The following is a 70,906-nucleotide window of genomic DNA, read 5'->3' as shown; positions in this document are numbered from 1 at the left end:
TCACCAGTATTAGGATTTTGATTTGCTGGAGGCAGAATTAATTCTCCTTTCAAATACCAAAAACAGTCAAAAAGAATAAAAGATGCATCCTTCCACCACCACAATGTATGCCAGAAAATGCGGTAAAAATATTTCATCAAAAACTAGTGACTGTAGACTCTGCGCTGATCAAGCTCGGTCGTTAAACAGATACATTTCCTACAGTGGCATTTTACTTGAATTGCCAGGTAAATGTGAACCGAGGATGACAATAATAAAAGAATCGATTTGGTACAGTCATGCTTCACACTATACATACTGGTTCTCCTCATTCTTAGTTAATCCCCTTTCCTTCATCTTCATTTAAAATGCGATTCTGGAAATCACTCACCATTAGAGGCAGTCCTTCCCTCAGCGAGACTTTGGGCTCCCAGTTCAATAGCTCCTTGGCTTTGCTAATATCGGGCTTTCTCTTGTGTGGATCGTCAGCAGTATTTGGTCTGAATTCTATTGTCGCACTTGAATCAATCGTTTCTTTGACAACCTGTTCATCAGGAACAACAGAAAATTTGAGAATGTTGTAGTTGAATCTCTCTCTGTTGCGAGCATAAAAAATTACTTAGAATACCAAATCTTGTAACAAACATTGATAAAAGAAAGCAAAATGCTAAAAGTGCTTCAAAAGAAATAACGCCCAAGCATCTTAGAGCATTTTCTGAATTCTAAATGGTACATCATAAATATTAAAACAACGGAAACGGGGTTAAGACAAACCTCAGCAAGCTCAAGCATGGTGAACTCCCCTGGATTACCAAGGTTGAAAGGTCCCACATGTTCTCCATCCATCAGTGCCATCAGTCCATTGACCTGTCATTGCAAAAAGTGTTCTATAAGATCCTCTGTCACATCATTTCACTAACTTAATCAGTGCCCCTTAAGAATTCAGATCTGTCCTAATATTAAACTGCTTCTAGAATTGCCCGGTGATCATCAAATCTATTGTATCAGCCACACAAAGTACATGTTTGAAAGTACAAAAATAAAAAGTGGTAAACATGAAGAATATGCATCAGTAATTCGGCATGCACAAAAATTGCAAAGAAGGAACTATATAATGATATAGAAAGTCTGGCATACCAAATCAGAGACATATTGAAAGCTTCGTGTTTGTTTACCATCACCGTACACAGTCAATGGTTGCTTGCGGATAGCCTGCACAGACAGCCAAAGTAGTTAGAATAACACAACCATGAAAATCACATTGCAAAATTTTTAGTATTAATGCGTTATTTAATTGAAGAAATTTCAAAATCAATTTAAAAGGAAGGGGTAGTATTAACCTGTGCAACAAAATTGCTAACCACACGCCCATCATCTAAACACATACGTGGCCCGTACGTGTTGAAAATTCGAGCAATACGCACCTGAAAACAGAAAGCTTTATGTAAGTTTGACAAGTCAATCGTTGTAATGAGAAGGAAAATCCTATCTTACTTTCAACCACATTAGTTACAACTTCTGCATGATAGAAAAGGATTCGGATGAGACAGGTTCAGAAATGGAAAGACGACTTGTATACTTCAGTTAAGGATCAAGTAAAAGTGAAACTGGTGCAGGGTAAAAATTTGCATCACCAGAACGCTCAAACAACTATACATGGAAGGCCCAAAGAACAAAATTCACTTGGCTAGGCTTAAAGTTGGCATTTCCATATGGTTCAAGCTACCGTAAATGGAAGCCCGAGTAATACTTTAAAAAAGCATGCAGCTTCTCAAGAATAAAATGGTCGTGGAAGACCAGATTATGAAAGGATTCTACTAAAATGTGAAAGAATGACATTAACATTCTACATCTGCACGGCAAAAGATATGCGCATCAACTTATGGATTCCAATAGTTCATTTACAACTGAGTATCAGAATCACACTTTCAGTCACCTCAACATCGGCACCTCGGTGATAATCCATTGCCAATGTCTCTGCTGTCCTCTTTCCTTCATCATAGCAACTCCTCTCACCTATTCATTTTCGAACGCACACACGCGTAAACATATTAAACAACGAAAATGCATTGTACACGAAAACATCTAAGATACAAAAGGAAAAGAAAATGCAAGAATAATAACCAACGCACCTATAGGATTTACGTTTCCCCAGTAAGTTTCCTTCTGAGGATGCTCCAGAGGGTCCCCATAAACTTCACTCGTACTAGTGAGCAGAAACCGCGCCCCGATTCGCTTGGCAAGTCCCAACATATTAAGAGTACCCATCACATTGGTCTTGTAATCACAGTCAAGGACCTCAAAAACTAAATTTTCATAATTCAACCCAAAAACTAGAGCAAAAAACAACCCAAATGCCAAAATTCAATAAAAACCGCGAAAACTAGGAAAAAGGTATAATTGATTGAAAAGGATATGATTGTCTTGACTGGGTTATACTTGTAATGAACAGGGGAGGCAGGACAAGCCAAATGGTAGATCTGATCCACCTCCAGCAGAATCGGCTCGACGACGTCGTGCCTAATGAGCTCGAACCTCGGGTTCCCGAAATGGTGCACCAGATTGTCCTTCCTCCCAGTGAAGAAATTATCAATCACAATGACATCATTACCTCTGTCAATGAGCTTGTCAACGAGGTGGGACCCGACGAACCCAGCTCCGCCGGTGACGACGATTCGCAGCCTCCGCTGACCGAGCGCAACAGGGACGCGACCGACCTTGGCATGGGTGGCCTTGGAGACGAGGTCGTGGGCGGTGGAGAAGGTTCTGGAGACGGAGGTGGCGGCGGAGTTGGGATCGGAGGGGCCGAGGCGGGAGAGGGTGGGCTGGAGGATGAAGAAGGTGGAGCCGATGAGAATGCCGACGAGGATGAAGAGGAGGCGCTGCTCCTTGAAGAGGTAGTTGATGGATCTGGGGAGGGATCGGGGGTGCTTGGGAGCTTTGGTGGAGTAGGGGGAGCTGAGGGACGATGGGATCTCTTCGTCCCGTCGGTGGTTCAAGCTTGATTGCTTGTGCAGTTGCTTCATCATGGGAATATGGGGATTGAGATTTGCTCTCTCTCCCTTCTTCTGGTGGCTGTTTAGGGAGACTGGTTCAGGCGAAAAGGGTTAGCGGGGGAGAGAGTGTGTGTGTTTGAGAAGAGGTGGTTATGGTGATGGAGAGATGGAGGAGTGGAGAAATACGTGATGAGATTTTGGAGGGGGCTGCTTTGAGTAATTAGGAAGGGATTTACAATTTGACTGGACCCAGATTTTGGTGATGAAACGCGCGGGTGGCAGTTGGTGAGTGGGGAATTATGGTACCAACGACAACGAGGATGTGACAGTGTTGTGGAACTATTATTTGATTATAAATTAGCAATTTTACATACCACTGTGGGTGGGATTATTGTGATTAAAATTGGAAGATTCATAGTTTTTTTTTTTTAGGAAAACTAATGAAAATGGTTTGAAAACTTTGAGTTTTAATGATAAGGACAAAATAAAAGGTAAAGTGAATAGTATCAGGATTGACTTTTTATTGTAAAAATGTGGTTTTTCGTTAAAGTGAACAGTATCAGGTACTTTTCGTTAAAGTTCCCTTTTTTTTTAGGTCAAAAAATAAATTTTGTCAAATTTGAATTTGAATTCACGTCGTTATGTAATAACTCAACACATTTTCATCATTGTTGTTGTAATAATTAAATTTAATAGTTAAATTAAATATATGTAATATGGGTTACTATGTAATATTAAATCCGAACCCATAAATTAGCACATTAATCAGATATATTTTGAAACATATTATTGTGTGCAAAGTATGAGAGTGATTTTAACCTCACGTGATATTGTTAGCCTCAAATTGTAGTGTCATAAATTTATTTCAGTTATTTTTTGTCATAAATTAATGAATTAATCAGCTATATTTTGAAATAATAATTGCGTGTGATTATAGCCTTAGAGAGGGGGCATTCTTTATATGTTGAAAGCGTCATCATTTTAGGTGTTGGCTTTATATATAGACAAGAAAGACGTGACATGTTCTAATCAAACATTAACATGTGATGTAACCAATAGCACCCCATAATCAATTCAACCAAATTATAATACATGTCAGTGTTAAGTGACAGAGATTATATTTCTTAATAATAATGTGACAAAGGGTACATATTTATGTTAACTTAATTTGAGTTATTAATTTCATGTTAAGTGGTAGATTGTTGTGTATAGGATTAGAAATTGGTGCAAACAGGTGAGGAGTGGGTTGTATATTTGAGATTTGAGAAGATTGTTGGAGATGTATTTGAATTGTTCATCCTAAAATATAATGTGTGCTAATCCGAATGCAGGCTTCCCGATGCTAGCTAGAGTTTCACCAAACTTCTCCTAAACCATAAACCGGGCCAAATTTGGGCCTACCAGAGAATGGACAGAATATACTCCACATAGAAGGCCCATTGTAAAAAGTGGGCTCTAAATTGGAGCCCAAAAAGAAAGAAAGAAAGAAGTATTTAAAAAAGACAACATTTGCGACCACAGTGGGAGTCGAACCCACGACCTTTTGATCCGAAGTCAAACGCGCTAATCCACTGCGCTATGCGGTCAACTTGTTAGTTTGTTGCCTCATCTGTTATGATAGCACAAAATATCATGAATGAAAAAAAAAAATATATATATATATATATTTGTATTTTTTCTTTGGACAATATATCTTGTGTTCAAGAAATTATAAGTTAACAGTATTTCTTCTAAATGATTAAGATCAAGTTTATTATTTGTTTTAATCAGTTTAATTTTTGATATGCAGGTCAATGATTCGTACAATGTTAAATTAATTTTTTAAAGGGAGAGTTCATAACATTAGCTTGCTGCTAGAGATTTCACATGTTGTCTTTGAGTGTGTGACACATCCTCTAATGGTATTTCTCTCCACTTGTATATAAGATGTCTTTAATTCGAATTTCCCAAATGATAAAATTGATACTAACTTTTGGCAAATATTACCGTTTGTATTAAAAAAAAATAGGAATCACCTAATTAGAATTTTCATACGTCAAATTTTTTGCCTTTATTGTTAAAATGTCAAAATCATGCCTCTTTGAAACTCTAGGGTTTACCCACTTGCCAAGCAATTTAATTGCATGTGCACACACACACACATACTCAACGTGGAAAATTTTACAAGTATGCGATGAGAACTAATAAAAATTCTTTTCGCGAGTTCCTTTTCATATGAGATGACTTTCTGCTTTGAGAAGGAGATATCCCAAAGGGGAACAGAGCCATTATTATGCATTTGCTCTGCTGATATTGCATCTGGTTCTATATATATATATATAATGATTTAGAAACTAGCAACTATCATGGAGTGACTCAGTGGTTGTGGATGAATTCCAAACCAGTATTTCACATGGTAAGTTCTAAAGTCGATTCCTGGTGTTGGTGAATCGTACGATAGTTACCAGGGGAGGCTAAAATACATCTGTGAATCTTCTCGGCCCTCGAAGGATGGACTGTTGTGGCGAAGCCACCAGCTATCACCTTTCTTTAAAAAATAAAAAATAAAAATGGTTTAGAAACTAGCTAGATTAGGTTTTTCATTGTAGCAAGTTTTGTGCCCGCACAAACATCTGCATGTGGACCATATATTATCCTGTTTATCAACGGTGAGCTCTAAAATTCAACGTTGGATAGAGCAACACAAAATTTTCTATTCAATTATTTGAATCGCATTTAAGAGCAAGATGCATACAAGGGTTCACTTCATAACTAGAGAATGAAGGGTCGGCACCGTACGAGTGTTTCAGATACGTCAAGGTAAATCCAAATGGCCAGGCTCAACCCTCAAATTGAATAGCAAATCAATGGTGGTGGTGGCGTGGTGGCGTGGTGGCACTCCATTCTCTGAATAAAAGATATTACAGATACATACTCATAAAAAATTTATCTCGAGAAGGGTTCATGCGAACTAAATTTAACAAAATTAAAATAAAGCATGACCAATTTCAAAGCAATGTGCTGATGTCAACACTTCATTGAAAGTCAAGTTCATCAAAACCGCAAGATTACAAGGATTAATAGATAATCATCAGATCTTGTGTTACACGGTGATCATGTGAGAACAAAAACTCTGAACTCATCTTGTTATAGGAAGTACAATATTCATGGCCTAACCGAATCACCTAATCACCACCAGGACCTCAAAAAACCAAGTGAAGTGAGTACAACAAATTAGATAGCTCCATCCTTTCATACATAGATTTGAAACTAAAATGACAGGACAGTGCTGCCCTCCATCTCCTGTAGGATATTCCAGGAATATATATATAATAGGCATATGTATATGCGTGCGTTTTAAGTTAGTAGAAAAGAGTTGGGCTCTTTGCCCAATAATTACATCTTTTCAAGAAAAGCCATGCAGCTTTTCATTGTGGCTAACAGACATACCCATTGATCGGGTATCTAACCCATGCTTTATAACATGTATGACCTTTGGGTAATTGGTGTTTTGTATAAGATATGTCCATTGGATATACTGCTGAAATAAGTTGTATCTCATGGTGAAGAGGCATACTCAAACCAAATTATATGTCTAAAAGGTGCAATTCTCTCTATATATATTGGTAACATTAGTAGAAGAGAATTTATTTCAGAAATTTGATGTATACACAATTTCCTTACTCTCCCTTCTCTCTCCATCACATTCATACAATTTCTTTCTAGTTATTTCTAAGGGAATATAATTCGATTTTGCTAATCAAATATTTCATACTTTGTTGTATCCTGAAATTTCAAGAACCCTTTAGCAAACTCATTTGAGTGGGGGCAAATAACACTTTAAGGAAACGATTCAAATCGTACCTCAAAGTCATCATTCGGATTATTCTCTAAATTTCTACATTTACTCAAACAATCTTAAAGTGTTATTTTCGTCATGGAGAACAAATATGATAATATGGCTTTAAAGATCATCAATCAAGATATCTACAAGCTAGACAAATTTGATGGATCAAATTTCATCCGATGGAAGGACAAGATTTGTTTCATGCTTACTGTTCTAAATGTCATATATGTGTTGGACCCAAAATTGGAGCCTATTTGTGAACCAAGTGACAAAGACTCGAACAAAATAGTTGTCGATCGAAAGAAGCGTGAAGAAGATGAATTAGTATGTCGAGGACACGTCTTGGTCACATTATCTGATCGCTTATATGACCTGTATGCACACATTCAATCTCCGAAGGAAATTTGGGAAGCACTTGAACACAAGTACACAACGGAGAAAAGAGATGAAGCTTTTGAGTGTTTTAAGCGCTATAAGGCTGAAGTTGAAAACCAGAAGGGAAGGAAAATTAAATGCCTTCGTAGTGATAGAGCTGGTGAATATTTTCACATGAATTTGATATTTTTTGTGAAGAGCATGGTGTTGTACCTCAAAGAATTGCACCCTATACACCACAACAAAATGTTTTGGTAGTAAGAAAAAATAGGACACTCACTGAAATGATTAATTCTATAATAATTAATGCTAATACTCCAAAATATTTATGGGGTGAAACATTGTTTACTGCATGCCATATACACAATATAATTACATCTATAAAGACACACATGTCACCATATGAAATTTGGAAAGGAAGAAAACCAAATTTGTCATATTTGAGAGTATGGGGTTGTATAGCCTTTTACAAGGCACTAGACCCTAAGAGATCCAAGTTGGGTCCAAGAGGAATTAAAAGCATATTTGTATGATATGCAGAAAATTCAAAGGCATATAGGTTGCTTAATTTAGACTCGAACACAATAGTAGAGTCTAGAGATGTTGAATTTATACAAAATAAATTTTATAATGACTACTCAGTGTCTGGAAAAGAGAATGATCAAACACCTTTATCTGATCTGTCTACTAGTCATTCTCAAGGTGAGAAAAGAAAACAGTCTGAAACTGTTAATGAACCAAGGAAAAGCCAAAGAAAAGAAAATACTCTAGGCTCTGATTTTATTTCATCTCAATTTATTGTATTTTTAGTCGAAGGGAATAGAACAATGGTTCTTAAGAAAATACCCATATTGTTGAATGTTGAGGATGATCCTAAAAGTCTAAGCGAAGCATTGACTTCAAGAGATGCAACCTTTTGGAAAGAGGCTATAGATGAAGAATTTGAATCATTAATATATAATCAAACATGGGTTTTAGTAGACTTGCCCTAAGGATCAAAAGCAATAGGTTGTAAGTGGGTATTTAGACAAAAATACAATATAGACGGGTCTATTCAAACATTTAAAGCCAGACTGGTTGCCAAGGGTTTTAAGCAGAAAAAAGGAATAGACTATTTCGATACATATGCACCAGTAGCTAGACTAACATCAATTAGAATATTGTTTGCATTGGCATCTTTATATAATTTGCATGTGCATCAAATGGATGTGAAAACAGCATTTTAAATGATGATTTGGATGAAGAAGTCTACATTGAACAACCAGAAGGGTTTATTCTCCATGTGAATGAAAAGAAGGTTTGTAAATTAGTAAAGTCATTATATGGATTGAAGCAAGCACCAAAACAATGGCATGAAAAGTTTGATTTTGTCATTTTATCATATGCATATACTCTAAATTCACAAATGATTATGATGTTGTTATATGTTTATATGTCGATGACTTGCTAATTTTTGGTACAAACATGAAAGGTGTATCTGAAACTAAAGAGTATCTAAATTCAAAATTTAAGATGAAGGACTTGAATGAAGTAGATACTATCTTGGGAATTAAAGTAAAGAAATATAGTAGGGGTTACGCTTTGTGTCAGTCACATTATATAGAAAAATTGCTTCTTAAGTTTAAGCATCTACAAATAAAAGAAGCAAATACCACTTATGACTCTAGTGTAATCGGAAGTTTAATGTATGTCATGCATTGTACCAGGTCAGATATCGCATTTGCAGAAGCAAACTTTCTAGATACACTAGTCATCCAGATACTGCTCATTAGAAAGCAATAAATAGAATTTTTTGTTATCTTAAAATAACTATTAACATGAGTTTAACTTACTATGAGTTTCCAGCAGTACTTGAGGATATTCAGATGCAAGTTGGATAACAAGTGCTAATGATAGTAAGTCTACATCAGGGTGGATTTTTACAATTGCCGGATGAGCAATTTCTTGGGCTTCGAAGAAGCAAACATGTATAGTACATTCAACTATGGAATCTAAATTTATAGCATTAGCGGCAGTAGGTAAAGAAGCGGAATGGATTAGAAATTTGTTATTTGAAATAGAGTTATGGCCACAACCAATGCCATCCATTTCTTTATACTGTGATAGTGAGGCTACTTTGTCTAGAGCATACAATAAGGTATATAATGGAAAGTCTAGACATATTAGCTTGAGACATGAATATGTCAAGCAATTAATAACTGATGGGGTTATTAATATTGTTTATGTTAAATCAAGTAATAACTTGGCGGATCCGTCAATGAAAGCACTTTCAAGAGTTTTGGTAGTTAGTACATCTAGTGGAATGGGGCTAAAACCCTTTACTGAAAATTAGCCACCAATAATGGTAACACGACTTTGTCTAGAACATCACTAGTTTAAAAGTTTAATGGGTAATAACAAGTTATTGTTAAGTAGTTGTGAAAACACTAAAAATTAATATATAGCTCATTCCAGGATGATCAGTGCAAGATTGCTACGTTTAGGATGATGAGTTTTATCTCTTAATGAGGTTATTTGTAGTTATGTCTATAGTAGCAGGAACATGAGAAGGATCCTCATCTATATGAACATAAGAAGTGGTGCCGCTTCTACCAAGAGTTGGGTTTTCTCTTGTAAATGTTCATGAAACCAGGATGAAGCACAAGGCCATAATAGTGCTTCATTAGTTCAGAAATTTCTTTAAAGAAATAAGATATAATCATATGTGTAATGATTCCGGTTTTAACATAAGAATAGGTGGTTTAAACTTAGGTCACCATCGCATTGAATTATTTACACTAATTAAAGGTTTAATTCGAAAGACACATTTATTGTATGCATGATTATATCGGTATGCTTTGTGATTAATTATAAAGAGAGAATTATTGTAATACCATTTATTATATATTCTTAAAATAGGCAAGAATTATAGGATATTTCAAGAATATATATATAATAGGCATATGTATATGCGTGCGTTTTGAGTTAGCAAAAAATAGTTGGGCTCTTTGCCCAATAATGACATCTTTTCAAGAAAAGCCATGCAACTTTTCATCGTGGCTAACAAACATACCCATTGACCAGGTATCTAACCGCAAGCTTTATAACATATATGACCTTTGGGTAATTGGTGCCTTATAACATATATGACCTTTGGCTAACAGATATGTCCATTGGATATACTGCTAAAATAAGTTGTATCCCATGGTGAAGAGGCATACTCAAACCAAATGATATGTCTAAACAGTGGCGAAGCCAGGATTTCTCGGGGGGAGGGGCGAACCTTATCAAACCAACCAATGATAAAACAATGATAAAACATGAATGCATCGATTGTCGCTATGGATAAAACATCGATTGTCGCTATGGATAAAAAATGCAGCATTTTTTTATATACTATACTCCAACCACTTAAACTTATCAAACCAACCAATGATAAAACATCGATTGTCGCTAACCTTTCTTGGCATGATGTGGTCTCTAGCTTGACAAGGATCATTTTGGAGATAGTGTCTACGAATTGCTTCACGATAATTAGGTGGATACTCAAGCATTCGACGTCTATGTGCAGGGTCTGCAGGAAGATTAGCCAATATTTCATCCAACTCAGTGGCCTCACTTTGTTGTGACCTACTTGGAATATTTGAAGGAGGACTTCTTGGAATATTTGAAGGAGGAGGAGGACTACTCGGAATATTTGAAGGAGGAAGACTACCCAAAATGTTTGAAAGAGGATTTAAGCACTGTTTCTTATAGTATCGTTCCATTACGTAACTGTAAAATGAAAAGAAATAAAAATTCTTAGACTCTATGAATACAACTAAGCAATTCAACTAATCATATTCATATGAATACAACTAAGTAATTTAACTAATCATAGTCATATGAATACAACTAAGCAATTCAACTAATCATCCATCAAGATTCAAAGAATTCAAATTTTAATTTTCATCCTAAAAAATAATTTCATAATTGCATTCAAAATGTGGCTTATTACCAATAAGTTTAGTTAAAGATGACTTTTGACATGCCAATTTATCTATATGTACAATTATACATACACATGATTCTTCTAATTCCCAACAATTCGTATCAATAATTTCACCCTAAAAAATAATTTCATAATTTGTATTAAATAACCATGACATGAATAATCAATAATCATATCATTTGATTCACATAATTAAGGTAGGGATTATGCATTTAAGAATTAAAAAATTTACCTTTAAATATTGATTGGAGCCGTCTCAAGCTCAGAGGAGAGGAGAGTGGCTCACTGGCTTGTGGAACAGAAATTAAAGAGAACTTTGTGGCTTTGGCTTGGCTGCTGGAGTTTGAAGAGCAGCTTGGCTGAGATGGATGGTGGCCCGCTCTCTGTGTGTGTGTTGATTATTGGTGAAGAAGACAGAAGAAAAGGATAGAAAAGAGTAAAGGGTGTGCAGTGCGGATGGGGTGTGTGTGTATTGATTAATGACAGAAGAAGAAAGCTAGGGTTTCATTGGGGCGACACGCGGAAGCGGTCCCCCACCCCATTATAATTTTTTTTTTAAATTCAACTATCAAAACGGCGCCGTTTTGATTTAGTTTTTTTTTTTTTTTAAATTAGAATGCAATCCGCACTGCAGATTGCCCAGAAAACCCAGAAAACAGACGGCTCTACTGCGTGAACCATTATTTTCCGGCGAGGTGCGCGAGGGGAGTGGCGAAGACCTGGGGTCCAGTGGTGTTTCCCGGCGAGGGGAGTGGCGGCCGCCACTCCTCGCTCCCACGTGGCTTCGCCACTGTGTCTAAAAGGTGCAATTCTCTCTATATATATTGGTAACATTAGTATAAGAGAATTTATTTCAGAAATTTGTTGTATACACAATTTCCTTGTTCTCTCTTCTCTCTCCATCACATTCATACAATTTCTTTCTAGTTAATTTTAAGGGAATATAATTCGGTTTTGCTAATTAAATATTTCATACTTTGTTGTATCCTGAAAGTGATTTGCCAAGAATCCTTTAGCAAACTCATTTGAGTGGAAGCAAATACCACTTTAAAGAAACGATTCAAGTCGTGTCTCAAAGTCATCATTTGAATTATTCTCTAAATTTCTACATTTACTCAAACATCTCCTCCCGGCGTCCCGAAGACAGCTACAGCGTACCAGCTAAACCCATAGTGCTGTATTGGCTAATCTGAACCCGAAGCAATTCGACAACTTTCACGCCTTGCAAGTTGCAACTTCAAACCTATATCGAAAGTGACAACTGGAGTCAAAACCTTTTGCTACCATTTACTTGTAGTTATTGCTATCTTTTCTTATAACGATATATAATATTAAATGATTAAGAGATGATTGAGAGTGAAACTAAATTGGTGGGCCCTAAAATTTTTATGTTGAATTGCCATTACAAGCGCCCATCAAATATTTCAATTTCGCATTGCCACCAATCTGAAAAAAAAAAAAAAAAAAAAAACACCAATCATCACAAATTTCAGTACCATACACCTTTGATTTACGTGTACGGAGTCCAAGGGAGGGTGTATAGTTGTAAACCGTCGAAGAAAGCTGAAAGGGAAAACTCAGCTTTCAAAACAATTCATCAAGATCTTAAAGAAAGTGAAACTGATTAAATTGTTGAGCCAGCCATCTGTAATATTCTTTGATGCGTAATAAACTAATCAAACATGTTGTAATTGGTTTTATATGCATCTTGTGGATTAATGAGAAAATGTAGATATTATATTTAGATGTTATTGCGTTACAGCAAAGTTTAAATTAAATTATACCGAATGCTTTTTTTTCCTTTCTATTAAATAGTATAACATTTTCCTACACACTTTATATGTATGAACACATTTTTTTTAGAAAATGAGAAGGAGAGAGGGAGAGAGAGAGAGAGAACATGGGGGAGTGGGAGGTTTTTGTTTTTATTATTTTTTATTATAAATATTAGATGTATTTTAACATCACATGTAGATGAGGATTCAATAAAAAAAAGTAAAATTTGGACCTGTCAATTATATATTCGGTATCAAAAGTCAAGAGTGCTACTAAAACCACTTGTTTTATTTTCCCACCCACCTTTTAATCAAAATGTTAATCACATAATTATCCTTTTAGCAAAAGACTTTTAAATCCACATTTATAAATTTGTTATAACTTTAATTAAATAAACTAAAAGAGAATAAAGAAAAACTAAAACTAACAAAAGTAAAAATAAATCCATCATCCTCCCAAATCATCCACGATGGACCGACGACTACCAAATCCCCAATCATCCATTACCCTCTCCATCAACAAACACCACCCCACTCTCCCTTTCAATTCTGGTACTACCACCTCTATCCTTTCCTCCTTTTCCTCATAAACGAACAACGACGACAACTCAGATTTTAAAATCAAAGAATACCCAATTCTAATTCGATTTGGAGCAATCTGCCTCTGTATTGGAAAACTCCCCATGTGCTTCTCTCTTCCTTTCCCTTTAGTTTCTCTCTCTTTCCAAAGGAGATGCCGCCAAGCAAGTGTCAAAGGTTTTGGTTTTTGATAGGGGTGGAAGGAGGTTCTGGTGTGGCTAGGGTAGTGGAAATTAAGGAAGCATTAATTATTTTAATTTTTTTAAAACATATTAATATTATTTTCTTTTAAATTAGACATTAGAGGTTATTTTAGGAATAATGGTGGGTGGAGAAATAATATTTTAATTTTTTTAATTTTTATGGTGGGTGAAATTATAATATGAATGTAGAAATAGGACAATGGGATGGGTCTATCATCACTCAAAGTCAAATATATAACTAAATTCCACAAAATTTATCGTATTAGTTACATTGCCCATTAGGTAGGTTACTGCAAATGGTGATTTTTTTTTGTCAAAGGTGATTTTTTTTTATTTATACAACATGAAAATTTTTAGTATAAAATAATTTTTGTCTAGCTTAATATAGCTGTTATCAAAAGTCAAACATGTCGTTAGCAGTGTCAACTGCATGGAATGCCCATTTTGAACGTCACAAATTTTGACACCTGGATATTGAGCCGGGCGTGTCTCGATCGGTTAATAGTATGCATGTGTGGCTTACGTACAGTGCTTGAAAAATGTCATGGTATATCATCTTTTACTTTGACTTTAATTCGGTCGACATCGATCTCCTTCATTTTTCATCAAACAATTTTGTCCAAATACCCCTTATATAATTTTCTGTTGTGAATAACATGTATCATTTGGCCATTGCAGTATACCTTTTATTTATTTAAATAACTATATAGATGTCACAGCCCGTTCCAAAATATTACATTCGTGGCTGTGAATGGACGAAATTGCCCTTAAGAAATACTAAGTATGTGAAGCTCAAGTTGATAATTATCTAGGTTACTAAGTTTTGAAAATAAAATGGAATTTAATAAGGATGAAACTTAGATTTTTAGGTTAAAATTTTGTGGTTTGGAGTTGGGGATTGGAAAAGGACCACGTGGGATCCCCACACCCCTCAATCCTCTCCCTATTTTCTGCATGCTGTCTCTCTCTCTCTTCCCTCACGACTCTCTCACTCTCTCTGTCACTCTTCTTCTCCGTTCGAACCAAACCAACCACAAAACAACCTTAAACTTCCACCAACGACGGAGTTAAGACCACCATCGAACTCCTGGAACCTCCACGATCACGTAGACACCATTTTCAGGTAAGGAATCCTTCGTTTTCGCGTTGAAAACTCGAGGTCCGAGTTTGGCACTATTCATGAACTTTTTGTTGGTTGATTTTTAGGACAATACAAGCTCATAGTGAGCTTATTGAGGTCCCAAGGAAGCTCGGAGTGCTTCGTTTGAAGGAATTGGACGTCGGGATCACGAGCTGCAAGTTTGGCCGGTTTTGCTTCGACTTTTCCGGTGAGATTTAGTTGTTTTTTGAAGCTTAAAAGTAGTATATTCTGATTCTACATGTTTGGGGCTTCATTTTGATATATTATACGAAGAAAATGGGTGAGAAACGAAGGAGAACAAGGCATTTGAAAAATGCCCAGAATCCGGCCACCAGAGAAAAACCAGTCCGGCGAACTCGCGAGGAAGAAGGTGCGCGTGGGCGCGCGTGGACCCGTGCCTTCCTTGGCGCGTGGCGGCGCGTGCTACAGTAAAAAATTATTTTAAAAATATGTCGACGTCCGTGACGTCGAGTAGATCACTGTGGTATATTAATATACCCAAATTGAGCACCGTATGAGAAAGTTATTAAGGATTGTTGGTTAGGTGTTCAAATAACGTTTTATAGTTTTTGCATTTAGGTGAAAATATGAATTGACGATCCGACCGTTGGATCGTCACCAAACTTTGATACGTTGTAATACGTAATATTTGAGGATTATAGGAACTTACAGATTGGGAATCCGATTTGCGGATCTTCCGAAATTGGAGTTGTAAGTCCATAATATAGAATGTTAACCGTCACCTAGTTTTGTTAATTGACGGAGATCCGACCGTTGGATGGTAATGAAATTTTAGGAGGTTATCCTAGAGATATATTGTGGACCTCTGGAAGTTATGGATTTAAAATCTGAGTGGTGGATCTTCCGGATCGAACTACGTAGTGACGTATTTTATATAAGTTATATATTCTATCGATATGAATTCTAAGGTTGGAATTGATTATTGTTTTAGGCGCCGATCGTCATGACGCCTTGGCGTATTGTGCTAGGGAGTTGTAGGGCGAACTCCAGGTGAGTGGGCAGTTTTGTTTTCCGTATATATATATACTTGACGTTTTCCCAGAAATTGAAATTTAATGAAAGTATGCTTTAAATGCAATGTATAAAATTATATGAAAAGTATATTGAAATGTGAATTGAGATGTCATGCATAAAAGTATATGAAAAGTATATAGAAATGTGAATCGAATTGCCATGCATGAAATGATATGAAAAGTATGAATTGAGATATGATGCATATGAATGAATGGTGCGGCGGACGCACAGGTGAGTATTTAATTACTGTTATGATGATGTTGATGTATATTAAGCTCAAATCCTGCACCATGGTTTAGTGCTTATAGTATTCACCGCATCGCACGCTCGCCTTGGATCCAAGTAGATGCTGGTCGCACAGTCCACGCGGAGTGGGTGCGACGGGCCAGTCGTAGAGTGTTAGTGAGATTTCGACTGGTGGGTGACCTTAGATTCTGTGCACAGATGATTGATGAGAAAGCACTAGAGCGTAATATTAACCATTAAGTCGTACAGACTACATTAGGTGGTTCCGACTTATGTGCAGAAGGTCGTACAGGTCACAGAGGTGACTCCGGCAGAGTGAGAGTGATAGATTTTGAGCTCTAGGTTCAACCGTACAGGGCCATTAGAGGGCCTCCGGTTGATTACTTCTTGCACCTGATATAATTATTGTTGATGCATTCATACTTAACTGTTGAATTCCGACATGGCATGGCATATTTGTACTGAAAAATGTTGAGTTAATGAATTGAAGTATTGAGAATATATATATATATATATATATATATATATATATATATTTATATTTTACATTTCTGGGAAAGTATACAAGTTTTACGGAGAGGGGTTACAATGTTTTAAAGAAAAGTTAGATTTGAAAAGATTTGTTTTACTGACCCACTCAATTTTGGTTTTGCGCCCCTCCAGGTTAAAGAATAGCTGAGGTGTGGTGGCTACGAGGAATTCAGCGGGGTTCTGACAGAATGGACCAAATTAGGATGCACCTTCGGGTGTATTAACTTTGAAGTTGTATAATTAAAGCTTCCGTACTGTGCAAATGGTTACGTCACTCTCACGTGACGGCCAGCATGCCCTCCTTCGGGACGGGGTGTGTCAATAGATGTGGACGTATATTTATAGAAAAAATTAGATTTTAATCCCTAAATAAGATAAAGTTTAGAAAAATATTTTATACTAGATTAAAAATTGATTTTAGTCTCTAGACTCTATTAAATGCCAGCATATGTATTCAATGTCTCTCTTTTTTATTTATAGTTTTATGGTGTTCATAAATTAAAATTTATGAAAATATTGTAAAATTTAATTCTCATTATGGTGAGTATCTTATATAAGAAAATATTTTCATAAAGATTTTTCGGTACACTTATGTTTTTGCATATTTTCTTATGTGCCACTAATTCATTACAATATATTTAGGTATGAACATTTCGGTACATTGGGTTAGTATAATATGTACGAACATTTAGGTACACTAGTTTAGTATAATATATTTAGATATCAACATTTCGATACACTAGTTTAGTATCATATAGTTAGGTATGGAATTTTTTGTACACTTATATTTCTGCATATTTTCTTACGTGCCACTAATTTACTACAATATATTTAGGTACAGACATTTCGGCACACTAAATTAGTAAAATATATTATGAGACGGACGTTTAGGTACACTACTTAGAGGAAGTAAAATAAAATTAATGAATTAAAATGTGTATAATAATAAATTTAAAATTTAATGTAATGACATTAAATAAGATATCTATTAAATATTAAAACAAAAATATAATATAAATTTGAATTAAGTAAACATTAAAAGACTAAAATCAATATCCAATCTAACACTAGGTTTTTATTAAATTTTAATCTTCTTGAAGGATTAAAGTTCAAAAACCCCTATATATTAAGGCCAGCTCGTGGATCTATACTATATAATTGGAAAATAATAACTTAATTAGTTAAACGAAAAAAAATAAAAGATGAAAACTTGATTAATCTAGGTATAGCTCAAGCTGTTATCGAGTTAAAAAAATGACTCACACGTTAGGGTCGATGCATGTTGTGTATTAGCCAAATTGTTAATTAAGGGTTTTAGTATTAATCGAATTAAGAATCCCATATGGAGCTTCGGTTGGATCTCAGATCCATCCAACTTGTTAGGAGTTCCACCGCAACGTACGTAGCTAGTATAAGAAGTTGAGGGCATGGTCGTCTTTGAGATTTCGAGAGTCCTGAGCAATGTAATGAAAAAGTTGCGTTGAATCGATGGAACAAGAGCGAGAGAAGGGTTTAGTGATTGAAAGAGTCCATGTCACCTTAGTCTTGTATATCTTGTACTTTTTTTTAGTACATCAATATTTTTATATTAGGGGAAGGAGTTCGGCTAAGCCACACAATAGGCATCTTAATTTGATATCGAATTTGTCATCCACGAGATTCGAACCTTAAGATCACTTCTAAACGGAGATGAATACCACTATATCATAGTACTAAGTGGCTATATATCTTCTATTTTAAAAGAGAGATGAAATCAATGCTACATAATTAAACAAGCAATACCGAGTTTCTATTATAATTTTAAATTTTCAGTGGGATCGAACCGACGCTGATGTATACAATCTAGCTAACAGCAAATCCGTCAAGTAGTCGACATCTTCAACAAATTAATATTAAATACTTTTCCACACTCATGTTAATAATCTAAACTAACTAAAAAATGATGGAAAAACATTTTTATCTCCTAGCACAAAATAAAATTATGGTCAATAAATTTATTTTGCACAATCTAAATTTTACTTTTTTTTTAAAGCATCACCTACATGTGATTCTAACAAATCTCTAATTTAAAAAATAAAAACAAAAACTCATCCCCATTTCCACATTCTCTTTTTCTCTACCTCTCTCTCTTCCTCATTTTCATTTCAAAAATAAAAATAAAAATTGTCCATACACACAAAGTGTGTGGGCATATACTAGTAGTAGTAGTAATAATAATAATCAACAAGTATCTATGTAAAGCTAATTTGTGTATATATGTATTTTTTTTTATTTTATAGAAACCACCAATTGTTTTAAATTTTCGATTAGCACCTATTTTTTTGTTTTTTTTACGGGGCTTGTAGAAGAACGTTGTAATTATATAATGGAAAATTTTATTTAAACTCATTTAACCTCTTTCTACACCTAACTTATTTTTTGCACCCATTTGATTTTTAATTAAACTATCAATATCTCTTTAAACCCAAATTTACTACCTAAATTACCCTTACAAACCTAATTCAATATGCAAATTTTTCTTTACACCCATTTGACTCTTAACTCTATTAATGACATTGTGCAGCCATCCAATGATTTTAGCTTTCAAAAAGTTATCAGGCAAGCTTCAGTAGGTTATTTGTTAGCTATATAATTCTTTATCTGGAGTGATTGTGGACCTAAATTAGTGTCTTCAAGGATTGATCAGTTACAAGAAAAATTTAAATCGTATTGGAGGGCACATGGACATAGACAGCAGCAGCTATACATGTACCAGCAACAGCAGAAATCGTATTGGATGGTGTTTTGGGGTGCAGACAGACACCGGGAGAGTGTCTGCAACAATTTGTTGTTGCAGAAAGTTTAACAAAGGGTACTATGCAGGATTGATGAAAAAAAAAATTGAAACTCAAAAACTCATCTTCTAATCTCTATAAAAGGTTAAATCAAACGAATAAAATATCCATAAATCGAGTCATACCTTAATTGGATGATTTAAAACTTCAAAATCATCATCTATCAATACAAATAAAAAATAAAAAATAAACTTGTTTTTCTCTATAAGAACTATTAGGATTTTAACCGGAATGAATGTAGGATAAATAAAGAGTGATGCTAGGGTTTAATTATAGTGTATATGTTTATTGAGATATTTGAGTTTTATTATTAATTTTATTTAGTACTTAATAATAATTATGCAATATGATAAAATAGACAATTAACATTTAAAATTTAAGTTAGGAGTAGAAAAATGTTACTTGGGTTTAAATAAAATTTCCCTTATAGAATATAATCCACAATGTTCAAGTACATGTTGTATTACTGAACATAAATAACAACGCGCAATGATAATTTTAAATAATAAAAAAACCAGTTTACAATGGGAACATGCACGTAATCGTACTAATTTTAGCAACGCAATACTTGAACATTGTGAAATAAAGCTATGGTATATAACACCGTGCATTCCATGTCAAAGCATGTTTATTACAAGAGAAAAAATACACTTGTTTTTAATGTTGTTGTATCCTATTTTTCTTGTAGTGTGGATGTTCTCAACAATATATACGGATAAATTTAAATAAATACCTATATGTATGTGTGTGAAGACTTATTAGTTGAAAGAGTTTCAGTTGTGAATTTATGTATGGCATATCAAAGCCGTCTTAAAAGACCTACTATAACTATATAAGTACATAATTTGTTAGGAAAAAGACCCATAAATTGCATTTGACCACAAGTTTTTAATATTCTCAGAGTTTGAGTTCATATATATAATATGCAAAGAAAATTAATAAAAGTCGAAGCAGAACTAACAACTGAGGAAGGCAGCATTTCCAAGACTTCAAGTCAGTCAAACGAGAGGCAGAGACCGCAAATCCATCATAATAGTACATATGTGCAAGTCTTGGTGATCAACGGTTTACCTGATCTGCCACAGTAATAGTCTCAACAAATATTTATATACATAATAGGCCCGCGTTGACGCGGGAATGTAAAAAAGATTATAAGTATGTACGTAAGTTGTTTAAAATATTGTTGCCCTTATTTTACCGATGTACTCCAAAAAGTGCTTTGGTTGGTAGCTAGGCGGACTTGGATCCTCTCCTGAGCTAATGGAGAGGATCCTCCTGACCACTAATCAAGAACCGTTGGATTTTTATCCAACGGCTACAAACAGGATGGTCCCTTTAAAGTTATAATAATTATAACCGTTGGATAAAAATTCAACGGTCCATGATTAGTGGTCAGGAGGATCCTCTCCATTAGCTCAGTAGAGGATCCAAATCCTAGCTAGGCTATATTTATAGAAAACAACAGGTTAACCTTTTACATCTAAAGAGTTGTTTAAAATATAGTTGCTTCTCTTTTGAAGGAGGATTTACGCAACTTGTTTTGTGACGATATTCAATACTATTGCACTATTGAGATTCATTCATTTTTTGTTCTTTGGGTCCTCTGTTACAAATCAAATCAACCTGTTGAAATGTAGAAGTCAAAACTTGAAGATTATCTGATAATATGGTTGCAGAAGGTAGAGAGAGAAGTTAAGAAAGAGAGAGAGAATTGAGAAATGCTTCTTGTTTATACCATATTTAGGGCCTCGTATTTAGATCTCGTACAAATACTCGGAGGACTTAAATGTAATTATGTGATAAAGGAAGGGGCAAATATGTAATAAGTGAGGAGTCCTTATTCTATAAAATGACCCATCACCCTCACAATTGGGGGAGGCCATTTCTGGAGCCTTCTCACCCCTTTCACATCTCCTCTAATTACAGAGGTTCTCTCCCTCACCTCTCAGATAAATACATAATTAGTGTGGACGTAGCCCAAACCTTGGGGTGGACCACAATACATCTTATATTATTTACATTACTTGCAGATTCACGGTCGGATTTACGTTGTTCAAAGACCTCCGGTTTTATGCATCAACATTTGGCGCCGTCTGTAGGAATCGACACGAAAAGCTATGTCGGTTCTCTTTCATTTTTTTCATCTCACCATTGTAAGACCTCACCACACCATCTACCGTGAATCTGTATAAACCCAAAAAACCCAAAGCTTTCACATAAGACACAACGGCTCATTCTCTCTCTCTCTCCTTGCTTTCTCTATCATCTCTGTGTACTTGGAGAATGGTCTCTACTTGAAAAGCATGGAAGGCAACACACATTTTTTGAAGAAGATTCTACTTTCTGTCGCAACGTTTTGAAAGCCCAAATCCCTGCTACTACTAACATCACTCTGGAAGTGTGGATGCATGCAGTGCAAAGATAGCAGATTCATGATTTGGAGGATGAGACCTTTGATCCACTGGTGAAAGATGCCAACTTTATTTGTGTATGCTTGAGAATTCATTGAGAATAAAGTTCTGTACCTAAAGAGAAATGGGATACGACAAACTCCAACCGTCGGACCCTGGAGGCTCCCCCAGTCTCTATGTGGCGAAAACCCATCCTCCTGCTCCAACAGCAGCAGTAGCCGACTACTCTCCCGCCACAACAGCCAAAATACGTGGCGACGTACGCCGACATAACACCATATACACAGGTGGCGTACAATAGCACGACGGGGAGGCAGGTATATTATACCGCGCCGGAAGGGTTTGTGCGATAATGCTATTTCTCGAACACCTCGTTGACATCTACTGCATTCTCAAGACATAGAAGGCCCCTGACTTTGTCTGCCTTTGCTATGCGGCCTCTTTAAGTCCGCTTATTCTAATTCCTATGTCAACATTGCCATCTGTGATCCTTCCACAGGTCACGATGTCGTTCGTGATCCTTCCACAGGTTGCGATGTCGTTCCACAGGCTGCTTGATTCACCTGCTCTAATAGCTTCCGCTGTCCCTTAAAACCTCAGCAAAAAACAGTATGGCGAAGCTCGTCGAGCAGGCCGAGCGGGATCTACCACCAGCGTCTACCAACAGCAGCAGCAGCCGACTATTCTCCCGCCATAGCAGCCAAAATACGTGGCGACGTACGTCGACACAACACCATATACACAGGTGGCGTACGATAGCACGACGAGGAGGTAGGTATACTATACCGCGCCGGAAGGGTTTGTGCGATAGTGCTATTACTAGCTTTATTGAGGGAAGAGTGAAAGGAAGTGGAAAGAGAATAATTAAAGCAGAAATTAAGGTGGAAAGAGACAGATAACGTGCAACAGAAAAGAGAAAAGAAAAAGTGGGGCAGTCATGGGGATCATGTGCTCACAAATAAGAAAAGCAAAAGCACTGACAGAAGCAATGCTATTATCATTCACGGAATGTGCCATTCAAATCTTGAAGTTGGAGAGAGATCCAGTTCACCCGGCCGAGTCGACAACAAAAAGAAAGCAAAAGAGAAAGCAAAAGCAAGGAATAAACACACCACCAGAATGATGTGATTTACTTTTCTTGTTTTTGTATGCTGTGATTTATTTTTCTTAGCTTTCGAAGACATCTGTATAAACCCCATCAGAGGGTAAAAAAAAACGGCAAAGCCCAAAATAAATGGGCTGGAATGTTGTGTAGAGGGCGAAGGCCCATAAGCCCAAAATAGCTCAAACCAGGCGATCAAAAGTACGCCCAATACTCCAAAACTATTCGGCAACCCGCCGCTATTACCACCAACCAGGTGACCAAAAGTACGCCAAATACTCCAAAATTATTCGGCAACATGCCGCTATTACCACCAACCAGGTGATGAAATGTATAACCCGTACTCCAATATCATTTGGCAACTAGCCATTCATGCATGATAGTGATGAAATGTACAACCCGTACTCTAATATCATTTGGCAACTAGCCATTCATGCCACCAACCAGGTGATGAAATGTACAACCCATACTCTCCTTCATGCCACCAACCAGGTGATCAAAAGTATGTCCATTACTCCAAATTATACATGAGCATTAGTCATGTCATTCACACATAAACATTCATGAGCATCACTCATGACAATCATACATAAACATTCATAACCATCATTCATGTCAACATTCATGAGCATCACTCATGTTAACATTCATGAGTATCACTCATGACAACATCCATGAGCATCACTCATGTCAATCAACATAAACATTCATGAGCATCACTCATGTCAATCAGCTTCAAAAGTTTCATTTACAAAAGCTTCAGCTTCGAAAGCTTCATTTACAGAGCTCTAGCTTCAAAGCTTCACTTGCAAAGCTTCACCTACAAAGCTTCAGTGCAGGGTATACAAATACCGCCTCCGAACAACCGCCACTTCGGCCCATACATGGATTCAATTTGAAGTCTGCAGCCAACAGACTCTATTGACCGAAGACTTAGGGGACTACATTATGTACCATATATTGGGCCTTAACTGGGCCTCATGAAAAATACTTGGGGGACTTAGCCCATTATTTATGTATTGAGGAGCGAGCCCTTATTCTATAAAAGGGACTCCCTCACTTTCATTAGAGAGCACCCATTATTTATGTCTTGAGGAGCGAGCCCTTATTCTATAAAAGGGACTCATTCACCTTCATTAGAGAGCAACGCCACCAGCTGAGCAACCGCCTCGCCGCGAGCATCACTTTTAACCCATCACTTATGTATTGAAGAGTGAGCCCTTATTCTATAAAAGGGACTCCCTCACCACCATTAGAGAGCATCGCCGCCTACTAAGCAACGGCCTCGTCGCGAGCATCAACTTTAGCCCATCATTTATGTATTGAAGAGCGAGCCATTATTCTATAAAAGGGACTCCCTCACCTTCAACGTCATAAGCCGAGCCAACCAAGGCAACATAAGCTACGAGCCGAGCAGCCTCGCAGCATGTGCTACTTCTAGTTGAGCATCATTTCAAATTGAGCACCGCCTCATATCGAACATCAGTTCAAGACAACATCTAGTTACTTCGGCCCACACATGGACTGAATTTCAAGTCTCCAGCTAAAAGGCTATCTTGACTAAAAACTTGGGGGACTACTGTTTATACCATATTTAGGGCCTCGTATTTAGATCTCGTACAAATACTCGGGGGACTTAAATGGAATTATGTAATAAAGGAATGGGCAAATATGTAATAAGTGAGGAGTCCTTATTCTATAAAAGGACCCATCACCCTCACAATTGGGGGAGACCATTTCTGGAACCTTCTCACCCCTCTCACATCTCCTCTCATTACAGAGGCTCTCTCCCTCACCTCTCAGATAAATACATAATCAGTGTGGACGTAGCCCAAACTTTGGGATGAACCACGATACATCTTATGTTATTTACATTACTTGCAGATTCACGGTCGGATTTACATTGTTCCAAGACCTCCGGTTTTGTGCATCAACACTTCTGATATTTTTCAAAGTTATGAATACAACAGTAATCTTTCCTTTTATACTAGTTACATTACTTACTCTCTAAGTAATCTATCTCTTAACAAACACAACTAACTTAACAACCATATAACCTAATCTACTGACACGTGGCAGCATCTTGATCCTTGATTGCAGTTCAATCCTTGTCATCCTTACATCCTCCCTCAATCTCATGCTTGTTAGAACCTAGCATGAGATTGGAACAATGTTCTTGAAATAATGAAATAGACAAACCTTTGGTCAATATATCAGCAAACTGTGCTTTTGAAAAAACATGTTGCACAACTAAATCACCTTTAATCGCCCTTTCTCGAACGAAATAGTAGTCTATTTCAATATGTTTAACTCTGGAATGAAACACTGGATTGGATGACAGTGCTATAACACTAATATTATCACAAAACATCAAAGGAGGAATATAAAGAGGCACATGAAGATCACATAAAAGTTGTCTAATCCATGATAATTCTACAGCTGCTATAGCTAGAGCTCGATACTTAGCCTCAGTGGAGGATTGAGATACTGTGTGTTGTTTCTTAGAAGCCCAAGAGATAGGATTAGACCCAAGATAAACTATGTAACCATAAGTAGACCTTCAATCATTGGGGTCTCCTACCCAATCTGCATCATTATATGCTTGTAGAGATAGCTTTCCAGGTTGCAAATATATGCCATAATCAAGTGTACTACTAAGATACCTGAGGATTCTTTTGACTGCTACAACATGGGAGTCCATAGGATAATACATAAACTGACAACACTAATTGACTACAAATGCAATATCTAGCCTGGTGAAGGTCAAATACTGTAAGGCACCCACTATAGTCCTATATTGATCTGGACTATGATATGGTGCTCTATCTTCTTTTAACAATCTGTGATATGGAATGTAAGGTGTAGCACATGGTTTGGAATTGCTCATATCCACTTTAGCTAGTAAATCTTTAATATACTTTTGTTGAGATACAAATAAACCATTAGAATGATAGGTAATTTGCAATCCAAGAAAATAGTTTAATTGACCCAAATCCTTCATGTCAAATGTTTTTGTCAACTCTATTATCACAATAGCAATATCAGAAGAACTACTCCCAGTAAGAATGATATCATCAACATATAGCAAGAGAACCCCAATATCAAGAGAGGTATGTTTCACAAACAAAGATGGATATGCAAGTGAAGCCTAAAACCCCCAAACTTGGTAAGAAACTGGTGAACTTTTCATTCCAGGCTCTTGGAGCTTGTTTAAGTCCATACAAAGATGTTTAAAGATTGCATACAAAGTTAGAAGGATGATTGGCACTGACAAAACCAGGTGGTTGTGTTATATAGACATCCTCAGTTAGATCACCACGTAAAAAGGTATTTTTTTACACCAAGCTGCCTTAAAGACCAAAATTACCTTCTCAGTTTTGTTTGCAGTACTCAGTAAGGTCAATGCAATTTCAACAATGTGCATGTGCTTTCTTTTAGCAATGTCATTTTGCTCAGATGTATGTGGACATGATCTTTAGTGTATAATTCCCTTGTCTAGTAAGAAGTTTTTAAACCTAGTGCTGCAATATTCACCACCACCATCATTTTGAAGGATTTTAATATTATGAATGTAATTAGCAGATTTTTATAATTCAATGACTGATTTTTCTGGAAAAAAAAAAGTTTATGGACCTAATTTTCACTCAAGTGATAATTCAGAGACTAAATTGGCAGTTCACCCTATATTTATTTATCTAAAGATCATACGTCAATAAAAAAGTTGCATTGCCAATATGTTGCATGCATGTTCTACAATATTGCTAGGTTAAGGGCTGATTTGGGATTGCCAAAATTATTTAAAAGCAGCTTTTTTAAAAAGTTGGGATTAAAGTTGTGTTTGGTAAATGAAAAATAAAATTGCTTTTTGTAAAAATCATGGGTTAAAAACAACATAAAGCAGAAGCAGCTATACCCTTTTTTTCACAGCACATCAACCCCAAACTAACCCTAAGTGGTATATGGTTTTATTGTCATACAATTGCACCCAAAGTACATAAATTTTTCCTTAATAACAACTTAAGATTTTGGACCCCTAGCTATATCGATATCTAAAAGCCTCATCTTTTATGAAAACAATGGGAATACTGTAACAATAAGGGTGGGATGTCAGTACTTCAGTGGAACTTCATTCAAGATTTACGAAAAAAGTTTTATAATCATTATTCTTTTATGAATCTTAAATAGTGTTTAATTTAATTCTTTCTAGGTTGAGGTTTCAAATCCCAAAACTAATTGGGAATTTGAGGGGTACAAGTAATTAACTCATTGCAAGGTTTCTTAACCTATATAACGTGAGACAACAAAACTCTTAAGAGAAAATACTTATACATACGTATGTTTCTACGGCTCTACGCTAGTTAATTAGACTATTTGCACTCCAATTCTCCTCTCCTCTTCAACCCTATTCTTTTGATCATTTTGACTTGTCTAATTAGTTGGCAGGTAGCCTTAGGCCCTTAGATCTTCCTGAGACCAATTATTTTTGTTTCTTTATTTTTTTATTTTTTTTATTTTTTATTTTTTGAACTGCATGCTATATGCTACGCGTATTTCTTCCCGTGCAAGTACATTTGTTTAGTTAGCATAATATACAACAGTATATATTCGATCAGCAGTCCAAGAACAAACAAGTTGTTATAAAATATAAAACTACATGTGCTGCAATCCATATGAAACTAACATTAAATTGTTTTGCTGCTCGATCGTCTAGAATCCGTACATAATGGAAATAATGAGAGGCAAGTGATACTTTTGGAGTTATATATAATTATATATGTTCTTTGTTGGTTAATATTAGTATCACGCGGAAATAAAGGAATCAAACCCTAACAGCGGTCGGTGATCCAAGTTCCAACTCCAACAGCTGATCGAAAACGAGTACTGCAGTGATCACTGATGCATGTTCGGGCAAGGAGCCAAACGACAGTACCCGAGACAAAAACAAAACTCAAGCAATATTTTTTGCCAAAACCAAATCGCGTTATGACTTACGACCAGAGAATAAATAGAACAAGTGATCATTCAGAATAAATACAAATGATGGATTATTGTGAATATTGTCATATATATGCCAATTTCAGGCCATATATATATGATTTTTGTTTCACAAGAATGTTTATAATATCAAAATAAATACTTTTGTGGTGAATTATGCTTAATCATCACGTGGTGATCATGATAATTATATTATTCTTCACAGAAGTTTCTATTTCTTGTTTGTTTTCTTCTCTATTTTTATTTTCATTTTTTGCAACTTGCAAGTTGCAAAATTTATCCTCTTACGAACGATCAACTTGCAAGGTGAACAGAACTTGACTATGAAAAAGGTGAACTGTATGTGATTTAAAATTAACTTCTACCTAGTTTGAGTGATCATGGTGGAAATCGATCATAGTAATTACAATGATCAAATAGGTAATTATATATTATCGGGGCAGTGAAATTCGTCTAAGATAATAATGATGCAACCGGGATTACCTAAAAAATAATGATAATGTTTTCAAGTTTGTTCCCAGACTTTTTTTTAATAAGAAATAGAATGGTATTTCATTCAACATCATAAACAAATATAGAGTGTGTCATTTGGGTACACTAATGCTTTAGTGACCAAGAAATTGATTTGGAGTGAATTCGCACGATCTAACAAATTATAGTAAACCCATCTACGGCTACCATAAGCACAAATCTACAAAAAATGCACTAGTACAATTTGTCACATAACAATAGACGCAACAAACATATATTGGCAACCACATACACTAGCCCCATTGCAGAAAAATGAGGCCACATAAAGTCATCGCAATAGGGCGAGACTACATACGTCATTGTTGAAAGAAAAGACCATATAATATCACTCAAGGCAGAGACCACATCCAGCCATCGCATATGCGCAATCACAAACAAACTACATACTACTCCGAGAATGGAACCACTGGTCGATTCATTTCAGTGATAATGACACCCTAACCAAGACCACACATGCACCTTCACCACACTTGTAAACTTTGTTGCGTCCACAAGTCGGGGCATAGCCAGATTAGGTCGCATAAGACGGTAGAGTTGCCTGATATTGGTAGCACAAGGTTGTGGTGTCGTCAGATTTGAAAGCCTAAGGCGCCAAAGTCACCTCATTTGTTTGAACAAGAAAGCGACATTGCCAAATTTGAACACACTAGACAGCGCCACCGCCGAATCTAAAGCGTGTAAGGCAGAGCAACCACCAAATTGGTCGAGTAAAGCGTCAACGCCATGAAAACAAGCTAACAAAAGTGGGCCCAACCCATCAACAGTCGTGACACAGTGACACTTACACTAACCACAAATCTAGACCCAAATCAAGGAATAGACTTTAAGAGGGGCATAGCTTAGAGATGGGTGGAGGTTCAAATCCATGGGAGAGCTACTCACAAAATGGTGGGAGAGAAAAAAGGGGAAAGGAGAGGAGATGTTGTGCAAAACTAAGAAAGAGAGTAGGGTGGCGCATGGAAGGGGTGGCTTAGGGGCATTAGGTTAGCCAAATGTAACCCCTTCTTAGCCATTTTCTCGGAGTCCAGCTCATCAGATGCAATAATTGATTTAAATTCAACGATTTGATTTCAAAACATTCAATGATATAGCTAATTAAACTAACCAATAAATTTAAATTATAAACTTAAAATTAATAAATTATTGAGGAGGCTACGCTTGGCCATTCGGTTGAAGATGATATATAAGTATGGCATGGCACTGTTCATCTAAAAATAATTTTTCGAATGGCTATAATCCTAGATTGGATATATTTAGCCATTTCAGCTAGAGAGGGCCTAAGTGGAGTGGAGATAGCAGCGGGGTAGGAGGAGAGTGAGAAAGGGGCCAAGACATCTGTCTCACCCTCGTGTTCGCCTCACAAGAGTTGTTCGATTTTTCATGTTAGGCTCACCATGGAATTTAGTTAACAACTTTTTTACAACAAATGTCACATTGAATGTATCATGTCACTACAAAGACCAAAAAACGAATTTTGCCCTTAATTATATTAGTTTATCTTTTGACAAACATACGAATAATAATGCAACAGCCGGGAATACGGGCGTGGAAGACTTCTCATCCTACTAATATTGTGTTTGAGAGATTCCATTTCATGGTTTCCACCATAATTTATAAGATGGCAAACTGAAGTGGGAATTATTAAATAACAATTGCGACGACTAATTTAGTCCTCCCGAGAAAAAGACTATTTAATCTCACATTTAGACGACTAATTTAATCTCCCATTTCATCATACAAAGCATGTAATTATTACTCCGATAATATTTCGACCTTGCATACATTGCACGACTTATTTAGTCCTCCCGAGAAAAAAAAAATTTCAAGCATTCGAGATTGTGAGAATAGTCTTGAACTTTTCTCTCTCTGTAATAATAATAATTTACTTTTTTATAAAAATAATTAAACTAAAGATATTAACTAGTACTAAGCGTAGTCTAATGATATTTTTTTTGTACTCATAAATAAGATGTCTCAAGTTTATTTTACACGAATAACAATGTCGTTTAATATATATGTTGAGATTGATACTTAATTAGTTATGGCTACCTCATTGTATGGCCTAACCAATCTCTCTAAAAGTTAAGTATCATAGTATGAATAACTAAAAAATATAAATTCAAGATAGATTGCTTCACAAGTTATCTCGCCTAAATCGCGATTATGTTTCCATCTATTTTTCATTTCTGAAATTCATGAATGATACGTTGGTACAAGTATATAACACTTTTATCGAATTTATTTCGTCCCCCATATAAAATATTATTCAATATTTTCTTTCTCTAGTTTTTTTGTTAGTGAAAACTTCACCCCCTACATAAAATAACTCGGACAGAATATCATAGTATACCACAGTGCCTCTAAAATGATATATACGCTTACGTCCCACACGCAATGCGAATTATCTATCAACTTATAAACAACTTGGAGAATAATATTGGGAATATTAGTGATAAGACATAAGGTTCCTTTCAACATAAATTACAATATTATACTAACCCCCAAAATTTAGGGTCACCCAGACAAAACCATAAATTAAGTATAATTTTATACGTAATTAAGCACCCAATTTCGAGTAGAGTTAAAAACTAACGGAAAAAATCTTTGATTATTTTTCTTAATTATAATATTGTTTTTTTAATAGTACTATTTCTAGCCTCTTGTCACATACTCACGTGTATTTTTTATTTTTATTTTTGTTAAAGGATAATTTTATTAAAGTCTAATTAAAATTTTACATCTTCAACGAGAATGTTAAACAAAAATTCTGGACCGAAAGCATCTCAAAGGAAAGCACCTCGATGAGCAGGGCATTTCCACACTACTACAATATTAGCTTTAGGTGTCAGATGATCCAGGCGGTTAATAAGTCATTCTGACGGATAAAAGATATCCGACACAAAATTTATTTACTGTCGGATTAAAGTTACTTTCTGTCGGATATATCAGACATAAATTCCTGACGGATTTTTCCTGGCGGATTTAACCACCATAAAATTATTATAACCCTCGGTATTTTTGAATTCTTTTCTTTTTTAATATTTTTAACATATTCTGGCGGTTTTTAAGTTAATGGTGGCGGTTATAACCGACAGAAATTGACTATTTTATTATTTTAAAATGTTATATTGATTAAAAATAAATAAATAAATAAACAAATGGTTTAAATATTTTTTTTTTCACTCGCGGTCCCTTACCTAATCTCTGAATGTTTTTTTTTGCGACTTTTTACACATGCTATCTCGGAGTATATACAAACACATTTGACGGTTGGATCGTTGAAACTAGTTTCGTAAAATACATATCCTATCAAATTGATAGATTTAACAAACACTTAAGAGTTAATGTTATACTTCCATTAAGTATAAAAAATTATCCACTAGTGTAAATATTTTAAATTGAAGATCGAATTTGTTCAATGCATTCTTATAGGGTCGATGAGTGTAGCTATAAAAAATCATCAAAATCGGAGCTAAAATAATCATTAAATTGTGATTTTTTTCGTTTATAACCGTTGAAAACTTTTGTTTTGTTACCTAATCTCTGAATGTTTGTTTTTTGTGATTTTTTAGGTATGCGATATCGGAGTATATAAAAACATATTTGACGGTTGGATCGTTGAAACTAGTTTCGTAGAATGTATATCCTATCAAATTGATAGATTTAACAAACACTAAGAGTTAATGTTATACTGTAAATTTTTTTGAATTGAAGATCGAATTTGTTCAATGCATTCTTATAGGGTCGAGGAGGGTAGCTGTAAAAAATCATCAAAATCGGAGCTAAAATAACCGTTAAATTATGATTTTTCGTTTATAACCGTCGAAAACTTTTGTTCCATTACCTAATCTCTGGACGTTTTTTTTTTGTGATTTTTTACGTATGTGATCTCGGAATGTGTACAAATAAGTTTGACGGTTGATCATTGAAAAAAGTTTCATACAATGTGTATCACATCAAAACGGTAGATTAAATAAACACTTAAGAGTTAATGTTATACTTCCATTAAGTATAAAGTAACATTTTGTGGTATCCAATAGTGTAAATATTTTAAATTGAAGATCAAATTTATTCATTGCATTCTTATAGGGTCGAGGAGTGTAGCAAAAAAAAATTGAGTGGCATTCTATTATTTATATAATTGATTTATTTTAGTAAGATAAGATTTCATTTTGTTGTTGTTGTATGGCAACAGTAGGGTGATTTCCAAACAGATTCCATAATAAATAAGGTTTTTTTATTTTATAAAGAACATGGCAAAATATAAAAAACATTTACAAGATACACACAATTAGTAAATAACAGCAAAATGTTCAATTTTTTTTGGAATATTTTAATTGGATTATCCAAATTAACAATGAACATGACAAAAAAAAAAGTTTACAAGATGTAGTTAATAGTTATCTATTAAACCAAACAATTATTTATTTTCGACAAAAAAAACCAATTATTTATTTAATTTTTAAAAACTTATTCTACTTAAATACATTTTTTTTATTTATTTATTAAACCAAACAATTATTATTTTATTTTTTAAAATAGTAACAAAATTTTGGGGGAAATTTAAAATTTTGGGAGGGAATTTTGGGGGGAATATTGCTGCCATTTTTTGTTTTGTCGGTTTAACCGACAGGAATGAAAATTTTCCGTCGGTTTATATTTTAAAAAATGTTTCTGTCGGTTTTAACCGACAGTAATGAAAATTTTTTTATACCCACATCCGGCCCCTTTTGGTTCATTTCTTTTTATACCCACATCTGCCCAATATCTTAAATCCCTTTCAATGTGCTCCCAAAATCCCCCACCACAAATCACAAACCCTAGAGCTACTGATCCCTAGTCCGGCCGTAGACTAACACACGCTCGCCGCTCCAATCCCTCTCAGAGATGTCGCACTTCGGTCGATCCGGACCTCCGGACATCAAAGACACCTACTTCTTCCTCGTCCTCAACATCACTTTCCGTAATTCCCCTTTTACCCTTCTCCTTCTTCTCCATCCCTTTGCTGAAAGCCCTAACTCTATTTGTTTGGTTAGTGTTTACCAGGAACCACCGCGGATGACCTCTTCCCGCTCTTCGACAAGTACGGCAAGGTCGTCGATGTCTTCATTCCCCGAGACCGGAGGACTGGTGATTCTCGCGGATTTGCTTTTGTCCGATATAAGTATAAGGACAAGGCGCATAAGGCAGTGGAGAAGCTCGATGGTTCCTCTCTCTCTCTCATAGGCCTCTTATGAGCTTAATTAGAAGATAGGGTTTTGTAATTAATTAATTGAATTTGATTTTAGGGAAAGTTGTTGATGGAAAAGAGATTATGGTTCAGTTTGCTTGATATTATGGGTATTGTGTATTTGGTATTTTCTCTCTTGATTTGAAGCTCTACCTCCATCACTTGCATTCTTTGCTTGATCTGAGGGAGGTAAAACTTGCTTTTTCTGGCTTCTGTCACCATCAAAAGATCTCTTTGCCCTTTTTGAGTCTCGCAATTTCATAGGTCTACCTTCATCTGTTCTTTGTTCAGAGTTATCTGCATCCCCTTTTGAATTTTCAAATCTGTCTTTCCTCTTACCAGTTCGAGTATTGTCCAAATTAAAGCTTCATTTTTTATATCTTTATCTTTACTTTCACTATCTGTAACACGTTCCTCTGACTCTGTGGACTTGACATCCTTGGAATTTTTACCGTGGGCATCTAGAGCGACAGTAGAAAAGCCGTCCTTCAGTGGTAAATCATATTCATCTCTGGCATGCACTATTTTAATTATGGTATCATCTTTAGTTGCTGAAACATCTGGTTCACTAGCACCAAGTCTTCTTTTACTCTGAACATGATCAATGTGTTTTGTTTTTCTTTCATGTGCTTCCTTTGCACTTCGAACATATTTCCTTGCATGCGGACTTGCATCTTTAACCTTTTGGACATGTTGTGGCTCCAATGAACGATTACCAGAATTTTGCTCGGAAGTTGTTTTGAACATGTCCTTGTACGGCCCCAATGCGGAGTGGATGTAAGTTGTTTGTTTGATATTATGGGTATTGTGTATTTGGTATTTTCTCTCTTGCTGTTGCTTCTTCTTCTTCTTCCCCCTCTTGCTTCATTTCTTCTGATATTTTCTCTCTCTCGCTCTCTTCAAAATCCCACAACAGGTTTCCAAGATCGAGCTCCGGCGAGGTTCCGAATGGTGATGCAGGGGATATGGAAAATGCCAAAATAATTTTTTTTTATTATTAACATATTTTCTGTCGGTTTTAGCCGACAAGAATGATTTTATTTATTTTTATAATAAATTATCTGTTGGTTTTATTCGACAGAATTACTGGCGGTTTTAGTATTTTCTGTCGGTTTTATCCGACAAGAATTCATTTATTTACTTATTATAAATAAAAATCCTGTCGGTTATAACCGACATGATTTCTGTCGGTTTTAGAGTATTTTCTGTCGGAAAATTCATTTCCTGACGCAGGCAATTCTGTCGCTTATTATATCCGTCACTGCATTCATTTTCTGTCGGATTTTTCTTAAAATCCGATAGTAATATACGTTTTTTTGTCGATTTTTGAACTGCCAATTATAGATAATTTTATAGTAGTGCCACTCCACTTAACAAACATAAACCTCACTTCTACTTTGAGACGCCAAACATCGAATGTCATGAAGAAAGCATTCCAAGCTAGCATCTATAGCCCACTCTCCGTTGAGCATTCGAATCAAAGACTGGGAATCAGACTCAATATCCACCATTGCATCAGACTCAATATCCACCATTGCATAGCCCATCTCTTTGCATGCCATCAACGCCACTCTAATCGCAGCAACCTTCACCATGGCCGCACGCTCATGAGTGTGACAATTTGCTATTTCATTTTTATTTTGTTTAAAAAAATTAATGTAGAATATGTGATTAAAAAAACTTGGTCACTTAGTCTTACGATCTAATGATATTCTTCTTCACTTGTAAGTAAAATGTCTTAGGTTCGATTCTCGTCAAAGGCGAATTTGAACCACATTATTGCTATTACATTGTGAGGCTAAGCCCACCCATTCTCCCTTAGTGTAAATAATATGTTTATTAAAAAAAGCGTGGAGATGGGGCATTTTTACTATTTTTCCCTTCTTAATTAAATTGTCTTTTGCAAGAGTTTCAAGAAGGGAAGGGCATTCTTGATATATTGAAAGCTTCACCATTTTAGAGCCCTGGCCTTATATATATTGTTATTTAACCTGTACGATTTATAGAAAAAAAAAAAGACTTATAATTCAATCGATTGAAAACATCTGGCTATAAGCCACTTAGTACTACGATATAACAGTATTCCTCTTCACTTGTTAATGAGAAATCTTAGATTTAATTTTCGTTAAAGATAAATTATTGTAGACAATATCATTTGTTAAAAAAATAAAAAATGGGGCCATACACATGAGTCCCAATTTATTTGAATATTTGTGTCTCATTGCGACCAAGTAATCTCCCACTTTTTCCTCCTAATATGAAGTTGTCGTTTAGTAATGTCAACGCAAACGCGTAAGGGTCAAATACGTGCCTTGGTATTATATATGAATCATGATGACTCCTTCCAGTTTCAAAAGTCATATCACACGTTCTCTAATTCTCATGAAACGGCGTCATACCTCCATCTCCCGCTTATATATACCCCCTCCCACTCTCCAGTCCCAACCATAACACCAACACAATCACAGTATCCCTCTCCCCTCCAAATCCCACGCACAAAAGCCACCAAATTTTCTCGAGAAACAAACAGACCCTAGACAGCTCACACCCACAATACAATCATTTACAGACTGACCACCAATTTTCTCGAGAAAATCTAATCCAGTCCAATCCAGGCCAATCGGATTATCAGAATTGAAAATGCCAATAAAAGGAATGAGGAGCTTGTGCTTACACTCCAAAACGCCGTCGTTGGCGGCCTACTCTTCTTCCCCTTCCAGACTATCGGCCTACTCTTCTTCCCCTTCTAGGCCTTCCGTTTCATTTCCAACCCGGCAGCGCTTTCCCGTGAAGAACTTCACGGACGCGATGATCCAGGAGATCATCGACAACGCCGCCGTATTGGTCATGAAGTGGAACCCAGACACCTCCACGTACGCCAAAGTCACTTCCTTATTCTACGAGAGCAAAAACGAAGCCCGGCAGTTTCTCCGCTGCGTGACGGACCTCCAGAGTGCCATGCACTACCTCGTCCAGGAGGACCCCACCTCAGAAAAACTCGTTCAGGCGCAGAGCCTCATGCAGGTGGCAATGAAGCGCCTCCAGAAAGAGTTCTACCAGATCCTCTCCATGAACCGGGAACACCTCGACCCAGAATCAGTCTCCACCCGGTCCAGGTCCTCTATCGCCTCGACCCGGTCCAGCATATCTGATGACGACGAAGACGGCTGCGCCACCACAGACGACGACGTAAAATTCGCCACAGACGCCATCCTCGAAGTCGAACAGGTCTCGGCGATCGCTATGAACGACTTGAAATTAATCGCCGAGTGCATGATCACATCGGGATATTCGAAGGAATGCGTCCACATCTACAAAATCATCAGAAAATCGATCATCGACGAGGGAATGTACAAGCTCGGAGTCGAGCGGTTCAGCTCGTCGCAGATTGGGAAGATGGACCGGGAGGTTCTTGATCTGAGAAACAAGAGCTGGTTGAACGCGGTGAAAATCTCGATCTCCACGCTCTTCAATGGCGAGCGAATCCTATGTGACCACGTGTTCGCATCCTCTGCCTCGATCCGCGAGTCCTGCTTCACGGACATTACTCGCGAGGCGGCGACTTTGCTCTTCGGCTTCCCGCAAGTTCTTGTGGTGGTGAAGAGCAAGAAGAACTTGCCGTCTCTCGACATCTTCCGCCTCCTCGACATGTACACTGTGATCTCCGAGAACTGGCCGGAGATCGAATCCATCTTCGGCTTTGAATCCACGGCTGCCGTCCGTTCTCAGGCGCTCAACTCGCTCATCAAACTCAGCGTATCGGTGCTATCTCTGCTCTCCGATTTCGAGTCCATGGTCCAGAAAGACTCGTCGAAATCCGTCCCCACCGGCGGCGGGATCCACGATCTGACTCTCAACGCGATGAATTACCTCTCGCTCCTCACAGATTACAGCAACGTCCTCGCTGACATTATTACCGACTGGCCTCCGCCGGCGAAATCATCCCATCCGGAATCATACTTCGACAGCCCCGTCTCCGACGAAGCTCCTGCACCGGCTATCTCCGCCCGCATGGCGTGGCTCGTCCTCGTCCTCCTCTGCAAGCTCAACGACAAGGCCAAGCACTACAAGGACGTCGCACTCTCGTACCTCTTCCTCGCCAACAATCTCCAGCACGTAATCTCGAAAGTCCGTACGTCGAATCTCCAGTACCTCCTTGGCGAGGACTGGATTTCGAAGCACGAGGCGAAAGTGCGGCAGTTCGCGGCGAACTACGAGAAATTGGCTTGGGAGAAAGTGTTATCTTCGCTGCCGGATAATCCGACGGCTCAGATTTCTCCCGAGGAAGCGAGATTGATCTTCCGCAATTTCAATTTCGCCTTTGACGAAGCCTATCGGAAACAAAGAACGAGTGTCGTACCCGACCCGAAACTCCGAGACGAGATTAAAGTTTCGGTAGGGCAAAAGCTCTTTGCCGTTTACCGGGAGTTTTACAAGGCGCACAGGATGACGGTCGGGGGCGGGAGAAGCGGGGCGCTTTATGCCAGAATTGCCCCTGAAGATGTTGGAAATCACTTATCCGACCTGTTTTTTCCGACGGATAGTTCTTCTTCGTCGTCGTCGTCGTCGTCTCATCGGCGGAGCCATTGAGACCTGAGAATTATAACCGGCGCTGATTTTTTTGTCTTTTATTTAATCGCCGGTTTTGTGGCGATTTTTCCAGAGGTATGTATTTTTTGTTTTCTTCTGTGTAAAGAGTAATACTATGAGTAATGTTCCATATTTTCATATCATCTTAGGTGATATTTGATGTGAACAACTAATCATTTGAATTAATCAGATTTTTAAATTTAGTTCATTATTTAATAAACTAATAATTAAGAAAATTTAGTTAATTAAATGATAATTGTAGTATACGATGAGTCTTTTTTCTTCATTTTCTTGGATTTTACAAATTTTTCAAATGATGTGGCTGTCCAGACATCAGATGTCACGTAAGTAGTATGAAAATGTGGTATAAAAACATAGTATGAATAGCATTACTCATACCATGTTTTTATACCACATTTATATACTAGCTTAGATACCATCTGATGATGTGGACAGCCACATCATTTGAATTAATCAGATTTTTAAATTTAGTTCATTATTTAATAAACTAATAACTAAGAAAAAACTAATTAATTAAATGATGATTGTGGTATATGAGGAGTCTTACTTCTTCATTTCCTTGGTTTCACAAATTTTTCAAATGATGTGGCTGTTCACATCAGATGCCACTTAAGGTGATATGAAAATGTGGTACAAAAATATGATATGAATATTAGGGCTGGGCACGGGCCGGGCCGGGCCCATTTTTGAAAGGACCGGACCGGACCCTGAATTAAAGGAGATGGGGTGGGCCGGGCCAGGCCGGGCATTACAATTCTGAAAATAGGAATCGGACCTTACCCAGCCCGATTGAAACGGGCCGGTTCGGTCCAGGTACACGGGTCCTTTTTTTTTTTGCTGTTTAAAAATGTTTGCTACACAGATTGCAGTTTGAAAAAACTGCACAGATTCCACTTCCAGTTTACAATTTACACAGATTCCAGTATGGAAAAAAATCACAGATTGCAGTTTGAAAAAAATTGCACATATTGCACAAATTGCAGTTTGAAAAAACTGCACAGATTCCAGTTTACACAGATTGCAGTTTCCACAGTTTGCACAGATTGCACAGATTCTAGTTTACACAGATTGCAATTTGCACAAAACAGATTGCAGTTTGTAGTGCACAGATTGCACAGATTGAAAAAAAAAAAGCACAGACTGCAGTATTGCACAGATTGCAATTGCACAAATTCAATACATCCAAAATAACATTGCATCGTCCAACATCTAAAGATTAAATCAACATACAAAACATTCGAAACCGAGAGTCCAAGACCACATCCATGGAGTGCCTACAAGGAAAAAAAGGAAAAACAAAATCAGTTAAGACAAAAAGGAAAACATAGTTTAACTTCTTAAATACAATCCTTGTGTTATAAACAGATCATCTTCATACATAAAAGAGCAGAAGAATGGTAAATAAAAAATCGTATGATGAACACTGCCAAAACCAAACTAACTACCCATAAGTAGCTTCGCCTAACCAAAGCATTTTGGTGCTGTCTTTTGGTAAATTTGCAAAACACTGCAAAAGATTTGCTAAATGTTTAGCTAAATCTAATTGGTTTTGTATAAAATCTCTTTCGTTAAAATTGTTTAACTAAATCAATCGGAACATAATGTTTAGTTAAAAATGTTGATCTCTCTCTCTCTCTCTCTCACACACACACACACACGCGTTTGATTTATAAACCATTTGATAAATTAACAAATTGCATACAGCTTATTAAGCTTTTGAGTCACTATCTTTGTAAACATAACAGTATTTAAAAGCAAGTAGTAGCAGTCTTTAAACAATTTTTGAGATACAGAAAGATCCGTATAATCCTCTTATCCAATGAGGGAGATGCCTTGGATGATCAATGCATCGGCAAGAACTTGGTTAGCGGCTTGAGATGGATGGACGCCATCCCAAAACACGAATTGAGTCGCGTTGGAACAAGTTTCGACTGAGTTTGGATTGCACAGCAGTGACGTTGTCTCTACGATTCCCGTATTGAGTCACTATCTTTGTAAACATAGCAGTATTTAAAAGAAACCTCTTCTTGCTTCGGCGAATCCTAACTTAAAATTAAAACCCCTAAAATCCCTACACCAGAAATTCACATTAATAATAAAACCTAATTCAAAATTACCTAAATTTTAGTAGCAGCAGGTGGTCGCGACGACGGAGGTAGTGTCATTGTGTTGGTCGCGACAATGCTGTGAGAGTCTGAGAGTTGGAGCTCGACGGTGGTGATGGGGTGAGTGATGGTGGTCATGACGGCGAAGTTGATGGTGTTGTTGTGTTGGTCCCGACGGCGGTGAGCACTAAGTGTGTGAGACTGAGAGAGTATGAGAGTTGAAGTCGAGGGAAGGAAGGGATAGGGAGAGGGAGTCGAGGGAGTCGAGGGAGTCGAGGGAGAGTCTGAGAATCTGAGAGACTGAAGTCTGAGAGGGTGCTTCTAGAACTCGAGAGGTGGAATTGGCTAAGGTTGAAAATAACGGTTGAGATTGAATGGAGAGATGTATCTTAAATCTCGTCCGTCCATTGTAACACACACGGGCCGGTCCGGGTACCTGCAGTTCCTATACTTTTGGAACCGGCTCGAATCGAATACTTCAATTACCCGACCCGTACCCGCCCCGACTCGTGGTTCCTGTACCCGTTTGCCCACCCCTAATGAATATCATTACTCCTGTGTAAAAGCGCGTGAGAACACGTCAGACAATTTGAATTAGTTAGTTTATGTTTTCACATGTTATTGAAAACTTTTTTGTACTCTTATAAAATCACCCCCTATATTTCTGTAAATTTAAAACAATGCCCAATATGTTCATATTCCTTTCACATCCATGCATTAGCTCTTTTTTATTCTGTTTCTAAAGAGATGATATTCTACATTTTTCGAATTCACAGTTATGTACTAGGCTAAAGCTAGGATTGTCCAAGTTCATAACTCATCTCTTACTCAATTTTTATAAGGGAAATTTTATTTGAACCCATATAACCTCTTTCTACACCCAACTTAAACTTTAAAAGTGAATTGTCTTTTTTACCCTATAACATAATTACCATTAAGTACAAGATAAAATAAACAATAAAACTAAAATTTATTAATAAACACACACACAATAATCAAACACTCCATAGTATTTATCCTACGTTCACCCTTCATCAAACTGGTTGTGCGGCAAATGCAACCCCCGAATGCTTGGAAGATGTTGGCAAATATTGTCTGGTAAACTACCACTTAAATTGTTTAGGGTTAGAGCCAAAATTGTCAAAGAGGACATGTTGAATACAACAACAAGAATATGACCTTTTAGAGCATTAGCATGCACAAACAGCCACTCCCTTATCTTTACTGCCAATCAAGATTAGAATTCCTAAAAAACCAACACACACGTGATACGTATATGTATTGGAAGGGTTTCTTTAAAGATTCAAGTCGTTGAAATAAAGCTAATCAACTTCAACTTGTGTAGATGAGACAATTCCGGTGGCAAGGTACCACCAAAATTGTTGTTTCTGAATTCCAACTCAACAAGAAGTGGCAGGTTGCCTAGGTGGGGATTTGAAAAGCAGCCTGGTCTGTGCTGAAGTTGGCTTGTCCTGCTACTGAACCTATTTTTAAGATAGGTATGTATATACAAGAGTATTGAACCAATAGCAACAAAGTTGTCAACGAGGGGAAACGAGTTATTGCCATTGTTGTGCGCTATGAACCAAGAAATTAGAAGAAATAGGAACTCAAAAGTAGTCTTTTAATCTATTGGGCAAATGAATCTTTGGCAACAATTACTTATTGTCAACCCGGTAAGTTTAAAAGTGTAATGAATTTTATGGTTTTAAATTTTTTGAATGGGTGTAAAGATAAATTTACATATTTGATTGGGTTGTGAGGGTGATTTAGGTAGTAAATTTGGGTTTAAAGAGATATCAATAGTTTAATTAAGAATTATATGGGTGTAGAGAGTAAGTTAGGTAAGAGGTTATATGGGTTCAAATAAAATTTCTCTTTTTATAATTGAACAATTTCATTGGAGGTTCCACAAACCCTAAAACTCGCATGTATAATCTTTTTGCGCAAGTATGATAAATCCACATGATAATCAAACTATTTTCACAAATATGTTAAGAGCTACTTGTAATCGGTGTTTAAAATATTAGTATTGTGGAAATATCGACATGCAAATTTGTGGAAGTATCAACGGATGTATTAAATATTGATATCAGTTGCTTTAGATGGAAATGATAAAAATTTAAAATGAAACTTTAGGAATTGTCAAATATTAGTTCGGACGAAATATAAGAGTTTCTCCAATATGAGGTAAAGTTCAGACTTCAACCCCCAATTTCCATATCTTTCTTTGATTTTTTGGATATTTCCATGAAACTGTCGAACGTATTGATGAAATTTTAAACACTGCTTGTAGTGCATAATACTAATAAGCTAAACAGGCGGGTCTCGTATATTTGTCTGGAGGATTGATGATACTGGTACACTGTTATTGTGACATTTAATACTAGTGATACAACATTATGTATAAATTTCTTTTCACATAACATTATACTATTAACAAAAGACGTAAAGATACCAATGTACTGGTCCCGTATAAATATTCCCTCTTGGAGCTTCAATTTGATTGTTACCCCCCAAAAAAATGGTCCCCAAATTGCGTGAGGTTAATTTATATTGATTGTTAATAAAAACAGAAAGGGAAAACACAAGGAATCGCACTTTTTGTCAAAATGATGGAATGGGTATGATTTGTTGGTAGCTTTACAGCCTTGTATTTGTTGTTTAATCTCTTGTTTTTCTATCAAGATTTTGTTGTTGGAAGCTGATAGAGTGATAGATTTGTTAAACCCTCAATTATTTGTAATTAGAAATTAATCAAGTAGGAACAAAACCGCAACCACCAACCATCAGAAAATATATTTTTTCTCATTTGGTGTGGCTCTTGGAGTTTTGACAAAAACACAGCCGCATAATCTCGTGAAGGTAGACAAAAACAACTATGTTCATTTATGCGTCATCGCTCTCACTTAAAACAAAACTGCATGAATCCACGACAAGTCGCCGCCCAGTAGAAAAGTGAAAACGTCAAGGGGGCGTTTGTTTCCCCTCACTAAGTGGGACTGGACTAGCTGTTAGTCCAATATTGTGTTTGTTTCATGCTGGGACTAACATTAATGAGACTAAAGAGGACTAGCATGGACAAAACCCTTCACTAAGAGGTCTTAGCGAGATCCCCCAATAACCATGGGACTAGCTAAGACTATCCTCTCTCGTCCTCGTCATGCTCAACAACCACTTCCAATAGACTCATCGTCATCTCCGATTAACTAGATCATAATAAAATATTAATAATTTATATATTAAATAATATAATATTAGAATTTGTTATTATCCAGCTTCTTAGTCCAACACTGTACCAAACGCTTCACTAAGTTAGTCCAGCTTAGTCTAGTCTAAGCCAGTCCAGCTTAGTCCTTGAAGCTAGTCCAGTCCGAGATAGTTCGGCGCAACAAACGCCCCCCAACTCTCTAATGAAAAAAGGGGAAGTCCTGAGACTCCTTGATCGTGGCAAAGGGTAAGATGCAATCTCAATTAGCCTTCTTGGGTTTAGAATGTGTGGGTAACCGTTGTTTATTACCAGTTGTCTTCTTTTTAAGAAAAAAAAAATTGTATGAGTACCAAAAACACAATCATGTGGGGTATGTTATAATAAGAAAGGAAAATTAATGAAAATACTTGAAAATTTTGAGTTTTAATTAAAATGATAAAAATATGTTGTAAGTGAATTGTATCAGAAATGACTTTTAAAAGTAAAAATATCATTTTTGTTAAAAGTGAACTGTACTGAAAATGTTTTGTTAAAACTCCCTAATAAGAATGAATGACATGATTAGTCTGTTTCACTCTTAAAATGTATTAATGAAAAGACAAATCTAAACTTTATAATTTAGATAATAACGTTGTAAAATCGTGTTGCATTTACATTTAAAATTACTCTTTTGCTTAGCGGTCCATGTGTTTGACAGAATCGACACGTCGGCATTTGAAAAATCTCAAAATTTGAAATGAAGGCAAGACATTTCTGTGTTATCCAAATAAAGAGACAAAGTCAACTTACAACTGCTGTTGATAAAGTAAAACCGAAGTTTCTACTCATATTTGTGTTAAAGAATTAGTAAGAGAAACATTTTAGAGAAATATTACGAAGATTATCAAAAATGAGATTTTTCAGAGATTGCCTGTCATTTTACGTTTTTAACGTAATATTTTATAATTTTGGTATGAGAATTAACATTAAATTTAGGGATACTTTAAATGCGATCCTTAATCCTTAACATTCTTTGATTAAAATCTTAATAATATTCAAAGTTTGATCAAGGTCTCTTAACTTTGTACACTTCATTATATTACTATTAATATTTATAGTTTTGACATTAATTGTTTGATATTTTATGAGATTATAATCCTATAAATTTAAAATCCCTCATTATAATATTATTAGAAATGGTTACAATAAAAAAATTCAAACATTTTGATTGAATAAATGGATAAAAACTATGTAAAAATAATAAATAATAAATGGCAAAATAATGTATCCATAGTGTTAAAAACAATTGGTATATTTTATAAACAAATTGGTACATTTCACATATAACAAAGTGGTACATTAATAAAGAAGAATGAGTACATTAGAAATAAATTAGGATACAGATAAAATATTAAAAATTATGAATACAAATGAATTTTTAAAAATATAGGCACTAAAAGAAATTAATACATGGGTACAAAATAAAACTAAAAATATAAATATATGATACAAAGTTTAGGCATAAAACATAAATATACCATATGTAATTTTTCTATCATTGATTAAATGTCACGTGACGGTATACACATGGGTACAAACACAAATAAAACTTTAAAAAATATGGGCACAAAAAGAAACTAATATATGGGTACAAATTAAAAATGAAAAGAAAATTGGTACAAATTAAAAAATATTAGCAAATTAAAAATAGGTACAAACTAAAAATAAAAATATATGATAAAAATTTTAGCCGTAAATATAAATATACTAATTGTAACATTTTTATCATTAAAGGAATATATTTAAAAATAAAAATATTTTATTATTGAAATAATTAATGATGTTATTAATACCCAAGAACCTTGATCAAAAATTAAAAATGAATAGGATTTTAATCAATGGAGTAACAAAAAGAAAGATGTGAACCTAATTTTCTCTTAAATTTATTGGGTTTTCTAGCCCATGATGAGTTGTCATAAGTTTGTTAGAATTATACTCTTTAGGGGATTAAATTATTTACCCAATTGGAGTTGTTTTCGCAATTTAAGTTGTTTTCCCAATTGGAGAAGGATCCATAAATAGATTCTAATTATGATTAGTAATCTTTATCAAAGAAGACCTTATGTCTATATAAAGGGACTATTGCACTAGTTTTGAAGTTGAGCAAACCAATAATTTGTATACCACTCAAGGAGTTAGAGCGAGGAAGGGCAAAGTCTGTGCAGGAGAAAAGAAAAGAAATAAGAGTGTATTTCTTTTTCTTGTTCTTTCGTGTTTGTCGTCAAGTCTTAATTCTGGAGACTTGACAAGATTACCCGTTATACTTATTATTGATATAGTGAAAGATTGTTGTTGTTGCTACGTGGATGTAGACACATATTGCCAAACCACGTTGATTATTGGTGTTGATTTCTCTTGGTTATTTGTTTTTGGTTTCTTCAGTTTGTTCTATTTTTTCTATTCTTAAACACAATATTCACACCAAATAAGATGGTAGAGAGTTCATAAAAAATTTCACTTTCAAATAATCTCCTTAGCATTTCTCAACATTTTATACACCGGCATAAGTTTCTCAATATGAAATATTGACCAATAGGAAAGCACCTTGGCATTCATCAATTGACATTAATGTTCTAGTCACGTATCGGTACTTCCTTAATGTTAATTACCAATTTCCAGGAGCCTATGACCCAACATTAGAGAGAATAAACATCAATGATGTGATCGTCACGCTACGAGAGACGCTAAGGAGACTTTATCAAAAATAAGATTTTTCACATATTTTTTGTCATCTTATATTTTTTTTTCACAATTCTTGTGGCAATATTATAAAATATCGTGTAAAAAATATGAGGTGACGGAGAATTTCACTTTGAAATAATCACTTTAGCATTTCTCGTCACACTACTCTATGACACGTGTTACATTTATTGACTGTATATTCTGGAATATAAATTATCCTTTCATCCCACGTTGAACACTTGGTTTATAATACTTTTAGCACAGGAACACATTTTTTAATATGTTAGGAACACGAGGTGGTACACCGCATATCTTTATACAAATGGAATGAGATAATTGTATTAGAAAACTTAATAAGTGCATTTTTACTCACCTTCATAAACTATGTTGTATGCTCACCATCACTTTTAAAGCTTGACACTGTCTACTAACATAACCATGATTAAATCATATAATTTTTAATTCTAAATATATCATTATGAGGAGTGAAAAACCTTTGTATATTTACAGGTTCGTCGTCTTCTTCCATGGTAATTGCAGGTTTATTACAAACTCGTCGTCTTCTTCTTTGGTTAATGCATATTTATTTGCAAATTTGGGATACACATATCGTCCCTTACCCAAAACATGCCCAAAATTAACTAAAAAACTAGGAGCCTGTTTGGTACTATACTTGAATCCAACTTTTTAAACTCAAAAACAATTTTCAAGTTTTAGGCGTTAAAAACTTGTTTGGTAGAACTATTTAAAAAAAAATGAACTCAAGACTAACTAAAAAATACAGATATTATCTAAAAACTCTAAAAAAAACATAAAAAATGAGTTTTTAAACTTAAACTCACTCATTACTTTTCTCTCCCTACTCCCCTCTCACTCCAAATCTCTCTCTCTCTCTCTCTCTCTCTCTCTTTTCTTCTTTCTCTCCTCTTTTTTTTTTGACCTTTTTCATGTCTCCTTCAATCCGCTCTCTTCATTCTCTTTGTTCTTTCTCACTCCTCTTCATCTCCATCTCGTCTGATCCTCTCTCTGCTTTCTCTTCCCTTCTTTCCTCCTCTCTCCTCTTTCTCCCTCTCCAGCGACCCTCTCTTAGATCTCTTTATTTAGTTTAAATCGCAAATCAATCAAGTTTTTTAGTTTTAAAGAAAATTGTTTTCAAGAAATGTTTTGAGAAATAATAAAAAATTTCAAATTGGATACCAAATAGGTTTTAAACCTTCCTCCATTTGTCTAATGACACATGGTATACCCACCCGTGCTCCAGGCAAAATGATAAATTTCTCCAGCACATGGGTTCCATTTATTATGCGGTGAATAATAGGACTGCGTAAATAATGCGCAGATTAATCTTTGTTACCGACAGAATAACAAACTGGTTATTTTACACAGATGAAATACATGAGGTCGACTAAATTTAAGCGGAAACAGAAAATTGAATACCATATAAAACTTGGGAATTTAAGGGAATATTAGTTTCCTCGAGGCTACTTCGCTAATCCTTGATCAGCTGGCCGCGGAACACACTGCCATCCTGCGCAATGTTGGAGAACATGCTTAAGATCGTCCACGGGCGGTCCTTTTGTCCATGTCTGATAGTGCTGGGTAGGATGAAACACGCAATGTTCACCGCCATCGGGGGATAATCCTGCTTGAGTTCCCGTTACAAATAAGTCGCCTTCGGACTTAATGTGGCCAGTCATTGGCGTCTCCTTGTCCGCTGCCTATAGGAAAGGCGGAGTAAACAAGTTAGTCTCATTAGCAAAATACAATTCAATGGCCATGTACTGGATGAATCGACAGTAGCTTTAATTGAACAAACAAGTCTACAATTAAAGGCTGCGAGTAACGTATTCTCATTCATCAAGCCTTCAATTGGATTAATAGAAATAAAATATCGCATTATATGCATCCATGTTAAAACTTTCTTGAAATAACTCAACTCAGCATTCAGTAACTAACTAAACACGAATGCGCTTACTTGAGCTTATGCACCATTCTGACCAACCCTTACTAAAAACAAATGCACTTACTCAAGTTTATGCACTATTCTGATCAACTTTCACCGCCAATGAAAAATTACTTACTGATATCATGATTATCATCAATGACCACCACTAGGCCTACACTATCTTCATTTTTATTTGGTTAAGTATGGTCGAATCTTGATCAACATATCCAATGCTTCCAGTTTGAGATCAGCTTTATAGGTTGCTAAGAGGGTGGTAATATAGAAGTTGGAAATTTGGAGGTATCTCTGAACCCCTTGGAAATTTCAATGGTTAACAGCTAGAACAGGATTAAAATGCATGGATAAAGTTACTAACTTAACATACGGCATCAAGTTATATGATGATGAAAGAGTCTGACCTTACATCGTGATCAGAGTTATGAATTTCTAGATCATAGGATGGGATGAGCAAAAAAGCTAGCACTCATACAAGGAATATTGCAGAATACTAATATACAATATCTTTAGATCAGCTTCTGAATTGTCAAATGCTGAATAAAACTGCACAATTATGCGAGTAAGAAATCTTAAAGGCATGTAGATAAAAATGAAAATGGACATACCTTCTCCGTAAGGTACTTAAATGCCACTTTTTTCTGTCCTGCTTCATATATATTGCATTCCGAGAATATCTGGGGTGGAAAAATAATAAATATCATATTCACCTCGTATGGGATAAAATACTTGGAAAGGGGGATTCGAGCAATATATAATATCCATTCGTACTACCTGCGATTCTACACTAGCACAAACAGCATATATGCCCCAGTTTCGGGTGTAATTGTTATATAGATGTACTTTTGCAAATCTAACACGAGGATGCCTCTGTCTGGTCCCATCAAAGAAACAGTGGTGAATGGTAACCCGGATGCATCTGTCATCAATATGAGAGGGATCTGAGCCAATCAGCATTGTCTTATCATGCTGTGAAAAATGACACCTGCACAATGGTTAAACACAGAAACTTAAATTTTGCAAGGATTAGACAAATGACTTTCAACATGGAGGGAGGATTCACCTCACCTGGAAATTGTAATATCAGTGCTTCCTCTGGTGATATCGATAAGTCCGTCTTCATAATCACGAAGGCTGCAGCGATCTATCCATATGTGTTTAGAATTGGGTTTTATTTGAATGCCATCAACATCTGGCCCTCTACCACCTTCAAACTCTAAATTGCACACAATGACATGTTCACATTCCTTCAACCTCAACCCCTTCCCTGTAAGTTTAATCCTCTGACCACGCCCATCTATAGTCTTATACGATGACACGTTCAAGTAAGATTGGAGATGGATAGTGCCTGAAATTTCGAAGACAATCCAAAGCGGTTCTTTCTGACGACATCCTTCCCTAAGTGAACCCGGACCATCATCTACAAACAAATATAAACAAAAACAATTAAAATTTAAGCTTCCACACGCAACGATACACAGTTCACGACATCAAATGCCAATCTCAAGTTCTCAATAGATGAAACAGCAGCAAGAGATACAATCAAATTTACTAATTTAACAGCAAGATTCATACTCTGGAGTTGGCATGCCAAATTAACTACAAAATCATCCGCTTAAACTGACAAAACCCCTCGAAAACGGATTCGAATCAAATTCCCATAAGCATTTCTACTATCCCAATCCCCATAAGCAAGTTTTACTTCAACTAATTGCAAATTAAACACTAACCCACAAATTAAACTTTCAAAACAAGCAAAACCCAAATTTGCATGCCACAAAACAAACACATTTACAAAGTGATTCGAAGCTAAAATTAACAAGAACAAACATTTAGTTAACAAATTGAATTTACAAAACTGACCTGCTAGAGTGGTGACGTGGTAAACGGCGCCGTGGAGGCCGCCGATTGCGAGCCGGCCGAAGCCCTCGGCCTGGGCGGAGAGGGCGCGCAAGCTCGAGTCGACGTGAGCGTACGGCAAGGCGACCACCATGCTGCTGCTGGTCTTCTTAGCTGACGTTGAGCTAGAGCTAGGGATTTGAGCCGCTTGATCCGACGGACCATATTTAAAGCCCGAATTGGCCGTTTCACTGGACCCGGGGCCATTACGGCGTTTACGGTGGTGGCCGTGGGAGTTGCCCATTTATGGCGAAAACGTTGCTGTTTTGATTTGTGATTACGGCCGAAATTGAAACGGAAAAAAACTCGTCATGTGATGTTGTGCCGGTGAATTGAAACGGAAGATGAAGATTGTATGCGTTTGATGCGATATTATTTGTCGGTTATGCTAAAGTGTTTCTTCTGTTGGATTCTTGCAGGGTTTACTGTTATTAAAACCGCCGACACATTTATGTCCGTAATTGTGTTTAATGGTTACGTTTGTTACGTGACATCTTCTCGATGAGATGTCAAAAATGTAACATAAATATATAACAGTAACAAATAATGTATCATTTATTCTAATCGATATGTTAAAGCAGATGTGAAAGAAAATGTTAAGCTAACATGGACTAAGAGATGTTAAATTTGAAACTGCTTTCAAATATGGTTTTTTGCTAATTTCAAAGGCTTTCCACTTGCCTCATCTTAAATGATAGCATATTATGTATTATTTTATTATTTTTTTAAACCAACAACAACTTAACTTTTATAATTTTTGTTTAAAAAACATAAATGAAAGAATAAATTTTGGCATATCAAGGGGAAGAAAAATATTAATAATATGTCATATTGTCAAGTCAGCCATTTTGAAGATGCTCTGATAAAAGAGGCTTCTTCAAATGACACATTTCTTTTTTTACACACAAAAAAACAAGAATTTTAATGCTTTTGGTTACAAATTAATAACTCAAAATATAATAGAGAAATGTTAGGAAGACTTTATTAAAAATAGGATTCTTCATGGACCTCAAAATAAAATAAAACAAAAGACATAATTATATTCGGGAGTGAACGACTAAACAAACATCAGTATTTAGTGAAATCCTGCCAAAATATGGTGTACTTTCGATCGAATTCTGCTACATAAAAGTGTATGGTGCAACCATGGAAAATCGCATGGCTGCAACCATGTAAAATGACACGCTTTGATCCCGATATTCCTCAAATACCAGGATAGGCACGTGCTGGCCGACACCCGAGGATGACGAAAGCCATTTATTGCATATAAGAGTAATGATTAAGAGGAAATATGAATAAATAATCATAGGAGAAATTAAGTGAATTAAACAGAGTTTAAGAAAATAGCTAGAGTGCACAGAACACGTTCTAAAACAAGATCACAAAGAAAGGATCATTACAAGATATAACACAAGTGAATAATAGACCGTTACTGATAGGGGAATGCCTCGTACGTTGTGTCGTAGTCCTCGTTTCTAAGACTTGAATGGGGGTGCAAGACAAAGGTGAGTGGATTAAGTTCATATACATACATAGTACAAAGACAGTTATGAACATACTAACCCCCATAATAAGTGATAGCTTTTCAGAAAACTCTAGCATGCCATAGAACAATTTATAAGTCAATGCATAAGATCATCACATAAATCATTCTCGCAAAGTCAACTCAGGAAGCAGTTCACAAGTCATCTTATATCTATAGTGTGCTACTAGTGAGTTCACTGTATAATAATAATAACTCCCGGCCCAATGCCTGCTCCATGGTCTCTGCGCCCGTAGCCAGAGATTATTTACTCTTGGCCCAATGCTTGCTCCGTGTCCCTCAGCCCGTAGCTAGGAATTATTTCTCCCGACCTAACTGCCAACACCAGATCCTCGCCCCAGGTGGCATAGTATAGAGTCATCCATCATCTATACTATGAAGAGGTGTTCGAAAAACATGTTCTAAGTATTATATCGTCATCCATAAGATATTCTACCAGAACATGATTTTTATATAGAAAATATGATATTTAAAATAAGTTCAATATAGGCTATAATCGATTCTCAATATATAATATTCAAAACATATTCAAATAATCATGCCTCCTGTAAAACGTTATCCAAAACATAAATCTGTAAGGCATGCTATTAATATGTGCAAATTCTATAATTAAATCATGCAAATTTTAGAAGGGATCCACTCACTAGTAATTCCAGCATATTCCTCAATAGGTGCCTTAATCCATCTCTGTACCATTAAATTTGCCTCTGCCTTGTCGAAAGATTCCGCTAGAACTAACGGTTTTCGTTGCAGTCGCCGTTAATCTTAACAGCAACCACCGCTGGCATTGCCAGAGTTCGTCGGAAACTTTTGAGGATACGGGGACGTTGAATTTATCTCGGATTCAACATGAACTTGCCGGATTATCCTTGCCAGATTCTGGAAAAAGGAAACAGAGTGCATGCATGTTAATTCTTAGTGATCTCCCACCAAACTTCACATGCAGCAAGGTACCTAATTACCTAGAATAGTGTCCAACTGAATTCGAGGGCCAACACTCTCAAACTTGCCGGAGAAAAACGCGGTTTCACCGTCGAAAACTGAGATAAAAAGAATATGTATATGCAGAGAATTAAACCCCAAATATAATCGACATAAAACTCGTCCAGATAAATTATACACAACCAAGAGAAGAACAATTCCTACCTGATATAAAAATTCAAGAGAGCTCCAGCTCTCGATGGCTATGGCAGATTACGCAGAGGTGCACAAAAGCCACATACAACCTTGCAGATAGATTCTCTAGGTCCTAAAGGTCCAAGGTTCGAGTTATTGGAAGTTGATTTGATCGGATTCGCGAGAAATAGTGATGGTTCTTGCTCGGAGATAGAGGATGAGAATGCAGAAAGGAAATGGAGAAATAGAGAGTAAGTGTAAAAGAATGAAGAATAAGAGAGGGGTTCACGGTGCAGAAAATAATTATAACCTTGGGCTGGGATTTTGGGCTAACGTTAGCACAACCTAAAAGATTGGGCCGAAAAGTCCAAGCCCACTAATGGCAAAAGCGTAATTTACCTTACATTTTGGAACATGTTATTACATAAAATCCCATGGCTGCCTTACAAAATTGCACAACCTTCACAATCTATGAAAAATTGCATATGGCTGCAATCTTACACTCATAAACCCTGAAAAAACTTTTCTGGCATAAATCTCTTTTTCCTTTCTTTTATTTTGCACACATACTTGGGCTAACAAAGAATTTATTTGCAGGCAATACACTCTTAAACCCTAAAAATTTGAAATTAAATGAAAAAAAAACTTGCACAAATTGATTCATACATTAGTTAAAGGATTTAAAACTTCAAAATCACTATCCATCGGTCCAAAAGAGCGTTTTTTATTTTTTATTTATTTTTATTTTCTCCATGAGAGCATCTTGGGGTTTTTAGCTAGATTGAATGTATGATAAAGATTGTGTGATGGTATGGTTTGATTATTGGGTGTGTGTTTATTAATAAATTTTAGTTTTATTATTAATTTCATCTCGTACTTGATGATAATAAATAGGGTAAAAAAGAAAATTCACATTTAGGTGTACATTGAGATTATGTGTTTAAATAAAATTTCTCTTTTGATAGTGAATGAGGGGTTTGTTTAACGTTTATACTTGCTTAGTTGAAATGAATTTTTTCCTTTTTTTTATTTGAGGGAAAAACAAACATCAAGACAAACTAATTGGTGAGTAATTATTTAGAGTTGTCTTCATATTTATCTTGTTTTTCTAATGAAAACAAGAAATATTTTTGTAAAACAATACAATTATTACTAAATTTTGTTAAATTTCTCCTCAAAACAATCCGACAAATTTGAAGGATGATATTGATATATTTTCTTATTATTTTTAATAGTCACGCTTTACATATCGCTACAGAACAATGAATTTTATAATTTCTTCACTTGCAACTTTGCATATGCTGCAAACAAATTTCTCAATCCAAAAACTATGGGGGCTTTCAATTCCATTAAGATTTTCAATTGCTTTTCATCGACATTACATAAGGTAATAGCAAAAGGTTAAAATTATGTGTTTTTTTTTTCCCAAACAACTTCAAGAATACAAAATCTCTTCTCATGCTTTTTCTTGTTACACAAGCAACCTTGTTTGGTATGGGTGTAGTCCGATCCCCGTGCGTCGTGGTGTCAAAAATGGAAAATCCCAGCTGGCGCCAAATTAACTACCTCGTTCTTTTTATTTTTTTTTTTAATTTTCTTAATATGTCAACCTCATTTTTTTAATTTGAAAAAAATAAAAAACCGAAAACACCGCCGTTCTTGGCCACCCGCCACCTGCCGCCTCCTCCTGCCGCCCCGTCCCCATCAGCTCCACCTCCTTCCTCGCCTTGAAAACCCAGATCACACACATTCTTCATTCCTCCCAATCAATTCGTCGCATTTTTTTATTATATAATTTTATATAATAGAAAAATGAGCACGTAAAGTCTCTATTTTCACAATGAGAATCCGTTTGGGACCGGGGCATGATTCAGGTACTCCCTCTCTCACTGCGTGTTATTGTGTGTTTGGCTGCCGAGAATCTGCGGGAAAATGAAAGAAAATGGAATTAGGAATTGAATGTTCCCTCATTGCCCATTTTCGTTTCTTGATCAATTTCGCGGGAAACACAGAACATAAATTTCATTAATTTTGCTATTTTTTTTGTATTAATTTCTCAATTATCATTATATATTCACTGACTATATGATCCAATCTGTTGTTTTTTTTTTTTTTACTTTTAAATTAATTATATGAATAAAGATATAAATTGTGGAGTTTATTTGATTTGTAAGTAGGTGAGAGGGACTTGGAGAAGGGGCTGGTGCAGCCCTCAACCCCAGGAGCTCTGTCGGAGCCGCCGTCGTCACCGCACCCGTCGAGGCCCGCCCTGGTGTTCTCGAATTCCAGCAAGGCCCTGCTGGTTTCAAATTCTGGCAAGGCATTGCTGGTTTCGAATTCCAGCAAGTCTCTGGTTGCGTCTAATTCCGGGAAGCGCATTGATCAGTTGGGGAGGAAGAAGTATGTGAAGCAGGTGACTGGCCGCCACAATGACACAGAGCTCCACCTGGCTGCGCGCCGCGGGGACTTGGCAGCGGTGCATCAGTTTCTGGGGGAGATTGATGCCCAGATGGTGGGATCCGAGTTTGATGAAGAGGTGGAGGAGATGAGGTCTGCTATTGTGAATGAGGTGAATGAGTTGGGAGAGACGGCACTTTTCATAGCAGCGGAGCAGGGCCATCTTGCTATAGTGGAGGAGCTTCTGCCTTACATGACGGAGAAGGGTATTTTGTTGAAGAATCAAATTGGGTTTGATGCATTGCATATTGCTGCAAATAAAGGGCACCAAGGTAACCATAAAGTTAGATAATCCGTGCCGGAATTTGAATTATTAGTTCAGTTCAGTAATGTGTATCTAAGTGTTTATGAAATGTTGAAACTTGAAATGGCGAAATTTTTAGTGTGACGGTCATTACCATCGAGTGATGTTACTAACGCACATTTTATAGTATTGGTGATCGAAAGATCAGAGGTTTTTTATTCACTGTGAGTTGAAACAGTGTTGTGTTTGATTTTGTTTTAGTTCATGCACTTTGAGTTGTTTCTGCTTTGTCTTTGGTGATTAATCGAGTTTCAATACCATGTCACCTCAGCTCAATAACCAGCTTTCTGCAGCCGTTGTCCAGGTGCTCTTAGACCATGACCCGGGGCTTAGCAAAACAGTGGGCCAGGCAAATGCTACCCCTCTTGTGTCTGCTGCTACAAGAGGGCATACAGCCGTCGTTAAAGAATTACTATCCAAAGATTCTACTTTGCTGGAAGTAGCGAAATCCAATGGGAAGAATGCGTTGCATCTTGCTGCGCGACAGGGGCATGTGGAAATTGTGAAAACTTTGCTTGGCAGGGATCCACAACTAGCAAGAAGAATTGATAAGAAAGGACAAACTGCTCTGCATATGGCCGTAAAAGGTCATAGCAGTGAAGTTGTGAGGTTGATTGTCAATGCGGATCCAGCTATTGTCATGCTTCCAGACAAGTTCGGCAATTCAGCATTGCATGTGGCCACCAGGAAAAAGCGAGTAGATGTATGTATTTCCATTGTTGGATCTTCATGTTTTGACATGTTAATATGATCTTGTTCTATGATCGGATACTTAGTATTGACTTTATTCAATTTAATTTCTCATTATGCTTGCAGATAGTCAATGTGCTGTTGCTCGTTCGTGATACAAATGTGAATGCTCTAACAAGAGACCAGAAAACACCCCTTGATATAGCCGAAGGACTTCCATACTCTGAAGAAATCACAACAATTAAGGAAACCTTGACTCAATATGGTGCTTTCCGAGCAAATGAACTTAACCAGCCACGGGATGAGCTTAGAAACACCGTGACAGAGATACAAAAAAATGTCCATAATCAGCTTGAACAAGCCCGCAAAACCAACCAGAGTGTTACTGGAATTGCCAAGGAGCTCCGCAAGCTACAGAGGGAAGGAATCAATAATGCCACTAACTCAGTCACAGTGGTTGCTTCACTCTTTGCAACAGTAGCTTTTGCAGCTCTATTTACACTTCCTGGCGGTGATTTTGACACCGGGGCAGCTGTTGTGTCAATCCGAGTATCATTTAAAATTTTCATCCTTTCCAATGCCGTTTCACTCTTCTCATCATTGGCTGTTGTTTTGGTACAAATCACCCTCGTCAGGGGGGAGACAAAGACGGAGAGGAGGGTTGTGGAAGTGATCAATAAGTTGATGTGGCTAGCCTCTGTCTGCACTACAGTAGCATTTATATCTTCATCGTATATAGTGGTTGGGCGGCATAATTTGTGGGCTGCAATCCTTGTCACAGTTATAGGGGGACTTACAATTGGGGGAGTTATTGGTACCATGACATATTACGTGGTGAAGACCAAAAGGCTTCGCAGACTGAGGAAGAGAGAGAAGATGTTGAGGAGGAATGGAACTAACCATTCCATGCGTCACTCAGAGTCTGATTCAGAAGTGAACCGTATTTATGCCCTGTGATCATACTGTGGTTTGGAACTAGCCTCTGGTTCTATGTCTGCCTCTAACACGGGGAGGAGAAAATCATACAGGATACTTGGTTCGCAAGAGGTTCTCCGCTATAGATACAAAATTCAGGGACCTTGTAACAGCATCAGTGTGTGGAGTGTGGACTCGTTTGAAAATGATTTTCCAGGCGTCTCAAGGATTGCAAAATTTTTCAGCAAAACCGTTGACGCCCTTAAATCGTCAAAGGCAGCGAGGGATTAAAATGATATGGCGTATACGTGGTACTGGTCTGATTTGTAACTTGTATAGTTGGATTAGTCACAAATAATCAATTTTCCACAGTTGGAAACCTGTGAGTTGTTTGGTTGAACACGCGAAAGCGCGAATGGCCTTGAGACATGTTCTTTGCATAGCCTTGTTCACTTTGTATTTTTACTTTCTCCAGGAGCTTGACCCTATTGAAAAGCTTGTACATTTTCGAAAACTTGTTGTTCACTTTCATCTTTCTGATTTACAGGGATAAAACAACATTTGCTTTAGTGTAACAAATGTGGCGGATAGTGATCCCATCCGTCACATTTGAGAGCGACCGCTTTTCATACATTGTGGAAGACTTTTATGAGATATAACTCTGATATTTCATTTACTTAATGAATAAGAAATTACAATGGGTTTATATACAGCAGAGAAAAATAGCTTAGTAACTAATTACACCTAGATAACTCACTAATCTAGTAATTAGTTACAAGGACAGCTGTAACACACTTGTAACAAAAATACAACCAACTATTTATATGCCTCTTTACACCCCCTCAAGCTAAACAGAGGATAGCCGAGTGAAAGCTTGGTTTGAAGATATTGAAACCGAGCTTTGGAAAGAGATTTAGTGTGGATATCAACAACTTGATGCTGAGTATTGAGGTATTGTACCCAGAGCAATTTGGCGAGAACTAGTTCACGAATGTAATGGTAATCAATTTCCACATGCTTTGTCCGAGCATGAAAAACTGGATTTGAGGCTAGAGAAATTGCAGAGAAATTGTCACACCAAAGAGTGGGAATGATAGTGAGGTGAAGAGCAATATCTCTGAAATTTTACACACCCATGTGAGTTCAGCTGCAATGTGCGCAAGAGATCTATATTCGGCCTCAGTAGAAGATTGAGCAACAGTATGTTGCTTTTTTGCACTCCAACTAATCAAGTTTTTGCCCAAATATATATAGTAGCCACTTGTAAGCCGTCGATCAAACACACAACCAGCCCAATCTGTATCAGAATAGGCTGTAAGGTGCAATGAACTCTTCTTAAACCACATTCCTTGATCAAATGTACCTTTTAAGAATCGTAAGATTCTTTTGACAGCCTGAAAGTGTGAATCACAAGGACAATGTAGAAATTGGCAGACTTGATTCACGGCAAAGGAAAGGTCAGGTCTGGTCCAAGTGAAATACTGAAGAGCCCCGACGATAAACCTGTATTCTTTAGGATCAGCTAATGGAACGCCAACATGATCAAGCTTTTGAGTTCCCAAGGGGGTAACACAAGGTTTACAACCTTCCATGTTTGTCTTGAGTAAGAGATTTAAAGCATATTTGCTTTGAGACAGAAAAATGCCATCATTGGATCTATGAAATTCTAGGCCAAGGAAATAGTGCAATGGGCCTAAATCCTTAACTAGAAATAAGGAACCAAGCTGCTGAATAAAGTGTTGACATAGAGAGGTATTGGGACCAATTACCAGTTTATCATCCACATATACAAGAACTAGGACAGGAAATGGTTGAAGTTTCACAAACAGAGAGCAATTAGATTGAGAGTTTGTAAAACCAAGAGATACCAGAGTGTTAAAAAACTTGTCATACCATGCCCTAGGAGCTTGCTTTAAGCCATATAAACCTCTTCTTTGAGATTGCTATGAAGAAAAGCATTGCTGATGTCAAGTTGGTTTAAAAACCAATCATATTGGACTGCAAGTGTAAGAAGAATGCGAATAGTAACAGGTTTAGCAACCGGGCTGAAGGTCTCTTTGAAATCAACACCTTCTTGTTGATGGAAGCCCTTAGCAACAAGACGGGCTTTGTATCGATCAATGGAACCATCGGGTTGTCTTTTGATTTGAAAGACCCATTTGCAGCCAACTAGATTTTGATGGGGAGATGAGGGTACAAGATTTCAAGTGCCGGTGGACTGGAGAGCTTGAAATTCTTCCATCATTGCTTTATTCCAGTGATCATATTTGGAGGCTTGCAAATAAGTAGTAGGCATAAAAGAAGTAGAATCAACAGGATGGTTGGTAGCTGCAAATACTTTTGGCTTGAAAATTCCAGCTTTAGACCGAGTAATCATGGGATGAGTGTTTGTGGGAACTGAAATAGAAGAATAATGGTGCTCGTGAGATGAGGCAGAACCTTGAGTGTGTTGAGAAGGTTGAGGTGGAGAGACTAATGGTGTTGAGGAAGAAGCTTGAGATATATATTGACTCGGAGAGGAATGAGTCACGGAAAACTGTTGAGGTGCAGAGATGCTTGATTGAGGAAATGGCAGTGAGAACTCAGTTGATGTAGATGAGGAAGTACACTGTGAAAAAGATTGTTGAGGAGAAGAAACATCATGAAATGGAAAATGGTCTTCATTGAAAAGAACAAGCCGTGAGATATAAACCCTGTTGGTCAATGCATCGAAACACCTATAGCCTTTGTGTTGAAGACTATAGCCCAGAAAAACACATGGTGTACTTTTACCATCCAACTTTGATTGCATATAAGGCTTAAGCTAAGGATAGCAACAACAACCAAATATCTTCAACTTTGAATAATCAGGAGGCTTGTGAAAAAGAATTTCCCATAGAGACTGAGAGGATCCAGAGATAGGTAGTCAATTAATAAGATACAGGGCAGTAGAAAAAGCCTCTACCCAAAATATGTGTGGAACTTTAGAAACAATAAGAAGTGTCCTTGCAGTCTCAGTAAGATGTCGATGCTTACGTTCCACACAACCATTTTGCTCAGGTGTGTGTGGGCAGCTAAATTGATGAGAAATACCATGCTGAAGCAAGAAAGAAGTAAATGCAGAACTTGTGAACTCACCCCCTGAATCTGTTCGAAAAATCTTGATTTTATTTCCAAGTAAATTTTCAACATATGTTTTGAAATTTACAAAGGTAGAGATAACTTCAGACTTTGCCCTTAAAGGAAACATCCAACTGTATTTGCTATACTTATCTACAAACAGTACATAGTACTTATAGCCACTAACAGAGGAAACTGGACAGGGACCCCATACATCACAATGAATCAAGTCCAAGCTATTAGAGACAATGGTTGTGTTAAAAGAAAATGGCAGCTTGTGATGTTTACCAATTGCACAGTCTGCACAAAAAAATTGAACAGAAGAAGTTGAATTATTAGGAACAAGCTTATTTGTATGTAATATCCTTCGGAGAATTGCTGTTAAAGGGTGGCCAAGACTTTTGTGCCATTGGTGTAATGAAACCTGAGTGCTAACAAGTGCAGAGAATGGAGCTTGGAATGGCTGTCCTTGTAGTCCTTGCAGAGGATAGAAACCATCCCTAACTGGGCCTCGAAAAAGCGTCTTCCCAGTAAAACAGTCCTTGATGACAGAACCATCAGAGTCAAAAGTTAAAGAGCAATAATTGTCTCTTAGAAATTGATACACAGAGAGCAAATTGAATTGCATCATTGGCACATGGAGAACATTATTTAAGTGAAAGGCAGCATGTGTTGTTTTAAGTATAGAAGAACCGGTGTGGTGAATTGGCATACCTTGACCATTACCAGCATAAACCTTGTTTTCACCAGAGTAAGGGACGGGAGAAGATATTGCTGAGATATCATTGGTGACATGAGCAGTAGCACCAGAGTCCAGAAGCCATGTAGGCTGAGAGAAAGAAGCAATATTGACACACATAGCAGCAAGCTTGGCAGGTGGAATCTTTCCAGCAAAAGCATGGTTCATTCGAGCATAGCAATCAAGGGCCTCATGATCAAAAGAGTTACAGATTTGACAAGGAGACCGATTTCCAGAGTTATGAGTAAAGCCACTAGAGTTGCGATTTCCAGAATTGTAGTAACCAGAGTTGTTACTGAAATTACCATTGCCAGTGCCAAAATTGTTGTAATTGCCACGATAGTTACCACGGCCACGATTATTACGCTGGAAATTGCCTCGGGCACGATTACTGCGCTAAAAATTGAAGCGATTGCTGTAGGCAGATTGGTGGACAACATTAGCCTGTGAGGAATGAGGCGTAGGTAAAAGACCTTTGCTGGAGAGATGGACCTTGAGTAGCAAATGCATGAAATGGTTCTGTAAGAGAAGATGCAGAAGTTTTCTTCTTCCAATGCATGAAAAATTCTTTGTTCAGAAGAAGGCCATGAAGTTCATCTAAGGAAGTAGATGAAATTCGAAGCATAATAGAATCTACGAAGGATTCATAATCATCAGAGAGGCCATTTAAGGTAATCGCAATAAGATCTTGATCCAACACCGGAGCTCCGGCAACCATAAGAGCGTCAGATATGCCTTTGATACGTTGTAGATAATCAGAAATGGACAAATCGTCTTTCTGAATTGCATGTAGACGGGATCGAAGTTGATGAATGTGCGCCGCCGAGACACCGCCAAATCGTTGTTCAAGAATCTGCCATAATTCTCGAGACGAAGTAACCCTGACGGTGAATGGAATGAGATCTTCAGAGAGAGTTGAATTCAGCCAAATAAGGATATTTTGATCCTTTTCAAACCAGATCTCAAAAGCAGGATTAGGAACGACAGTAGTTGCACCAGATTAATCAAGAAGAAAGGGCGGTGGACACACTTCCGATCCATCGATAACGCCTGTAAGTTTGTATCGTCAGAAAATTGGAGCGAAAAGTTCTTTCCAAACCAGATAATTGTCCTTCTTGAGCTTTGCAGGAACCATATAGCTGATGTTTTGGATTGAAATCGAAGAAATCGAAGAGAAATTCGAAGAGTTAGGGTTTATCGGAACAAAATTTGATGAAAGAGGGGTGGGATTTTGAGCGAAAACTTCCGGATTTGCAGGTGAAGAAGTGGAAGACGCCATTGGCGATCAAGATTTGCAGAGAAAAAGCAAAGAGGATCAGAGAAATCAAAGATTGCAGAAGAAGCTAGGATCGGTGCGTGAGCAGAGAGACGATTGATACCATATGAGAAATAACTCTGATATTTCATTTACTTAATGAATAAGAAATTACAATGAGTTTATATACAGCAGAGAAAAATAGCTTAGTAACTAATTACACCTAGATAACTCACTAATCTAGTAATTAGTTACAAGGACAGCTGTAACACACTTGTAACAAAAATACAACCAACTATTTATATGCCTCTTTTAACTTTTACATCCTTCACTTCTTGGAACAGATAATCCATTATGTTAAACACATTTTATATACTTTAATTGTCCGCTAATTAAGATTGTGATTGGTTGGGATAACAAGGTGTTGATATTGATGTTGATGTTGGGGGTCTACCTGCAGTGCTTTTTTTGGTGCTTTTGCTTTTCTCAGAAGTCAATTATGGGTCTTTTGTCAGCTATTAGAAGAACCAGGTGCATCACATGGTGGAGAAGGTCTTGAATCCGCGTGACCGTGGGCACTACAAGCAAGTGAGCTACTCGGTTCCACACTCTGTTCGCAGCAATTGCTCCTATTTGGAAGATCAAAAGTCCTTTTAACGCGTTTCACAAAAAAAGTTAAAAAACACTGGGTTATGGAAAGCACTTCCAAATGCATTATCATGAAGCTTAATTTTTTATTAAAACTTATTTGTCATGAGCATAAATATTTTAACGTCAAGCTAATGATTCAACTAGAAGAACTTATGAAGCAGAAAGTAGAATTTTGGTCTGCTTTTCCACAAAACCTTTTTTTTTTAATCAATGATATTATTTATACTAAAGGAGTGTAAGATTAGGTTAAGTCTCACAATGAGCTAGCAATAATGTGTTCAAATTCGCATTTGCCGAGAATCGAATTTAAAATTCTCACTTACAAGTAAAGATGAATACTATTACACCGCAATACTACGTGGCTTCACAAAACACTTTAGTTTTCAACAAATTTTTGTTGCGCTTGTAAACAAAACCGATCCAATCCGAAAATGCTTATAAGCAAAAGTACATACTACAATACTCTTCTACACAAATTTTATCAAGAAATTAGCGTTGTTTTCACGAGAAACTAACAGAACATATGTGTCGAAAAACCCTTAGTCCATTTCCACGAAACGTCGATAAAAAAAAGGTTTTTGTTAGGTAGAAGCAAATGGAACAGCTATCAGAAACACCATTAAGCAGACTGATGGAGCAATTTTGTTTTGGTGGGGAAGTTCAACCGACCACAGAAAATGATGAAAATAGAAAGAAGCGTGAAACACCGGAAGCCTGATCTTCCAGAAAGCCAAGATCCCAGAAGTTGGCTTCCTGAATCCTTGAGCTCCATGCCGGCCTTCACTTGTCTTTTACTTTAGTCAATGTCTTGTGCTCCATGCCGGCCTTCACTTGTCTTTTACTCTAGTCAATGTCTTCTTTCTTTGCTTTTTATCCTAATCAACCCACTCTCAATTTGTCATTATACCAACCATACCTATCTAATGTTCGTCATTTCGTCATCTCATATTGTAACGCTTTGCCAATTATGAGTACCGAATAACTTGTGATCTAGCGATATTTCCTTGTACAAACAATGGTATTGTAGAAGGGAAGGAGGAGTTAAACTAAACACTTCGTCTTCGAGTGCAGTGATAATTGTTCTGGCTATCTAAGCTGTAAGCCCCTTTTAATGATATGATTTGTGTTTGGAATGTTGAAGAAGTGGATCGATTACGCAAAATTTGTTATATGTTTTGCTTGTCAAGCCCTTATAAGCAAAAGTCGTAGAAAAACTTTCCAGTTCTATGCGATATTTAAGTTTGAATCAGAGAAAAAAGTCTCTTAACGAAAAACAAACGGCTTTTGAACAGGATCCTCTTTGTGAGGATCCTAGAGATCCGTGAATCGTGTTCGTTCATCGTATATCGTACAATCAGTTTTTGTTAGGTACAGTTTGTGTTTAATTTTTAATAAAAAAAATTAAAATAATTTTTGACCACACGTTGTAAGATGAACATATATAATTCACGAATCTTCGAAATTCTAAAAAAAAAAAATCAGACGATAATACGGATTCTAATCACGTAATTCAAAAAAGAGAAGTATGAAACATGCTGCATCAGAGATACTCCACGTATAGAGGTCATGGATTGTCAATGACGACTGGTCAATGTACAAAACCAAGTAAAAATCTAAGTGGAAAGGAGTGGTTTAAAATGAATGCCAGCTGTCTTGCATTGAAGCCGGCTTCTCCTTTGGCTGCACAGTAAAGTGGCTAAATATAAGGTAGCGTTTGGTACGCAGACGGGACAGGACAGAACGGGACGGGACGGGACGAGACGAAGGTTCCGTGTATGTTTGGTACACGCAGGACGGAACATGTTGGTTGTTTCGTTTTACGTTTGATATGCGTCGGACGGAACGCAAATGATTGCGGATCGCAGCCCCAATTAAGATTGGATCTTCCTGCATCTGATTCAAGAATCTAAAGTGTCTGCATGTAAATTCAAGAACCCAGTTCATAAATCCTCGAACATTTTCATCAAAAACGAAAACCCTCTAAAACCCACGAATCCACAGGCCATTTCAACAAAAACCAACATATCTTATCGCAAATATTGATCAATAAATTGGCGACTTCGACTTCTCATCCCTCCGATCGTTGACTTCAACAAAACCCAGATCGCCGACTTCAACAAAAACCCACAAATCCACAGGCCATTTCAACAAAACCTAGATCGCCGACTTCGACTTCTCATCCCCTCCGATCGTAGCCCCTGATCGGCCAAGTGGGTACCTCTCGATTTCGAAATTTTTTCAGTAAATTGGCGAAGTCGTAGGTGCAGAAGTAGTTGGCGAAGTCGATGCCTTTGTCCACCGAGGCGCCGCCAGCGTCGCCATTGCTGGTGCCGCTTTAGTCCCCGCCACGACCGCAGTTTCTGTTAGCTCCCATGCCCTCGGATGGAAGTGACAAGGAAGAAAAAGGACAGAAAGGCTATAATTTTGTGTTCCACGGATGTGGAACGAGTTCGTTCCAGGGGGGAGGTGGAACGAAAAATCATCCAAAACTTGTCCCGTGGAACAGCACGTTCCACTCGTTTTAGGCGCACCAAACGTGAGATGGAACGCCTCGTCCCGTTCCTTCCCGTCTCGTCCCGCGTACCAAACGCACCCTAGTGGAAAGGGAATATCTCCAAATCTCTTCCACCTAATCATTATCATAAAAAAATTCGGGCTTTTAAAATTTGATCTAACGATTAAAAATATGGGTCTATTTTAAAAGTTATAATAACTTTAGCAGTTAGATCAAATTTCAAGGACCCGAATTGTTTGATGAAGAAGATTAGGTGGAAGGGATTCGGAGATGACCCATTTCCAAATATAATACTATTTAGAATTATAACTTTGCGCTTGTTCAAATAAAAAATCATCTTCTAAGTCCATTGATATTTTTTTACTTTCTCTAAATGAAAGGAGATGAAAATATGAGTTATGGTTTAAGGTAGACAAGTCGTCTTCCACGCCCAACCTTTTTCTTTTTTTAAATTAAGCAAAACAAGATAAATAATGTCCTTATCAATCTTTTTGCAAATGGACAAATTTGTAATTAAAAAATTTATTAAAAGGTGAGTAGAAATATAAGACATTGATGTAGGAATAACATCATTATAAAATTATTGCACTTTTGATGCAATGAAAACACTATGGTCTCGTTTTAAAAAATAAAATAATAATAATAATAATAATTATAGCTCAATCATATGTTGGAAATGAATTTTTAAATAAATAAAATATTTTTTAGTTTTTAAACTTTTAATCCTCTTCATTGGAGATGTCTAAAGTCCACCCTTTCTTATTCTCCTTCCATCCTCTAGTGAATCTGTCAACATCACCTTTTTACAAATAGTTGAATTTAACCGGAACTCCACTCACTCAGCCGTCCAATTTTTGGGCTCTTCTTTTCACACTTCAAACTTCCTACTTTCTAAATTTGTAGGAAAGAAATTCTGCTCTGAGTTCTAACAAACCCCAACTGCACAAAACCAGTAAGTTCATTCTTTTGTTTCATAAAGTTCAATTTTTTTTTTTAAACTTTAATTAGTGACCTTTTTGGTATATACATAGTTTATAACTTTTGCTGGATGGCTAGATATGCAACTAGGCATTATATATATTTGATTTCACACTGCATGTGCAAAGACAATTTCAACTTTGCTTAATTTTAACTTTTGTTCTGTTCTTTTTGCCCTCTTGTAATGATGTTTGGATTTTGCAAAGAAATGTGTAAATAAATTAAGAGGGGAGAGAGAGAGAGGGGGAGGGAGGGAGGGAGAGAGAGAGTGTTAAACAATTGGGGTTTAATTTATTTGAATTATTTTTTGGGTGCAGGAGGAAGATGTCAGGGTGTGTGTTATGGGTATCAAGGAATCAAATTTACAGATTTCCCACGTGCAAACTCATGGAATCATCTTATCCTCCCTTAATCATTCATAAAATTTGATCTTCTAGGTTGCCTTGCTTGACTTTTGGTCTTCCATGGTGAAAAGGGAAGAAAACCTTCAAAGTTTAAACATACAGGATTGGTATTGAACACAATGGAAGCTCCAGTGAGGCAGCAAAGCTTTGTTGGGAAGAAGATGACTAAGCAGTTGACGGGAAAGCGCGAAGACGGGCCGTTGCATTTGGCAGCAAGAGAAGGAGATTTGGGATTGGTGGTACAAATCTTGTCCAAGTGTGGGGAGGCAGAGCTGAATGAACTTTTGTCGAAACAGAACCACATGGGGGAAACCCCCTTGTATCTGGCGGCTGATTGTGGATATGTTGATTTGGTTAAGGAAATGATGAAGTACTATGATGTTGGTTCAGCTGGTATCAAAGCTCGAAATGGCTGTGATGCATTTCACATTGCTTCCAAGCAAGGGCACTTAGGTGAGTGACTCTCTATCGATGTTTCAAACTTTCGTTAACCTTAATCTGTGTTCCTTTAATTGACATGATGTTAATTGTTATGTATAAACTTGGACTGCATACTGTAATCACAGTGGAAGAATCTGGTTTCTTGCGTAAAGTGCGTTAACTCATTTGATTTGTGAGTTCTTTAGGAGACTAGGAAGGTTTGGTGAACAATGATTGAAATTGATAAGATGTCATTTATCGAGCGGATAATCTTAAATTTTTGTTCTTTTACTGTGGTTCAGAGGTACTGAAGGTCCTCATGGAGGCGATTCCAGAACTTTCAATGACCGTTGATCGCACAAACACCACGGCATTGCACATCGCTGCAGCACAGGGACACACAGAAGTAGTAAGTTTTCTTTTGGAGACTGGTTGCAGCTTGGTGTCCATAGCAAGAAGCAATGGGAAAACTGCCTTGCATTCTGCAGCAAGGAAAGGGCATTTGGAGGTGATCCAGGCCCTCTTGAGCAAAGATACCGGAATTGCATTAAGAAGAGATAATAAGGGCCAGACAGCTCTCCATATGGCAGTCAAGGGACAGAATGTCGAATTGGTGGGTGAGCTAGCGAAGGCAGATCCTTCGGTGATAAACGTGGTGGATAACAAGGGAAACACTGCCTTGCATGTGGCAACAGGGAAGGGTCACGCTCAGGTAATAAAAATTTTTAATTTGATTTATAATATGCAAATGAAAATCGAAACTTTTTTAAGAGATCAAATGGATTTATGCGTGTTACTGAGTTTTCGGTCATCACTTAAAGTTGAATGATCATGAATATGTTGTTCAGTTAGGCTTTGGAACATGATATTAAAATGGTTAATTGAATGAATCATAAATCTAAGCCCCCGAGATTGGACTTTTGCAGATTGTTCAAACGCTGTTAAGTCATAAGGGAGTGGCGAAAACCATCATTAACAGATCTGGAGAATCTGTTTTCGACACTGCTGAGAAATCTGGGCACACAAAGATTGCTACCATTCTAGCAGAGCATGGGATTCAAGGTGCCAAATCCATGAAGCTGCCAACTATGAACCCAAATCGAGAACTCAAACAAACTGTAAGCGAAATAAAACATGAGGTGCATGATCAGCTTAAGCAAACGAGACAAACACGAAAGCAAGTGCATGGAATGGTAAAGCGGCTCAGCAAAATGCATTTGGAGGGGCTTAACAATGCAATAAACTCCACCACAGTTGTGGCTGTCCTCATTGCCACTGTCGCCTTTGCTGCAATCTTCACTGTCCCAGGCCAATACCCTGACCCTGAGAAACCTCTTCCCCGTGGATTCTCTCCCGGAGAAGCAAACATTGCCCCCAAACCTGAGTTCCTAGTCTTCTTCATCTTTGACTCTTTTGCTCTCTTCATATCGTTGGCTGTCGTGGTGGTTCAAACTTCTATTGTTGTCGTAGAGAGGGAGGCAAAAGAGAAGATGATGTCAATCATAAACAAGCTAATGTGGATGGCTTGTGTGATGATTTCAGTTTCATTTCTTGCACTGTCATATATAATTGTTGGAAAAGAAGAGAAATGGCTGGCTATCGGAGTGACAGCTATAGGGACAGTGATCATGGGAATGACATTAGGAACAATGTGTTATTGGATGGTTGTGCAGCGCGTTGAAGCTTCTAAACATCGTCGCAGCCTTCGGAGATCATCAATGAGCACAAACTCACACTCACTCTCGTGCTCGCACTCTCACTCACCCTCTTTCTCAGTGATTTCGGATTCAGAGCTTTTGAACACCGAGTATAAGAGTAAGAAAGTTTATGCAATTTGACATGAATTGATCTTACTTATAAATTGCCTGGCTCCTAATTCGATTTTTGGGCCCTTATGTATATATATGATGTAACATACTCTGAAGTATTCTCAGACAATGGCCGAACTCACTAGAGTCGTTTTCCCAATGAGATGTGCTTATAATTTTGTACCAAATGCCCATGACCACTAACATTTTTGAGGTCTGTCATGTAGTTTTTTAATTGGATGCAGCAAGAGCATGTAATATACTGGCTCATTCACTGGCTAGGTTTTCATTAACAAGATTGCCTCATGATTTCGTTGAGAAACTCGAATTTCTCTCAAAAGATTTTAGAGCACAACTTGGTGCCGAAATGACTAGAATGTGGAAACCGGATCCTCTTTGTGAGGATCCCGGAGATTTATGAATCATATCCGTTCATCATACATCGTGCGGTTAAAAATTATTTTTAAATATTTTAATTTAAAATTAAATACAAACAATACTTGACAAAAACTAACCGCACGATATACGATGAACAAATACTATTTACGGATTTCCAGGATCCTCACCAAAAAAATCGAGAAGGGATCCTGTTGGTAGAATGTGGAGTGAATAGCCGCTCTCACACTGTCAACTATGTATATGACTTATGTACCACTGATACATGGGTTTGATGTACACCGGTGTCATTCATTACATGACTGCAGCCGTGACAACTTCGTACCAATTTTATTTCTATTTTTGTGTTAGAGATAGAGGAGATATACATCGAATAAATGAATGATACAAAAGAGTAGAGTAATGATCGAGTAAGAGAGAAATGAAATTTTATTTTCTGTTTAATTTTGTCACGTACGGGTTGTGTTGGTCTTTTATGCTTCATCTGTCGTGCTTTCATAACAGCCGTTAGATGAAGAATAAACGGCGGAGATGGATGTTGTTCCGCAGAATGTCTCTCTGCCACGTCTTGCATTCGAACATGATCCACTATTTCAACTGGTTTGGATTCTGCGACTTCAGCATTAGGACGATGTAATAACATGATGCATGGTGTAGTATAATGATTTTCACTCTCTTTTCGCCTTCTACTTCATCCTATTCTCTCAGGCCTCGTTTGAGAGCTCGTATAATGGATCGAATAAGACTAATAGTACGGAACCGGTTGTTTGGTGTCCTCCCGTATTAAATAAGCAACAGACTAATTTATCCGGTCCACTTATTTCATCCGGTATACACCTGTGCAGACTCGGCGGCACATCTAAGCTGGAGAACTGATTTGTCATTCCTCCTTTTTGTTCTCCAACCCAACAACTCTTCTCTAGCTTTCCGACCAGAGAATGAAACCCAGCCCATAACCCTTATTCCGCCGACCAACACACCAAAAAAAGATCTCGAAATTCCTTGAACTAGATTGTGTGGCCACAGTTGCACTGCTCTAGCAGTCGTCTTTGTTTTTATCTGGGCTTCTAAAGGAAATTGAAGGTGGTGACGAATCGATGATAGGATTTGAAAATTAGGTTGTGCTGGGAAATATTTCAAATTGGGAAAGATGATAGGTTTTGCTGGGAATCGATAATAAGATTTAGGGCTGGTTTGGTATTGCTGTGCTTTGAAAAAAGCTGCTGTGAGAATAAGCGGTTGTGTTGTAAGAATAAGCGGCTGTGAAATAAATCAGCAGAGTGTTTGGTAAACTTTTTTGTAAAAGTGCTTTTGGAAAAAAAAGCAGTCTAATAGTGGGTCTTTTCATTA

The 70,906-nt window shown here is 36.9% G+C and overlaps 6 protein-coding genes, 2 long non-coding RNA genes, 1 other non-coding gene and 1 pseudogene across 11 annotated transcripts; 6 read left to right on the top strand and 4 right to left on the bottom strand.

Moving 5' to 3' along the window:
- Positions 1-108: 108 nt before the first annotated feature.
- Positions 109-3,315, bottom strand: LOC103450191 (UDP-glucuronic acid decarboxylase 1-like). The gene is made up of 7 exons (XM_008389503.4): positions 2,397-3,315; positions 2,112-2,259; positions 1,916-1,995; positions 1,320-1,403; positions 1,117-1,191; positions 754-846; positions 109-523 (listed from the first exon to the last, which is right to left on the bottom strand). The coding sequence occupies exons 1-7, from the start codon at positions 3,006-3,008 to the stop codon at positions 314-316; spliced, it is 1,302 nt and encodes a 433-aa protein (XP_008387725.1). The 5' UTR covers positions 3,009-3,315; the 3' UTR covers positions 109-313.
- Positions 3,316-4,487: 1,172 nt separating this feature from the next.
- Positions 4,488-4,561, bottom strand: TRNAR-UCG (transfer RNA arginine (anticodon UCG)). The gene has a single exon. It is a non-coding gene; the product is annotated as a tRNA-Arg (tRNA).
- A 137-nt stretch (positions 4,562-4,698) lies between these two features.
- On the top strand, positions 4,699-4,872 carry LOC114820276 (U2 spliceosomal RNA; annotated as a pseudogene).
- Positions 4,873-14,468: 9,596 nt separating this feature from the next.
- LOC139190205 (uncharacterized) lies at positions 14,469-16,983 on the top strand. The gene is made up of 4 exons (XR_011574284.1): positions 14,469-14,826; positions 14,910-15,031; positions 15,797-15,855; positions 16,789-16,983. It is a non-coding gene; the product is annotated as an uncharacterized lncRNA (long non-coding RNA).
- A 16,396-nt stretch (positions 16,984-33,379) lies between these two features.
- LOC114819999 (serine/arginine-rich splicing factor SC35-like) lies at positions 33,380-34,540 on the top strand. Its single transcript, XM_029089838.2, has 4 exons — positions 33,380-33,492; positions 33,576-33,734; positions 33,818-33,856; positions 34,509-34,540. The coding sequence occupies exons 1-4, from the start codon at positions 33,417-33,419 to the stop codon at positions 34,538-34,540; spliced, it is 306 nt and encodes a 101-aa protein (XP_028945671.1). The 5' UTR covers positions 33,380-33,416.
- Positions 34,541-35,919: 1,379 nt separating this feature from the next.
- LOC103450188 (exocyst complex component EXO70H1-like) lies at positions 35,920-38,558 on the top strand. The gene has a single exon (XM_008389499.4). It carries the CDS (start codon positions 36,400-36,402, stop codon positions 38,347-38,349), a length of 1,950 nt encoding a protein of 649 aa, XP_008387721.2. The 5' UTR covers positions 35,920-36,399; the 3' UTR covers positions 38,350-38,558.
- Positions 38,559-47,674: 9,116 nt separating this feature from the next.
- LOC103450189 (probable pectate lyase 4) lies at positions 47,675-50,769 on the bottom strand. The gene is made up of 5 exons (XM_008389500.4): positions 50,231-50,769; positions 49,436-49,787; positions 49,142-49,352; positions 48,976-49,044; positions 47,675-48,125 (listed from the first exon to the last, which is right to left on the bottom strand). Exons 1-5 carry the CDS (start codon positions 50,508-50,510, stop codon positions 47,889-47,891), a joined length of 1,149 nt encoding a protein of 382 aa, XP_008387722.1. The 5' UTR covers positions 50,511-50,769; the 3' UTR covers positions 47,675-47,888.
- Positions 50,770-51,848: 1,079 nt separating this feature from the next.
- LOC139190204 (uncharacterized) lies at positions 51,849-53,180 on the bottom strand. Its single transcript, XR_011574283.1, has 4 exons — positions 52,956-53,180; positions 52,772-52,849; positions 52,454-52,688; positions 51,849-52,177 (listed from the first exon to the last, which is right to left on the bottom strand). It is a non-coding gene; the product is annotated as an uncharacterized lncRNA (long non-coding RNA).
- A 1,348-nt stretch (positions 53,181-54,528) lies between these two features.
- Positions 54,529-57,860, top strand: LOC103450190 (ankyrin repeat-containing protein ITN1-like). 2 transcript variants are annotated; one of them, XM_008389502.4, is made up of 4 exons: positions 54,529-54,799; positions 55,103-55,654; positions 55,980-56,389; positions 56,503-57,860. In XM_008389502.4, exons 1-4 carry the CDS (start codon positions 54,766-54,768, stop codon positions 57,331-57,333), a joined length of 1,827 nt encoding a protein of 608 aa, XP_008387724.1. In that variant the 5' UTR covers positions 54,529-54,765; the 3' UTR covers positions 57,334-57,860. The 2 variants fall into 2 exon arrangements, with proteins under 2 accessions (XP_008387724.1, XP_008387723.1); XM_008389501.4 differs by having other exon boundaries at positions 55,100-55,654.
- Positions 57,861-66,271: 8,411 nt separating this feature from the next.
- LOC103450187 (ankyrin repeat-containing protein At5g02620-like) lies at positions 66,272-69,348 on the top strand. Of its 2 annotated transcripts, none has more exons than XM_008389498.4 (4): positions 66,272-66,502; positions 66,966-67,385; positions 67,655-68,064; positions 68,279-69,348. In XM_008389498.4, the coding sequence occupies exons 2-4, from the start codon at positions 67,052-67,054 to the stop codon at positions 69,188-69,190; spliced, it is 1,656 nt and encodes a 551-aa protein (XP_008387720.2). In that variant the 5' UTR covers positions 66,272-66,502; positions 66,966-67,051; the 3' UTR covers positions 69,191-69,348. The 2 variants fall into 2 exon arrangements, with proteins under 2 accessions (XP_008387720.2, XP_028945386.1); XM_029089553.2 differs by having other exon boundaries at positions 66,291-66,502; positions 66,846-67,385.
- The last annotated feature ends 1,558 nt before the right edge of the window (positions 69,349-70,906 follow it).

This window comes from Malus domestica, chromosome 12 (assembly GCF_042453785.1).
Source record: "Malus domestica chromosome 12, GDT2T_hap1".
In the NCBI taxonomy this organism is placed as follows: Eukaryota; Viridiplantae; Streptophyta; class Magnoliopsida; order Rosales; family Rosaceae; genus Malus; species Malus domestica.
This window is presented reverse-complemented; position numbering and strand designations above follow the sequence as displayed.

What these genes read in the sequence shown, in the direction of transcription:
- LOC103450191 (XM_008389503.4), bottom strand. Translation starts at nt 3,008, where the DNA reads ATGATGAAGCAACTGCACAAGCAATCAAGCTTGAACCACCGACGGGAC. An exon ending in ACCGAGGTGCCGATGTTGAG is followed by an intron (nt 1,404 to 1,915) that starts GTGACTGAAAGT and finishes TTCTGTTTTCAG; the next exon opens with GTGCGTATTGCTCGAATTTT. An exon ending in CCATGCTTGAGCTTGCTGAG is followed by an intron (nt 524 to 753) that starts GTTTGTCTTAAC and finishes CCTGATGAACAG; the next exon opens with GTTGTCAAAGAAACGATTGA.
- LOC114819999 (XM_029089838.2), top strand. Translation starts at nt 33,417, where the DNA reads ATGTCGCACTTCGGTCGATCCGGACCTCCGGACATCAAAGACACCTAC. An exon ending in CGTCCTCAACATCACTTTCC is followed by an intron (nt 33,493 to 33,575) that starts GTAATTCCCCTT and finishes AGTGTTTACCAG; the next exon opens with GAACCACCGCGGATGACCTC. An exon ending in GGCAGTGGAGAAGCTCGATG is followed by an intron (nt 33,735 to 33,817) that starts GTTCCTCTCTCT and finishes ATTTGATTTTAG; the next exon opens with GGAAAGTTGTTGATGGAAAA.
- LOC103450188 (XM_008389499.4), top strand. Translation starts at nt 36,400, where the DNA reads ATGCCAATAAAAGGAATGAGGAGCTTGTGCTTACACTCCAAAACGCCG.
- LOC103450189 (XM_008389500.4), bottom strand. Translation starts at nt 50,510, where the DNA reads ATGGGCAACTCCCACGGCCACCACCGTAAACGCCGTAATGGCCCCGGG. An exon ending in CCACGTCACCACTCTAGCAG is followed by an intron (nt 49,788 to 50,230) that starts GTCAGTTTTGTA and finishes ATTTGTTTGTAG; the next exon opens with ATGATGGTCCGGGTTCACTT. An exon ending in ACTGATATTACAATTTCCAG is followed by an intron (nt 49,353 to 49,435) that starts GTGAGGTGAATC and finishes ACCATTGTGCAG; the next exon opens with GTGTCATTTTTCACAGCATG.
- LOC103450190 (XM_008389501.4), top strand. Translation starts at nt 54,766, where the DNA reads ATGAGAATCCGTTTGGGACCGGGGCATGATTCAG. An exon ending in GGGACCGGGGCATGATTCAG is followed by an intron (nt 54,800 to 55,099) that starts GTACTCCCTCTC and finishes TTGATTTGTAAG; the next exon opens with TAGGTGAGAGGGACTTGGAG. An exon ending in TGCAAATAAAGGGCACCAAG is followed by an intron (nt 55,655 to 55,979) that starts GTAACCATAAAG and finishes AGCTTTCTGCAG; the next exon opens with CCGTTGTCCAGGTGCTCTTA.
- LOC103450187 (XM_008389498.4), top strand. Translation starts at nt 67,052, where the DNA reads ATGGAAGCTCCAGTGAGGCAGCAAAGCTTTGTTGGGAAGAAGATGACT. An exon ending in TTCCAAGCAAGGGCACTTAG is followed by an intron (nt 67,386 to 67,654) that starts GTGAGTGACTCT and finishes ACTGTGGTTCAG; the next exon opens with AGGTACTGAAGGTCCTCATG. An exon ending in CAGGGAAGGGTCACGCTCAG is followed by an intron (nt 68,065 to 68,278) that starts GTAATAAAAATT and finishes GGACTTTTGCAG; the next exon opens with ATTGTTCAAACGCTGTTAAG.